This window comes from Myotis nattereri (assembly GCF_964212035.1).
Source record: "Myotis nattereri genome assembly, chromosome: 1".
Lineage (NCBI taxonomy): Eukaryota > Metazoa > Chordata > Mammalia > Chiroptera > Vespertilionidae > Myotis > Myotis nattereri.
The window spans coordinates 183,177,779-183,249,867 of NC_138075.1; the positions used below are offsets into that span (position 1 = coordinate 183,177,779).

A 72,089-nucleotide genomic window follows, 5' to 3' on the forward strand; every position below is an offset into this window, starting at 1 on the left:
CAAATTCATACAGTGCCTACATGAAAAAGAAGTAAACTTATATCTTGTTTAAGCCAATGTAACATTGCATCTTTTAAAAATCACTCACAGCTAAGTATAATCCTAACATAAGAGCCTTTCCCCTTCCCTTTATAGAACTGGGCAGCACTCTATTCTGAACTGATGATTATACAGTTACCACCTACACAGGGCTGGAATAGTAAAAGAAGGTAAATGAATGAAGAAGATTGGGAAATATTCTTAAATTGGTGCTATGATGTATTCTCAGTCTTGGGTGTTTAGAGGGGTTGGTAAGGTGCAGAGGAAGGATGTGGGCTTTGTAAATCTAACATACCTGATTTAAAATAGTGGTTAAATGACTTATAGATGTGTGAGCTCTGGTAAAATAATTATTTTTTCTAAGCCAGAGTTTCCATTTCTGTAAAAGGGAAATAAAAAACTTACCTTGCAAGGTTGTTTGGAGAATTAAATAAGCTGTGCGCAAAGTGCCTTGTACGGAGAGGATAGACATGATTATAATGATCATACTGCGGATTTGGAGTGATTCAGGGAAAAGCTCTGTGTTGCCTTATCCCAGAGCCACAAAGCTGATTACACATGGGCCAGTGATCCTTGGAAGGAGATTTGCCACAGAAGGCAAGGAATGTTATTACTGATAACAGAAATTGAGAGCACATCATTTACAGTCCTGTAATTGAGATGAAGTTTGGCATATTGGCATGGACAATATCACTTCAACATCCATTTAAAAACCTCCAGATGAAAAAAAAGAGACACAAAGTACAAGTACTCATTGATACTCTTAATAGTCATAGCAACATGTTGGATAATGGTAAAAATAAAAGTGGCAATTCCATTGAAATGTGGGTTGAAGCATACCTATTAAATTGGATCCATAGTTAAAACAGCCTGGGCTTTTCATAGTTCTCTAAGGAGGAGCAGTTAAACCCCAGATTTTGTCTTTATTGATAGCAATATAGAAGTTATACATATCACAGACCAAAAGCAACCAGTGACACAGCTGTCAGCACTTCAAGGTCATAATAAAAGAGTAGATGCAATACTTTAAAGGAAAATTGGAGAAGTTTATGTGAAAACTTGGTTAAAAAATGATTTGTGGGCCCCCCCAAAACTTAAGAGTAATTTTTTTGACTTTGTACAATGTAAAGTCTCCAGGAAGTTTTTGAGGCTTCTATTGGTTAGAAGCAACTCACAGGTCCTGCTAATCCCTAACCTATATTTAGCAGTTTTCAGTTTATTAAATGCTTTGATATACCTTAACTCATTTAATTATTCTATTCTGCATAACAAGTTACTACCAATTTAACCATTTAAAACAGCATACATTGATTGTTTTATAGTTTCTGTGCGTCAGAAGTCTGGGCACAATTTAGCTGGACCTCTGGTTAGGGTCTCCTGAGGCTGAAATTAAGGTGTTAGCTAGGCTGCATTCTCACCTGGAGGACCAACTTGGAAAGAATCTCCATTTTCCTGTTAATGAAAAGAAAATAGGATTCTACCAAGTCTCCTAACTACCTACTCCAGGACTTCTGTGAGGATCAAATGAGATGAGGCATGGGAAAATGCTTCACAAACATTTGGTTAAAGTGTAAAATGTTTGCACCTGGCTATAAAGCAAGTCGTGTTGTCATGTTCCTGGGCTGAAGAAACTGCAAGGAGGCTAGTCCATAGGAGGAGGCAGTCGGGCGTTGCTACGTGATGTCATTACCTGGCGCCCACAGCGAGCATTTCTGGGCTGGGCGGGGCTGTGGCCGCATTTTGCGCCATGAGGTCTTGGCAGTGTCGGTGGCAATTTAGTGGGCTGTGGTTCCAGGGTGGTGGCAGGTCCTGTGTCCCACTTGGGGAAGCTGAGTGTTGGTTTGTCAGCACCAGGTCTGTGGTGCCATTTATTTTTAAATGGCCAGTGTGCATCACGGCAGCTCCTGCGTTGAGTGTCTGCCCCCTGGTGGTCAGTGTGCATCATAGCAACTGGTTGGATGGATACTTAGCATATTAGCCTTTTATATAAATACTAGAGGCTTGGTGTATGAAATTCATGCTGGGGCTGGGGGGGATGTCCCTCAGCCTGGCCTGCACCCTCTCCAACCTGGGATCCCTTTCACAATCTGGGACTGCTGACTCCTAACTGCTCGCCTGCCTGCCAGCCTGATCGCCCCCAACCGCTCCCCTGCTAGGTTGATTGATGCCTAACTGCTCCCCTGCCAGCCTGTTTGCCCCCAACTGCCCTCCCCTGCTGGCCATCTTGTGGTGGCCATCTTGTGATGATGTGAGGGTATTGCGCAGGGGTGCGAGGACCACCTAGGCTTTTATTAGTATAGACTAGAGGCCCAATGCATGAAATCTGTGCAAGAATAGACCTTACTTCCCCTGGCTGACATCAGGCACCTGGGACCCAGGCTTCCCTCGCAGCCCCAGCTTTGTCCGAAGGACATCTGGTCTAATTAGCATATTATGCTTTTATTATTATAGATAGATAACCACAGAGTGATCTCCTGTAACTTTCACTATATTCTATTGGCTAGAAGCAACTCACACACAGGTCCTGCTCATGCTCAAGTGGAGGGGATTAAGCAAAGGCATGCACACAAGAAAGAAGGGATCATAGTGGGTCAACTGGAGTCTGTCCACCACAGTTTTCAGTTCAGTCCTTTGAGAAAGTGGGATAGATATTCTTACTTTAGTTATACAGACGAAGGCACTCATTGTCAATTAGAGAGGTTAAATGAACTGGTATTCAAGACTACATAGTTAATAAGAGTAAACCTAGAATTCCTAAGTCATAGTTCTGTGCTCCAACCATTAGTATTTACCTTCGTATATGTCTTTGTATCTACCCATTTATCCATTCATCTATTCACCCATCCCACCATCCTAGTACGATGTTCTTTTCACTACATCATGATACTTGTGTAAATGTGAGTATTATTCAGCAAACTCACTTTTTTGAACACAGCAGGCTTACCTCTTTTCCTGCATTAGACAGGCTTGGTGAGATTCTTCTGTGGTAACAGGCATCTCAAAAATCTCAATGGTTTAAAATAACAAAGGTTTATTTCTTGCTCATATTACACATCCTTTGCAGGTCAGCTGGGTGCTTTGCTCCACCTTTTCTTACCCAGGTTGCTATTATAGTCACTGTCTTGAACGTTGTCAATCCCCATTCCAGAGGGAAAGGAGATCTCTGGTGAGGTGTGCAATTGCAGTTAAATGCTCTGACCAGAAGGCAAACATGGCATTTGCTTAAAACTAGTCAAATGGCTTTACCCAACCACAAGGGAGCCAGAAAGTTCAATTCAACACTATTTCCAGGAGTGGAGAGACCCAGAAATAATTGGTATATAATTTGTGAAGTAATTACTACCGTAGCTGTGAAACTAACCCCCTTCAAAATGCACCCGTGCCACCTTTGCAATGTTCATGGCCTTAGTTCAAAATCTCTCACCTGACCTGTCCAGCACTCTGCTTCCGGGCCTGTTCCAGAGAGCCTTCGTTTTTAACTCATGATATACTTACATCTTCAGGGCTGAATCTCTCCCCAAACCTGAGCTTTACAAATGCTTCCCCAAAGTCTGTTTCTTTCTTGATCACAATTTTCACTTTGTATTCTTAATGATACTGTTTATTCCTATTCTGGGCAAACAGTACACTAAATTGTGCTGCACTTCTGGGACCCTAAACCCAGACCCAGACCTTATAAGCTGATGTCTTTGTAATAATGAAGTTATTGATATTACCATGATGAATGACATATGGGGAGAAAACTATCATTGCATCCTTAACTATTCCCCGGAATTCCTTTCTTCAGAGATACTGCAGCCAAGCATGTCAAACTCGCGGCCTGTGGGCCGCATGTGGCCCACAATGAATACTTTTGCAGCCCAGCCAATATAATGGTATGTAAGAGACGTTTTAATAAAAATTTTGTAACTTACTTTTTAAAATATCCTGTTATACATAATTATTAATAACAAACTACAATGTTCACTAATGACTGATTACTATAATCATGTTGCATTCATTTTCCTTACGTGCCTTACATGCAGGCACACCATTTCTCTCCACTAATACTAGCAGCGAATATTTTAGCAGCCGACTGCCACGTCATTAGTCTTGTACTGACTTGTTTGGTCTGCGCAACAGGAAATATTTCACTTTCAGAGAACAAGAAAAATAGGTTTATTTGCGTTACGCTAATTAATTTGTGCAGTTATTCAATGTCTGGTAAGTTAATGTTCAAGAAAAAAAATATTAATTTTTATTAAAATGTTCTACTATTTTATGTTAACAATTACTCATTTATTTCAGCCCTTTGTATTTAGCATGTCTCTATCGAAATAAACCTACATTTCTATGAAAATTGAAGCTTTCGTTTTTTTGCAACCCACATAAACTTAAATCTTGTTTATTTGGCCTGTGTTAGCCTTTGAGTTTGACATGCTTGCTGTAGGCCATGATCTAAATTCAATTAGTATGTGTCATAAAAAAGGAAACATCAATGGAAAAAACAGATAAAAGGATTAGACATGACTGAACCCAGCAGGAAAGCAGAGCAGAACATTCTCAAGGTGAATAATCATCTGAAGGGAGGTGAACAGCACACTCTATCAGTTGCACACCACCGGTTTTGGCTTACTGTGAGAGCTGCAACAAGTGAGCTAAAATATTAATGCCAGAGTAAACCACCTTAGAAGAATGTTGTATGACTACCACATTCTCAGTAGGTGCTGTGCTGCTGGAACAAGGTTCCAAAGAATAAAGAAGCAGCTGGGCTAAATGTATGTTCACCGCAGAAGACACATTTTTTATCCTACAACTGTGTTCTAGTTCATAATTTTAAGCATTTCTGTCAACTCTTAGGCTAAATTGCACTCAACCTTGTTGTGCATAAACTGGCTACCACTACAGCATATTAAAGAAACTTGCTGGAAGGAAGCTCTGAAGAGATCCAGCATGTTCGCTGGGGGTTGAGGTGGTGCTGGGATTTCTACAGATGGAAAAGGCAGGGAGCCCACCGCCAGTATTTGCAGAGTTTAGAGTAGAGGACTGTGGGTTGGGTCGGCTAGAGTCCAGGGCACATGCACAGGAGAGGCTGGAGAAGAGGCTGGAAAGCGCTTGTACCAGAACGGGAAGGGCTATAAACATTGGATGAGAACCCTTGCCCATAATTATTGAGACAATGGGGAGCCACTGAAAGTTGTTGAGCGAGATGCATTTGGCAGTGAGATGCAGGATGCGTGGAGACAGCCTGGATATGGAAGGCGGTGAAGACATCTTCAGGGACAGTATGTGTGACCAGTGTGAAATCAAACATTTGTTGTGGAATGACAGGCTGCCAAAACCCGACAAGAATGTACTTGCCAGCTGAAGTTACCACCCCGCTAATCAGGACGGTGGCAGGCCCAGAAGAAAAGAAGACAGCAGATGGAAGATAGGCAGCATCCATTGTTCCCGCACTCACAACTAATGAAATGTATGAGGTCACACAGGAGCTTCACAGTCAGCGCAGGGGCTTTGGAAGTGCCAGTTGGCAGAACAAAACAGGTGATGGAAAGAAAGGTTGCATGCGAGGAGCTGTGCTGAAACAGAAGCATCTCCCAGGAGGGTCTTCCCAGGAAAACGGGTGCTGGCAGTGATCAGAGAGGCACGGGCCCTCCTGTCATCTGAGTCGCCTACTTGTATCGCAGCAAAGCTGCAGCAGTGAAATGCACCCTCCAGCAAACTGGATCTCTGTGTAAAGGCCACAGAGTGGAGCCTCAGCTTCGTCGTCTGTAAAATGGCAGGCGTTTTAAGGATCAAATTAAATAAATCATGCGCAGCATTTGGCAAAGGGCCTGGAACATAGCAAACTTATCATTCCCCAAGGATACTCCTGGGACAGCATGCCTGTGGAGCTATGGGAGGGAGAACTCTTCCTTTCAGAACCCTGTGCTGCTGGCCCTGGAGTGCTGTGGGACTCCTGGTTTATTGTGCATTTGGTGTAGTGCAGAGGCAGCCACGTGAATGGATTTGATGCCTTCACGTTATGGTTCTGGCATAACGGGATAGGCAAGTGGCTTTATCTATTGTTCAACTTCCCCCTCCCTTCCCTGGCACAGCCTGACTCTTCCTAAGTGCTTCTGTCCTATTTCCTGGCTTCCCTCTTCCTGCCATTAAGAAACTACTGGCCCCACACTGCAGGTCAAGGATCTGGCAACCTAATCTGGACTGCTTTGAGTAGGTAATTAGGGGAGAAGAAGAAAGTAGAGGACATAACCGCATCACATTTTGGAAGGACATTGAAAGTCTAAAGAGGCAGTAGAGCAGGAACTAAGATGGGGCACTGCTTAGGGCATTTGGACTGTTTAGGTGTCAGATTACTAACCACAGTCTCTCTTCCTTCTCTTGCTCCCCTCTCTCTTTCCATCTGTGGTATAAAGAACAAGACAGACCTTGCCTTGCCGCAAAGTATAAGGGGGAGAAAAACATGCACACAAATGACCCCAGTGGGAGTGATAAGCATCCTAGAAGAGACTCGGATGATGTGATCTGTGAGTTCAGAGGTGGCAGGATTGAGGGTGGGTGTGTGGGAGATGAGCAATGACTTCTAATTGGAAGGCTTATGGAAGGCTTCAAGGAGGAAGTGGTAATGGGGCTGGGTTCTGAAGGATTTGTAAGATTTAGACATTTGCAATAAGGAAAGGCAAGAGCTCAAACAAGGTGCAGGAAAGAACAAAATGGTGGTTGTATAAAGGAATGAGTCACTTATTTTGGTCAGATTTCTAAGAATATGAAGGGAACAGCGAGCTGATTTAGGGAGGAGTTTGAAAGCTAGGGTGGGGATTTAGAACTTTAGTTCATAGCGTTAGAGAGCCAGGGAGTGATATTATCAGAGCAGTGTTTTAGTGATCCATCAGCATTGTGAAGAATGGATGGTGAGGGCAGGGCACAGCGAGACAGCTTGAAAGAATTGCAATGGTCCAGGAAGAGCTATTGCTATGAGCTCAGTACTGTCATGGAAGTGAAGAGGAGTTGGAGATGAATGGGATGCATGTGGTAGAGTTAGAATTAGTAGCATTTGGTAATTGATTGAATATAGGGCCTAAACAGGAAAGAGCAATCAAGAATCAATGCTAAGTGAAATGTCAGACAGAAAAAGTCAAGCATCATATGATTTCACCCATATGTGGAATATAAAACTGAAAGCAACAAATGAACAAACAAAACAAAAACTTAGACACAGACAATTGTATGGTGGTTACCAGAAGAAAGGGGATGGGAGGAATACAAGGGGTCAAATATATGGCAATGGAAGGAGATTTGCCTTTGGGTGGTAAACACGATCCAATAAACAGATGATGTATCATGGAATTGTACCGTTGAAACTTGTATAATCTTATTAACTAACTAGAGGCCCGGTGCACAAAAATTTGTGCATTCAGGGGGAAGGGGGGGCCCCTCAGCCTGGCCTGTGCCCTCTCGCAGTCTGGGACCCCTCGGGAGATAACGACCTGCTGGCTTAGGCCTGCTCCCGGATGGCAGAGGGCAGGCCCAATCCCTAGGTGCAGCCCCTGGTCGGGCCCCGAGCAGGGCCGATTGGGGAGTTGGGGCGCCACCCCCTCTCACACAGAGAGCAGGGCGGATCAGGGGGTTGGGATGCCACCACTCTCACACTCAGGGCAGGGCCTATGGGGAGGTTATGGCTCTACCCCGTCACACACAGAGCAGGGCCCGTGGGAGGGGTGGGGGTTGTGGCACCACCCTCTATTACCCACAGAGCAGGGCTGATCAGGGGGTTGGGGCGCCGCCACTCTCACACTCAGGGCAGGGCCTATGGGGAGGTTATGGCTCTACCCTGTCACACACAGAGCAGGGCGGATAGGGAGGTTGTGGCCCCACCACCTGTCACACACAGAGCCGCAGGGCGATCATGGGGTTTGGGTGCTGCCCCCTGTCACGCTGATCCCGGTGCCGGGAGACATATTACCCTTTTACTATATAGGATAGAGGCCTGGTGCATGGGTGGGGCTGGCTGGTTTGCCCTGAAGGGTGTCCTGGATCAGGGTGGGGGTCCCCACTGGGGTGCTTGGCCAGCCTGGGTGAGGGGCTGAGGGCTGTTTGCAGCTGGTCACACACCCTTCAGGGTGGGGGTCCCCACTGGGGTGCTTGGCCAGCCTGGGTGAGGGGCTGAGGGCTGTTTGCAGCTGGTCACACACCCTTCAGGGTGGGGGTCCCCACTGGGGTTCCTGGCCAGCCTGGGTGAGGGGATGATGGCTGTTTGCAGCTGGTCACACACCCTTCAGAGTGGGGGTCCCCACTGGGGTGCCTGGCCAGCCTGGGAGTGGGGCTGAGGGCTGTTTGCAGCTGGTCACACACCCTTCAGGGTGGGGGTCCCCACTGGGGTTCCTGGCCAGCCTGGGTGAGGGGCTGAGTGCTGTTTGCAGCTGGTCACACACCCTTCAGGGTGGGGGTCCCCACTGGGGTGCCTGGCCAGTCTGGGTGAGGGGCTGAGGACTGTTTTCAGGCTGGCGGGTGATGGAAGCTCCCAACCGCTCCTTTTTTTCTTTTTCTTTGTTTAATTCTGGGCCAGCTTTAGCTCTGAGGCTCCAGCTCTTAGGCCTCCGCTGCTGAAAGTAGGTAATCGAAACAATGTATAACTCCAGCTCTGACTCCAGCTCTGAGATCCCAGCTCGCTGAAAGCTGGTTTCTGGGTTTTTTTTTTTAGCTTCTATATTTTTAAAATGTTTCAAACTGCAGGCTCAGAGGCCTGCAAGGCAGGCAGGGAACATTGGTTTCCTCCGTCACTGAAGCAAGCAAGCCTCATGTTAGTTCAAGCTGCCTGGCTGCTGGCCGCCATCTTGACTGACAGTTAATTTGCATATCTCCCTGATTAGCCAATGGGAAGGGTAGCGGTTGTACGCCAATTACCATGTTTCTCTTTTATTAGATTAGACTAGAGGCCCGGTGCACAAAAATTTGTGCACTGGCGGGGGAGGGGGGGGTACCTCAGCCCGGCCTGTGCCCTCTTGCAGTCTGGGACCCTTCGGGAGATAACGACCTGCTGGCTTAGGCCTGCTCCCGGGTGGCAGAGGGCAGGCCCAATCCCTAGGGGCAGCCCCTGGTCAGGCTCAGAGCAGGGCCGATTGGGGGGTTGGGGCACTGCCCCCTGTCATGCACAGAGCAGGGTGGATCGGGAGGTTGCAATGCCACCCTCAGTCACGCTCAGGGTAGGGCCAATTGGGGGTTGGGGCGCCTCCCCCTGTCACACTCAAGGCAGGGTCGATGGGGAGGTTGGGGTGCCACCGCCTGTCATGCACAGAGCAGGGCTGATCAGAGGGTTGGGGCGCTGCCCCCTGTCACACACAGAACAGGGCCGATCAGGGGGTTGGGGAGCTCCCCCCTATCAGGCACAGAGCAGGGCCGATCAGGGGGTTGGGGCACCTTCCCGTCAAGAACAGAGCAGGGTGGATAAGGAGGTTGTGGCCCCGTCCCCTGTCACACACAGAGCCGCAGGGCGATCAGGGGGTTTGGGTGCTGCCCCCTGTCACACTGCTCCAGGGGCCAGGAGGCCTCGTGGCTCCACTGATCCTGGGGCGTGAGGCCTCACTGCTCAGCTAATCCCAGTGCTAGGAGGCCTCGCCGCTCCACTTGACACAGGGGCAGTGAAGTCTCGCTGCTCCGCTGATCCCGGGGCATGAGGCCTCGTGGCTCTACTGATCCTCGGTTCAGGAGTCCTCGCAGCTCCGCTCATCCCAGTGCTGGGAGGCATATTACCCTTTTACTATATAGGATAGAGGCCTGGTGCACGGGTGGGGGCCGGCTGGTTTGCCCTGAAGGGTGTCCTGGATCAGGGTGGGGGTCCTGCTTGGGTGCCTGGCCAGCCTGGATGAGGGGATGATGGCTGTTTGCAGCTGGTCACACCCCCTTCAGGGTGGGGGTCCCCACTGGGGTGCCTGGCCAGTCTGGGTGAGGGGCTGAGGGCCGTTTTCAGGCTGGCGGGTGACTGAAGCTCCCAACCTCTCCTTTTTTTCTTTTTTTTAAATTCTGGGATGTATTTACCTTCTATGGCTGTCACTGGAGCTGAGAGCCGGCTTTAGCTCTGAGGCTCGGCTCCAGCTCTGAGACCTCAGCTGCTGAAAGCAGGTATCTGGTTTGTTTGGGTTCTATAATTGAAACTCTGTTGCAACTCCAGCTCGGCTGGCTGGCTGAAAGCATGAGGCTTGTTTAGCTTCTACATTTGAAGCATTGTTTCTTAGAGTTGCAGCTCAGAGCCAGGCCGCGGCAGGCGGGGAACCTTGGCTTCCTCCATCACTGGAGCAAGCAAGCCTCCTGTTTGCTTCAGCTGCCTGGCTGCCGGCCACCATCTTGGTTGGCAGTTAATTTGCATATCACCCTGATTAGCCAATGGGAAGCATGTCAGAGGTATGGTTAATTACCATGTTTGTCTATTATTAGATAGGATGTCACCCCAAGAAATTTTTTTAAAAAATATTTTTATTGATTTTTTACAGAGATGAAGGGAGACGGATAGAGAGTTAGAAACATCGATGAGAGAGAAACATCGAAGCAAGGGTTCATTAGTTGAGGAAATGGTGCCACACCCAGAGTCACAGGTGAGCCAGTGCTTAAACACGTGGCTCCCTGATGGCTTCCAGGGGAGGGGTTATAGAGGGAACTAAAGGAGTTAGGGTCATGTTTAGGGTCTTGGTCTTTACTGGTTAGTAGGTGCTAGGGTAAGGGGTAGTTGATCGTTGTATCTGATCCTGATGTCAGTCATGGCATCGCTTCATCTGGTTGCACAAGAATGTGGTCCGTAGAGTTGTCCTGGAGCTGAAATGCAACTGAGGCCTAAATGTTATCTCTAGTTTGACTGAAACTCTGTTTCTGTGGTCAACAGACCTGAGGTTTTGTTCCTAAGATTAGTTGATGCTGACCAGAACCTCATTGTCCTGAGGGCTTAATGATTAACATGCAAGGGAGAGGGAGGTGGGTGAGTCAGGGTGCTGGATGAGGCCAGTTTGAATAAAAGGAAAGAAAGGAGAAAGGGTCATATTGAAGAAATGACGTTTCTGCATGGTTGCATTAGTAGAACAAAGTTTATCTTGTGGATATTTCACTTTAAGTCTGGAAGCAGAGTTCTTTGCTCTTCATCCTCTCTACCAACAGAAGGTCTGGCTGTGTCATGCCTCCTTCCCATCTTCCCTCCCCTTTGCCAAAGGTGAGGGGAAGAAGAGGTAGAATTCTAGGGGGAGGGAAGGGGCTGAAGAGATGGAGGGGATGATGAGGGGAGAAAAAGATGAGGAAGAGAGACCAGAGAGGCTGGGTTCTCTGACAAAAACCTTTGATGGACTTAGGACCCAGGGGATAACTAAAGAGCCCTTTTACTCAGCCTGTGTCTTTGTGTATATATGATTACCTAAATATGGGTTCTTTGAGTATGTGTTTGGAAATGATTGTACCTTGCTCCTTTCCCAATAGTTAAGGGCACAGATCCATAACCCCAGGGCATTACATAGATAAGAGTAGGGCTACTTTGGTGGGGGATGGAAGACATCACCATCCCCTACCCAACCACTCTGCAGAACCCTGGGGCTCTAGGCAATATAATTTGAAGATATAAAGGATAAAGCCAGAATTCTGTGGTCCAGGATCACAGACCTACTAAAAATAACTTCTAGACAAAATACTACGGCTTTTTTTTGTGGTTGCTGGAAAATGAGGTGTGATTATAACACCATCCCTTGAAGAATTTCAGAGGATGGAAGACAAGGACTAGAATTATTTTATACTAGAGGCCTGATACATGGATTCATGCACCCGTGGGGTCCCTCGGCCTGGCCTATGGGGATCGGGCCGAAACCAGCTCTCTGATATCCCCCTAGGGGTCCCGATTGCAAGAGGGCTCCCTCCTCTCTTGTGCCAGGTGCGTTACCTGAGAACTGCAGCTGCCATGTCACAGTTTGGCAGCTCCTACGTTGAGTGTCTGCCCCCTGGTGGTCAGTGCACATCATAGCTACCAGCCTGTCAGCTGGTCGGCTGGTCGCTTAGGCATTTATATATACACACATATATATGTTATTTATGCTAAAGATATGTACTCCACAATGAGAGGAAGATAAGTACTCCACAATGAGAAGATTTTATTCTGGCCCAATCAACAGGAACTGTGGCCAGGAGAAGATTAGTTAGGAAACGGGAGTGAGTGGAGGGAAACCATTCTTCCAGGGCTGAGGAAGACTGTGCTGGCTGCAGTGAATGAAGCCAGAACTGCTGCTGGCTTGAGCTTGCTTTGTGAACTTGTATGTAGTGAGGAAGTATCATGTTTTTCTGCAGGTGAGTAACTCTGGATTGTGAGCCCTGAAATTAGGAAAGGGAACCAACGTGCAACTGTGTAGACTTATAATCTTTGACCTCACGATGGCCTTGACAAGGTATGTGCCCTGGGAAACACAGAACCGTGGCAAGGCAGCCTGTTGGCTTGGAGAATTTCTTTTTCTACCTGACAGCTGCTAACTATGGGAAAACAGGGCTTATTCCTTCCCACTGAGTCTCCTTCAGAGAAACACGTATCTTGTGTTCATAGAGGGGGAAGAAAAGAACTTTCCCTTTTCTCTCTCACTTCTGTGGAGATGTGTTAACTAGTTATGAGGATTCTCTCAGCAGCTCAGGGGCAGCACATAATGAAGGAGATTTACAGAGTTGCTGTTGAAGCTGTAGATGTCTATGCATGCTGTTCCCAACTGAGAGAAAGCCAGGATGACTGCTACAAAGGTCAATGCCAAAATTAAATGCATCTTTTATAAAAAGATCATTTACATAGCATTTTATTCACAAACATTGAATGACTTTGTTTCTCAGGAAAAATAGTCATTAACGTATTTTATTGCTCTCTCATGGGTTATCATTATGTTGTTATAAATATGGACACTCTAAAGGGATCCTGCTGAGGAAAAAAAATATATATTTTTCCTGATAATAAGGAGAAAACAGGGGTAACTAATTCCAGTCAGCAATGATTTCAAACAACTGGCTTTGCACTTGAAGTGGTAGAAGATTCTGTTCAATTCCACTTAGTAGTTTTGAGCTATCTATATATATAAAAGGCTAAGTGTCCATCTGAATGGTGGCTATGATGTGCACTGACCACAGGGGGGCAGATGCTCAGTGCAGGAGCTGCCATGATGTGCACTGGCCATTTAAAAATAAATGGCACCACAGACCTGGCACCGACAAACCAACACTCGGCTTCCCCCAAGTGGGACACAGGCCCCGCCACCACCCTGGAGCAATACCCTGCCAAATCATAGCAACATTGCCAAGACCCCATAGCGCAAAATGTGGCCCACAGCCCAGCCCAGCCTGGAAACAGTCTCTGTGGACGCTGGGTAATGACATCATGTAGCAATGCCTGCCTTCCTCTCCCTAGCAATTAGCCTCCTTGGTGTTTCTTCAGCCCAGGAACCTGACTTGCTTTATAGCCAAGTGCAAACATTTTACAGTTTAACCAAATGTCTGTAATGCATTTTCATGTGTCGCATTTCATTTGATCCTCACAGAAGTTCTGGAGTAGGTAGGTAGGAGACTCAGTGGAATCCTATTTTCATTTCATTAGCAAGACATGAATAGCAATATTAAAATATTTCTTCTAATTAATTTCCTTTCAATGTGCATGAATCCATGCACTGGGACACTAGTTAAAAAATAAAGTGCAACTGTAGAGTTAAAAAAAAATGGAGGAAAAGTATCATTATTCAAATTGGTTATAATTATTTACATGAAGAAATTTAAGTAGTGGATTGACCCCCCCCCCCCCACTTCCTTCTTTCCACTGTCACACATTTGGTGCTTACCATGTATTTGGAATTATGTCAGTTTTGAAAAGACAAAAGAGTAGTACTTAGTCTTACTATCTTAAAATCTTACTAGTAAGCTTTGAATAATTGTCCACTGATAAAATAGAGAAACCTTTACCCAAGGACTTATAAGATCAAGGGTTTTTTAAGCCATACATTCCATGATCATTTACTAAAGGTCATATCCAGGAGTCTAGAATCAAGCACTTATATATTTGGGTAATTGATGGTGCAGCTAATAGGTTGGCCAGATGTGATCTTGGCTGATAAAAATGTCTCCACAGGAACATTTGTTCCATTCATGGGGTGGTGAGAACTTCTCCCTCACCCACCTGTTATGGTCCCAGCATAGGTAGGTAACTAACTGGTAGACACAAGTTGGATGGGGGTTGGAGGGAGGTGAGGGTGAAAAGGATGTAGGCGAAGGCCTGGGCAGCTTAGGTCAGGTGAGATGAGGCTGGAATCAGGACTGAGAGTATTATGTCAAACACTGGGAACCCAGGGCAGAGAATTTTGGGTAAGGGCTTAGTGCAAATTCAGAAAACAGTGAAGAGAAAGTAGGAGCAATAGTCAGAAGTCAAGGAGGAAGCAGAAGCTGATGGGAACAATAACCCTGGGTCAGAGACAAGTCTTCAGCAGCCACAGTAGTTCCTGAACCAGAGTAGCCGCATTGAGGACAGACTGGCCTCAGGAATGGTTTGTATTCTTGCCTGTGGCTCAGCCAGATGCAGGGCCTAAATCCCCTGGATGGAGACTGTGGAGCAAAACAGATGGCTCCTGCAGGCAGCCTCCAAGGTTTCTGGGACTCCTCGGAGGTTGGCATGGCTACTGACTTGTCAAGAAGAGATGTAGATGGGGGTCTTGGGAAGGGCATCAATCCCCTGGGAAGAGTTGCTTTTGCCTCCTCCCCCGCCTCCCCCGCCCCTCTGCACCCCTGAAAATGCATTGTAGACATTGGTTAATGTACAAGGCAGAAAGCTCTTCATAGGCATTTCATCAGAGAAGTAATTTCAACTCACTAACACAAGGTGACAGAAGAGCAAATGCATAGCATAGTGACATGCTCACAATTAGAGTGATTAAAAGAAATTGTGTCCTCCTCATATAATAAAGAAAATATACTCAGGTGGATGGGGTGATGAAAAAAGCTCATCAGAGGAGAACTCTGAAGAAAAGGCGTTTTTTTAGAAAAGGCATGTTCTTAGGTCTGTAACCTGTAGTCAGGGTTGAGAGGTGTGGGTGACAGTGTTCTGCAATTCCAAGTCATTTAAACACCATCATCTTTATATATCCCACTCCCTGGAGATTAAAACCCTGGCATTCAGAGCTCTGGTCAAGGGCTGATTTATTTGTTTGTTCACCGAACACTGATTAAGTATCTAAAAGCTGGGTGCCAGGAGCATATGATCCAGTTGAAGAGACAGCTATGTGCATTCACAATAATGATGAAATATGCAAATATAGGTAAGCCTAGAGTACAGTCTGGGCTAGATTCCCAAAGAGCATAAATAGAGAAATGCCTATCTCCATCTAGGATGGAATAGGGAGGTGACTCTTGCACTGAATTTTGAAGGGTGTCAGACAAACAAAAAGAAACAGTATTCTAGGCAGAAGGAAGGGAATTTGCAAAGGTAGATATGTGGAAAAGTGACATTTTTAGAGAGTTTGGTCTGACTGGAATCCAGGGAAATTGTGGAGGTGGGAGGTGGCTGGAATGACAGGCTGGGGCCCCATTCATTGAGGTTCTTAAGTCCCATACTGATATGTTTGGATTTCCTTCTAATGATCATGCTGTGGACTGAGTTGTCCCCCCACGCCACAATTCATATGTTGAAACTGAAATCCCCAATATGGCGGTATTAGGAAAGAAGCCTTTGGTAGGTAATTAAGATTAGATGAGGTCATGACAGTAGAGCCTCATAATGGGATTAGTGCCCTTATGATAAAAGGAAGGGAGAGAGAAAGATTGGTTTTCACCATGTGAGGACAGTGAGAAGGTAGGCAGTATGCAAGCCAGGAAGAGAGCTCTCACCAGACCCCAACCATGTTGGCACTCTGATTTTCAGACTTCTAGCCTCCAGAACTGTGAGAAAATAAATTTCTGTTGTTTAACTCACCCAGCTTATGTGTTTTATTATAGTAGCCCACGTTGACTAAGGTAGATCAGTTGGCTTAAAACATTTTTGGGGGGAGAAGGGGGTAATTTGTACTTTCATAAGCCCTTCAAAACATGTGCAGAAATCTAATGTATAAATTTATCTAGACTGTGTATATCTGTGTTGTCTAAATTGTGGATCAAGATGAGCAATCTAGTAGGTAGAGTAACATTTATTTATTTGATAAATGTTTATCAAATGTTTATCCGGTTTTGTGCCAAGGGCTTTTGATAGTGCTGAAGTTGCCATGGTGACTAAGACAGTCCAGCCACTGCCCTCATGTGGCTTACTTCCTAATGGAGAAGGTAAAAAGAAAACAAAGCCGAAGCTGGTTTGGCTCAGTGGATAGAGCGTCGGCCTGCGGACTGAGGGGTCCCGGGTTCAATTCCGGTCAAGGGCATGTACCTGGGTTGCGGGCATATCCCCAGTGGGGGATGTGCAGGAGGCAGCTGATCGATGTTTCTCTCTCATCGATGTTTCTAACTCTCTATCTCTCTCCCTTCCTCTCTGTAAAAAATCAATAAAATATATTTTTAAAAAAATGCATTTAAAAAAATAAAAAGAAAACAAATATAAGAGCGAGATAATTTCAGGCATTGAAAATACTATAAAAACACTAAAGCAGGGGGACATGACAGACAGTTTTCAATATGTAGTCGGGGAAGTCTTTTCTGAGGAGATGCTGATGGAACTGAGGTGTGAATAATGAAAGAGCCACCATATGAGGACTTGGGGTAGAGGAGGCTGCAAGTAAGTGCCCAAGAATGGGAGCATGGCAGGAGTTAAGAGACTATTTGCCATTATCTAGGGAAGAGGTGAAGGCGAGTAGACTAAGAGTGGAGATGGAGGAGAGGATTTTGAATTAGGAATGGATGGATTTGAGATATATTTTGAAGGCTAAACCTTCAGGAGGGTTGGTTGGGAGAAAAAGAAGAGACAAATATGACCTCTAAGTTTCTAGCTAAAAGAAATAGATGGAAGATAATGCTGTCCTTGAGGGAAGAACAAATACATTAGTTTGATTTGATGGGAATAAAAGGACTACTTGGTACATTCAATGATTTTAGAAAATTTCTGGGTAGACTTGTTTCTAAGTTTGATCTCCTTCCACAACTGCAGTCACCATCATCTCCATCAATAAGAAATAGTAGCTCTCTGGTTCTAGGATTGACTTATAGGCTCCCACACAAAATCCATCACACTAATTATAAATAGGAACTAGTCCCTCTGCTTCTGTCCTCAAGTTGTGTTGCCAGAGAGACAGAATCAGATAGACAAGAAAAGATTTGCAGGGGGGGTTGTACAGTTAGATCGAGGTGGGGGAGGGGGCAGGTGGAATTTACCTTTCCTCTTTTTTTTCTTCCTTTAAAAAAATCTTTATTGTTGAGATTATTACAGATGTCCCTCTTCCTTCTCCCCCCATTGACCCCTTCCACCTGGTTCCTGCCCCGCTCCAGGCCTTCACCACCCTATTGTCTCTGTCCATAAGTAATGCATACATGCATATCAGATCTTTGTTTAATCTCTTCTTGCTTGCCCCCCCCCCCCGAGAATCATCAGTCCGTTCCATTTCCATGCCTCTGATTCTATTTATTAGATTTCTTATGCGCTTATTTTGATTTTTAGATTTAATTGTTGTTAGGTATATATTTGTTGCCATTTTGTTGTTCATATTTTTGATTTTTTTCTTTTTCTTTTTTTTCCTCTCCTTAAAGAATACCCTTCAACATTTCATATAATACTAGTTTGGTAGTGATGAACTCCTTTAACTTTTTCTTGTCTGTGAAGCTCTTTATCTGACCTTCAATTCTGAATGATAGCTTTGCTGGGTAGAGTAATCTTGGTTGTAGGTCCTTGCTATTCATCACTTTGAATATTTCTTGCCACTCCCTTCTGGCCTGCATAGTTTCTGTTGCAAAATCAGCTGATTTATTCATATTTTTGGATTCTTTTTTCTTTTTGCTCTACTGGTTGGGTGTGTTTTTGCTTTCTCATATTTCAAATAGTTGATCTGATTCTCAGAATCTTCTATTCTATTGTCAAATTCCTGTATATTATTCTTTATTTCAGTCAGTGTATGCTTAATTTCTGACTGGTCCTTCTCCATTTTTTTGGAGGTTTCTAGAAGATGCTTGAATAACCTTATACTTGTGGTTTTGAACTCTATATCCAGTAGTTTGCTTTTTTCCATTTCTTTCATTTGTGATATATTTCTTTGTCTCCACATTTTGGCTGCTTCCCCATGTTTGTTTCTATGTATTAGGTAGAGCTGCTATGTCTCCTTGAGTTGGTAGAATGGCTATGTGTAGTAGGTGTTCCATAGAGTCCAGTGACTCAACCTTCCCAGTCACCTGAGTTGGGAGCTCTAGGTGCACCCCTTTGTGTGGTATGGGCACAGTCTTATAGTTGAGACTTGATTGCTATTGGTGTCACTGGGAGGAATTGGCTGTGGGGACCAGCTGTGACTATAGTGGGGGAGCTGCTGTGCAGGAGACACCCCTATAGAGCAGGACTTCAGTGGGGCTTTGGTACTCACTGAGTCTGCCATTTGAGTGTGTCTCTTATAGATGTGTAGAGTTGTAATCTGGTATGGTCTGACACTGACCATTGGGTACACTGGCTCTTGGGTCTCCAGGGAGGTGCAAAGTCAGCCATTGCCTGGGGCCACCCAGCAGGAGCTACAGAGAGATCTTCATATTCTTCCTCTTTGTATCAGGTTTGTAAGTGCTCAGATGAGGCCCAGCTGTGAAGCAAGGCAGGCTGGTGCTGGGGCTGGGTCTTGGGCATTTTATTGACAGGGTTGGTGCTCCCTGACCCAGCTGCAGCTTGTTTGACAGGTTTTTACCCTGAGCAAGGAAAGGCCAATCATATGCAAAAGCTGCTGCATGGGTGGGGTTGTAAATTGGATGAGGCGGAGTCTTAGGGAATCACCAGGGCAGAGCAAACAGAAATGGCTGCCAGTCAGCCCTGCAACCAGAGAGGTTCCAGCACAGGAACAATGATCCCTGCCAGCACCTCTGTCTGGGAGAAAGCCATTCCTGAGTTCCTGTCCTGATGGCAGACAATCCAGTTCCTCTACGCATCTGTCTGGGTTCCCCAGAGCCTTGCCTGGTGCTGGAGCTCAGAGGAAGCAGGACCTTGTAAGTTCAGTTTATGGTGCCAGCCTTTTAAGAGGAACAGCTGGGTCTCCAGCAGCCTATATGTAAGTCAGCCCCAATCCGCACTGCTTTTTACAGCCCATAGTTCTTGTTGCCCGGAGGGACTTCTTTTCCCAGCTCTGGGACCCTGGGCTGGGTATCTGGTGTGGGGCTGAGACCCCTTGCTCCTCTGGGTGGTCTCCACAGAGGTGATCTCCCTCCTGATTAAAAAAGCGGCACACGTGGGTGCTGGACCAGCCCATCCCGCGCCTCTGTACTCCTACCAGTCTGTGTGCTTTCTTCTGTACTTATCTAGTTGTAGGACTTCCATTCAGCCAGCTGTCCAGTGGTTCTAGATGTTGGTTGTTCTGTATTTTAGTTGTAATTTTGATGCGGTTGTGGGAGGTGGTGAATACAGGCGTTTACCTATGCCGCCATCTTCCCCCTGTCTCTACCTTTCCTCTTAGAGCCAACCTATGTGCCTGCATTTGCCGGTTTGCTCTTAGATCCAATTCCCATCCTTCCCTTGCTCTGCTCTGTATCATGGAAAATTATATTTTCAGGTATGTTGGGTCAGTGGGAGGAACTGGTAGAAAATTTCTGGGCAGGAGAAGATAAGTCAGGTATTTCTCCTCTTGCCCTGTCCTGGGTGAGGCTCCTCTCCCATGAGACAGCTTTCTTCATGATGCCCAGATTCTGTATGATGACCCCTACCTGGTCCTAACTATTCTAAAGCCATATGATCCTGGGCTCTGATGATGCCATTTCCTTACAAAATTCCTCCTGCCCCAGTGTAGAAGTGGATTCCTACTGTGGTCTTATTCCTTGCTTTCTGGGCTCTTTGATTACCTGTTTAATCAATCCCCCAACTTCAATTTTCTCTATTTTTAAGATTCAGAGTGATTTTTGGTATCTTACGAGGATCCAGACTGATATGACATATATTTTGTCTGGAGTATTCTGAGAACCCTAGGTGTTAAGTGATCAGTTTATAAAGTCTACATTTTCTGGCTCTTCTCCAGCCCTCTGAATTCTTTCCCCATAACTTTTTCTCTTGCTCTCTACTTGTCTGAATTAAAAAATTAATCTTTTTGTTCTATGAGAAGTCAAACTCATTGCATTGTTGTCGTCTCTGCTTAGAAAGCTTTGCCCAGGTCTACATAAAGGGCCTGTTCCTAAATCAACCAGATGTCTACCTTCACAGCTTCAGCGTATCTACTCTGATGCTCTTCTTCATTGGATTAGACTCGCAGTGGTTCTCAACCTTCCTAATGCCGCGACCCTTTAATACAGTTCCTCATGTTGTGGTGACCCGCAACCATAAAATTATTTTCGTTGCTACTTCATAACTGTAATTTTGCTACTGTTATGATTCGTAATGTAAATATCTGATATGCTATATGTGCCTTCTGATGGTCGAGACCCACAGGTTGAGAAGCGCTGGATTAGAGGATCAAGAGTTCCACAAATTAGCTTCTTTGCACCACCTGTTTCCAAAAGCAAATCCACACTTTCTTTTTGAGACTCTACCAGGGGTATTTAAGAGTTCTGTTTACTTTTACGATCCTTTGATAGCATAGGCCTTTGACATTTACACACAGAAGGAGCTCTCAGATTTCATGCAGGCATTGCTAGTAATTGACACTATTCAATAGTTAAAGGAAAAAAATTTGTGTTTGGCTTGGCTTATAATATTTTCTGGATGTATTGTGGAATGTTTTGGTCAAATGCCTTAGTTGAAGAACAGTAAAAACATTTGATAAAGCCTTTTTTTTTTTTTTTTTTTAAGTAGAGTATGTTGTGATTAGAGGAGGCCTGAAAGGAGCATATTTTGCCTGAGGGCCTACTATTAAATTTCCATATGTCTGGACCAACTCATTCTTTTAAAATGCAATTGCCCTTTGGAGAAGTCCCATCAGTCCTTCTCTGCTGGTGTAAATACTACATTTAACTTTCTTTTTAGCTTCTGAATAGATCAGATTTTGAGGACATAAGAGTTTAAAGGCAATAGTAAATAAAAGTAGTGTTGGATTTTCAGGAACAGAGGCTCATCCAAGAAGTCTGGCTAGGCATATTGGTGTGTGTGTGTTTGTGTGTGTGTGTGTGTGTGTTGTGTGCATGTGTGTGTTGTGTTTGCATGTCCTTTGAGTGAGCAGCTGCCAAAAGGGTGGTGAGAAGAAATCAGTGCTTTTTTTAAATGCCATTTTGTGCAGGTCTGTCTCTAGAGCAGGGGTAGGGAACCTTTTTCTGCCAAGGGCCATTTGGATATTTATAACATCATTTGTGGGCCATAAAAAAAATGATCAACTTAAAATTAGCCTGCTATATTTGGTCAAACATTTAACTAACTCACCCCTAATGCCTTGGCAGGGCCAGACCAAATGATTTCCTGAGCCTTCTATGGCCTGTGGGCCGGATGTTTCCCACCCATGCTCTAAGGATGGCTTCTTCTCCAGAGGAATAAACATTCTGGGCTGCGGAGGATGTGTTTTGTGTTGTTGCCTCTTGCCCTGTTACTCTAAACAGAAATTCTGTTTGGAAATCATTAACTTTGATAAAGAACAACTTTCTAGAATGAATGGAATCAGGTTTCTTGCCTTGTTTACACATTCCAGTGAACATATGTTCAGTAATACAGCAATTTACTTAAGTGGGCACGTGTTAATGAGTCATTGATAGTAACTATTTAACTCTCATTCGTGGATTTACAGGAGCTGTTGGCTAATCTACTTGTCTAGGTTAAAAAACCCCAAAACTATTCTTATCTTTGATATGCATAAATAAAATTATATCTACTGTTTCCCATCTGGTGAAATCAAGACGCTATAATATCAGCAAGGTCCAAACTAGATGGCTCTTTCAATATCCAGCCTGTTTACTTTCAGGAAGGCTCTGTTCATAAAGCAATTTACATTCAACAGGCGCACTATGGCTCTAACAACGGGTGTGAACAGGGCAGTGGGGATGATCTGTAGAATGCCATTTCATCGTTGCCTCCGACTGCCCAAGAGTTCTAAAGAAAATGCCATTTACAATTTACTTTTTAGATTTTTACATGTTTAATGGCTGTTTGCATTTTTTTTTTTCTTCTGGAAATGAGTTCCATCCAGCTAGCATTCACGACTGTATTTTTACTTTTCTTACCACCGGTGTAGTAACTGGATGGAGAATAATGAGTAGATTTGTGTATACATTTTTGGTTTTTATCTTTCATGTTGGATTACTGAATTTTATATAATTGTTGATTTCTTTGTGAGGGAAACTCAGATATCATATAATCATTAAATTGCTTTCTGAAATATGTTTAAAGTTAACTTACTTAAGTGTAGGGTTTAAGATTTTGACAATTTAATTTCTTTTGAACATAAGTCACTTTTTTTCAAGCTAGGAAGCAATCACACTAAGGCAGTCTAGTTCCCTAGGGATCTAGGCCAAATCTTGAGAATGACATCACTAATACAAGGTGCTAACAATGAGGTTATAAACTCTAACTCTTATCTACATTTTCCCTTAGAAAACAGTCGAAAGTCCAGTCCTTAATGGCATGATATCCATTTTAATCTATAAAGGATAGAATTACCCAAATTATATGGTACCCAACCTAATGGTGAGCCAGATCAGAGCTAGCCAAGGAGTGGTGAACAGAGAGTGTTAACATTTTGAAAACTTGCTCTGAGGTTTAAAATTCCTCATTACTCTTAATAAGAAAGCAAGTAAAAACTATTACAGATGAATCCACACTAATATTTGATTTTGCCAACATCTTTCACTTGAACATGAAGTTAGAGCATAGAGAGTAAGATACTTAGGTATTTTCAAAATAAATTACTTAGTAATAAGAAATTTGACTTACTGCATTCTTCCATTTGTTATAAGAACAAACCATCAATAAAGACTATTTAAAAGAAGTGCTCTACTTAAAAGGGTGGTGGCAGCAATACTTTCCACTTTCTCCAATTAACATTGCTATTCTTCCACGATACAGGTTCATGTGGAAAAACTTGCCAGCTTTCTGTCAGGGCTAGGAGATGAAAAATAGAGCATGCCCTAATTAGCTCATTGTAAACTCAGTTAACATCTTTAGGATAGACCCATAAAACCTGGCCATTGTTTTGTGAAACATCTGAAAACTGTAGAATTTCTTAGCCCTCATCCATAGTTTCTGCTCAGTATCTTAAAGCTGAGCTCAGTCCCACCTGACTGTTTCTCAGGGCTGAGGTGGGTATCAGACATCAAGTCTGAATTGTCACATAGGAGTGACCCCAGTAGCCTTTGGATGCATAGTAGGTGATAAGTAGGTGGTAAAATCCTGGCAGAAACACCAGGATGCCATCATCAGGACAGGACCTGCTGTTCTGCAACACCCCCTTTGCTGACATAGCCCACCAGCAGGAGGAGCCTATGATAATGAGAAAGGTGCCAATCAGAAACAGCACTGTAGCAAGTGCAATGGCCTTAAGTGGGATCTTAGGTGGGCTTTTCTTAAACTGAAGGTCAATGGAGCCATCATCTGTGCTGGAGAGTCATGAGTATTTTTTACTTTACTATTAGGGATTCCAGTAGCCAGGTTGGTACGAGATAGCATCATAACACACTGACACAGCTACCATACAGAGCACCGCGCCAACTCACCTGCACACTGACAGCTCACTCATGGCACGCCTCACCCAATTCTGATTTTTGATATGTTGGGGTTTAGGGGAGACATTATAGTGACATTAAAGAGGGATGACAAATGACATTTTAGTCACATAGCTGATATATAACCTGGAATTTGCAATATGAGGTAACAAGCACAATGACAAAATGCCAGCATGCCAAGGTTAGTAGTACAATGTCATGAGTTAGTACATGGATACCAAGTAAAGCGAAGTACCAAGGATAGTGAAAGAAAGGATGGAACAAGCCTGCATCCATGGTGATATTGTTGTACCACTGCGCTAGCCTATACTGCATTTTTCCTATTGTGATTTCATATTGTGGTAATTAAATGTCTGTTGCTTGAGGTTGTTTCTTGCAGCCAAAGCCATTCCTAACTGATCTGATGTCTCAAAAACCAAACTTCTCTTTCCTATCTTCCTTCTTGTTGTTCCTCTTATATTCATCAGGTAATGGCATCCACCAGTTGCCCAAGTCAGAATCATGGGGCTCTTTCTCACCTTTATCTCATTCATTCCCCTTGAGTATAGAGACTGTTTCTTGCTCATTCTTTTATTTCCAATCTGCAACACAATACCTTGTACACAGGATACTTAAAACATGCTTGTTGAACTAAATTAAATTAGAGTGACCAGGTTATTTAAAGTCACGAGTTAGTACATAGATACCAAGTAAAGTGAAGAGGATCAACTTGAGAGATATTTTATTTAGGCTATTGTGAGGTTGATAAACTAGCCTTGCCCCTCATCGTAGAATATTTCTCCACTCACTAAAATTCTTTTGTCACCCTCATTATATGTTTCTTTCAAATAGACATTGTTGGATTAGCATTGCCTTTTTTTCCTTCTTGGACCCTTGTTTTTAAAATTTTCCATGTTGAAACTCCTCTTTCCTGACATTAAATCAATACTATTGATTAAGCTACTGCCAGTGTTGCTCTTCCTACCTTTAATCTTGTAGAGACATTCTGCATCTTTATATTGGCTTTTGCTAAATTCTGCTTTCTTCTTTTACATTTGTTGATGATATTAACCTTATTCTCAGAATCTTGGGTAAGTTTTCTGTCTACTTACAGAATAAGGATATAATGATAAGTGAAGGGGCTCACAATCTTGTAGGGAAATGGAGATAACACCAGATTTGAAGTGGGGAAAACTCTGGGGTTTTTGTAGCAGCAGCTCTTGTATGTATGGTTTTAATGAAGTCATGAAACCCAATTAATTGTTTTATTACATTTACAGTGAGAAGCAGAATTATACCTACCTTGTCCACCTCACAAAACCGTCATGAGAATCGAGAGTCCTGTAAGTGTAAAGCTTGTATCATGTGTCTATTCTAGGATGCAGAGATTTGTACTTGAACCACATAGACTGAGCAAGATTATTATAGAAGGGGAGAAGATGGATCTCCAATGGGACAAAGTTTGAGCAAAGAATACATAAATGTCCAAAAAGCTAACTTATAGAATCCAGCCATCTGAGACCTTTGATGCTTGAGGAAGGTTTCCAGTTGACTCTTGTCTACATAATGTGGAAATTACTGGAAGAAGGATTGGGAAGGTAAACTGCTTTGACATATAAAAACTCTTGATAAAGCTCGAAGTCCTGTTTAGCTTTTCCCAGGATGGCCATATTTGACTAACTTCAGCATCCAAGGAGGGCTCCAAAGCAGCCCTCAGGTAGAGTAATTAGAATTGAAGTGGGGCCCTTATTCAAACTCCTCATGTTACAAAAAAACTGAAATTCAATGAAGGGAAATGACTTGCTTAAATTCATAGGGCTAATTATTGTATGATCAGGACCTAGAACTCAGGTCTCTTGGCTGCTGTGCTGAGAGATCAAGACATGTTACAATAAGTTATAATATATTTCCAAGTAATTCCCTTACCAATAAAGTTCAGGCACCAAGATATTTGAAAGATTTACTTTTTTGTTTTAAAGAAATAAAAGCAAATTCAAGGTTATCCCTATACTCATGTCCATATCCCTTACATTCTATCATTTCTTGAAGAGGAGAGAAAGCAGGGGGGGGGGTACAGTTAACCTGGAATACCCCATGAGAGTCTTTTGCATAGGTGAGCATCAGTTGTGTCTCAACAGAGTAAGTTTAAACTCCGCAATGTCAGATCATATGATGCTCAAGAGAACCTCTGAGCATCTGCCTTCTGTAATTTTCTTTTTCCTTTAAAGGGAAAAAAATGTGACTTAATTTTCCCTGGACACAATGTTGGATGAAGGAGGACAATATGCTTAAGAGGCATCGGCTACTTTTAACTCTCTCTTGTTTATCTGGAGTCTGAGATTTCATTGGATATTTTTGTTACAAGTTTCTGCATACTTGTTTATTAAATTCATTCATACCGTCATTTATTAACAAATATGAAGAGAGCCTATATGTGTTAGACACATAGATTAAAAAGATATAGATTACCCAATAAAGGGATAATTTGCTAATGTTTATGCTTCTAACTTTTAGGTTCCAAAAGTGAGTAGAAATGATTACTTTAAAAAAATAGCACTGAAATAGCAGTAAGACTCTGGTGTGCTATTTGGTGATTAGCCTTCATTGGCCAGCTGTGCTGTAGGGCACATTAGAGCACTTAGTGGAGCTGAGTGCATTTAAGTGGTCATTCAATAAATATTGGTAATGATGGTGATGATGATGTTAGTGATCACAGTGACAAGGATGAAGTAACCATGGCACCTTGCAATTTGTGGTAAACAATGGCAATTACATAGCAACGCCTGTGGTTGTCTTCCAGACAAGTGCCTGAAAATATTAATTAACTGGAGAGGCAAAGTCTCATAGTAACAAGCAGGCTTCAGTCAGGCAAACAGTGGAAATCAGTATTAGGTGGATGTCTGGAATAAACCATTTAATGTATGAATTACAGTGTTTCATGGTACATCTCCAAAGAGGAACTTGTTGGGAGAAAAATATCTTTGGAGAATTTCAGGATGAGGTTAATGTGGTAATGAGAACTGGACAGGGTCAGTGTGGACTCTAGTGATTGAATCAGTAGCCATTAGCTATAGCTTTGCTGAATGATGATTGCATTGGATCCCAGTGGCCCATGGCTGTTTTGTTTTGTTTTGTTTGTTGCTTTAGTTACTCTGAGGCCATGGGTTATTGGTAATGGAACTGTGAGTCAAGTGCAAAGGGAGAGTAGCAGCTCTAATAATGTGGCTGATGAACCTGGATCTGTTTCCATCTCACATTATTTGTCGTAGTGATAGATGAATGAATGCTTGCTTCTCTGATTACTAAGTTAATAGAATCCTTGACCAGCCCACTAGATGCAGATATTATACACAAATCTATAAAGTCTTATATAATGTGTTCTGACATGGCATTTTCACTCAGCCCATTTTCTCTTCTCTTCTCTTCTCTTCTCTTCTCTTCTCGTCTCTTCTTTTACTTTCTTTTCTTTTTTCTCTCCTTTTTAAAAATATTTTTATTGGTTTCTGAGAGGAAGGAAGAGGGAAAGAGAGATAGAAACATCAATGAGAAGAGAAAATCACTGACTGGCTGCCTCCTGCAGGTGCTCCACTGGACATCAAGCCCACAACCTGGGCATGTGCCCTTGACCAGAATCAAACCTGGGACCCTTCAGTCCACAGGCCAATGCTCCATCCACTGAGTCAAGCCAGGTAGGACAAGCCCATTTTATTTATATTCTAAATTGTTTTGAATTTAGAATATAAATTCTAAATTCTACTTTTGAATTTAGAATATAAATTCTAAATTCTACTTTAAATCATATGTCAAACAAAACACAATCATTTGTTATGAATTTATCCTAAATCTTAGACAAGAACCCATTCTTTTCAGAATTGAGCCTTTTGAGTATTTATTTCAAATTAAGACTTGAATAAAGATGTGAAACATTATCAGTATTGATTTTGTTACTTGCTATATCTACCTTCTGTGGGGGCAGCCTAGCCTGGGCTAGTGAAAGTGAGGGGTGGAGACTGAAGAAGCAGGAAATGGTGAGTTTTGTTGGGACAGGGCTGAATTGATGTGGAGTTAACTCAGGGGGCTGAGAGACAATGTAAATGGGTCCAGGCTCCTCTCAGTAGGGAAGGGAAGAATGACTAAGTGCAAATTAGAACATAATACTGTTTAACACTCCCCCCCGCGCCCCCCCCCCCCACACTCCTCTCCCTCCCCAGGAAAAGAAATAATTTTACAGTTACGCCATGTGTCACCATACCTCAGGTGCCCAGACCTAATCCAATCAGCTCCAATAGCTGCCTGGAGAAGGTAGCTAGTCTTCATAACAACCATTTAAGGTGGGGAGTTTTTACCCCTTTTCAGAGATAATTATTCTATTTAATAAAACCCTAATATGCAAATTGACAGAATTGTGGAACGACCAGTCGCTATGATGCACACTGACCACCAGTGGGCAGACACTCAATGCAGGAGCTGCCCCCTGGTGGTCAGTGAGCTCCCACAGGGGGAACGCTGCTCAGCCAGAAGCCAGCTGCTGGCGAGGGCAGCTGCGGTGGTGGGAGCCTCTCCCACCTCTGAGGCTGTGCTAAGGAGCAGCAAGGTGGGCAGTGAAGAGCAAGGGGTCCCAGACTGAGAGAGTGTGCAGGCTGGGCTGAGGGACATCCCCCTCCCCAGTGTACGAAATTTCGTGCACCAGGCCTCTAGTAATAGATAAGAGATTTTATAAGTGCTTTGTATGAATAATTATCTTATTTAATCCTCAAAACACTCTGTGAGGCAGGTTGCATTACTATTTTACATTTGAGGAAACTGAGGCTTAGAGATGTTATGTCAATTGCCTGAAGTTTCACAAGTGCAAAAATAGTCTTCCCCAAGAGCTGTTAATATTGCAAAAAACATCATAAAGGGTATGAATGATTTAAGACTTAGAAGATATGTTATGTTCATAGTCTTTACTAATATATTCAAAAAGGAATTACAATATAGCTATCATCATACGACTACTGACTCTAAGGTAGCAGGCCACTTATTATTCTTCCTTAGCCAAAGGCAAGCACCAAGACATACAAAAGGTTTTGGAACTGTCTTGTCAAATTCACATACAAAATATTCAAATAGGATGGAGAAGTAGCTACTACATGTTTAAAAGTCTGCGTGAACACATAACAATACCAACAAGCAGGACTTAGAATTGATGGATTTCTTGAAGATAAAATATGATTGAGATTTATCCATCATGTCACATTAATTTCCATGGCACTAAAGTATTTCATTGTATGAACATTTCACACTTTATTTATTCATTCTACTTTTTATGAAAATGTATTGTTTCAAGTTTAAGAAGTTTTACTCTTATAGTGATTTTATAAACATTATGTCATAAATGCATAAATACAAGAGTTTTTTAATGTGTATTATGTAGGGTGAAGGTATTGATGGAATGTGAGGCTGGAAGTCAAGTTTCATTTTACTCATATGGATTTCAAGTTGTAGCAATCATCCTTTCCCTACTTCTATGAGTGCTACATCTGTAGTATGCCAAATGCCATATATAAATGAGCCCATGTCCAGTTGCTCTTTGCTGTTCCATAGATTTATTTATGTCTTGGGGCATCAGTACAATATTGAGTCTTCCAATCCATGAACGTAGTGTATCTTTCTACTTATTTATATCTCTCTTGACTGTCTTTGTTTTTTTTTTTTTTTTTTTTGTTGTTGTTGTTAATTCTCAACTGAGGATATTTTTTCCATTGATCTTTGGAAAGAGTGGAAGAAAGGGGGGAGAGACACACAGAGAGAAACATTGATGTGAGAGAGACACATCAATTGGTTGCCTCCCCCACACACCTCAACTGGGGCCAGAGATCAAACCTGCACCAAAGGTACATGGCTTTGACTGGAATTGAATCCAGAACCTTTCAGTCTGAGAGCCATCGCTTTCTCCACTGAACCAAACTGTCTAGGCCCCCTTAACTGTCTTTCAGAGAAGACTTACAAATTTCTCTATCAGTGGTACTGCACATTTTGTTTCTCTGGCCCTATGAGATGTCAGAAACACTGCTGAACCCCTTAGCTGCCTTTTCTGGATTGGCCAACATGCTTTTGGCAAAATGCCAGACTCATACCTTTAGATTACTATTTTCTTGTAGGTCATGGCCCAGTAATTCCACACTCTCTTTTTAGCTTTTTGATACTTTAAAAAACATGATTTATATATTTCCCCCTGATATTTTAGTTTCCTTCTGGAAGAAAGTTGGCCCAAATTACCCAGTTTGCCGCCTCTGGAAGGAAGTCCTTAGATCTTTTTGTACTTGAATTCTCTACATCTTTCAATTTTTCTCCTCTTCCTTTCCCCTCTTTTATGTTTTATCTCTTTTGCACAAAGTTTCATATTATTCTTTGCTTCTTCCTGTTTGCTTCAAAAATTTTCAGCTTCTCTGATGGCCTCTTCTTTTTCCTTTTCTTCATATTTTAATTCAAATATAGCATATTTCATGATCAAGATAAACAGAAATGAGCTTGGTGGAAGCTAAGAACATTAGCTCATCCCTCAAGACAACCCAAGAACAACCTCACCAAGATTCAGCCATAAAGCACATTAACTGATGTTCATGATTCAGATAAAAACTCATAGAGGAAAATCAGGAGACAGTGTGAGAGAGCTTGGCTTCAGATTAAGATAGACTTTGACTTTAGTCTCTCTCCACCATTTTATACTTGAAACATGGGCAGATTTAAGGATTGAGATTAATTAGTGTAAGTTGACCTCTTTTCCTACTTTTGCTTAGTTAATAGATCTAATAGTTTGTCCATCTGAGATGCACAACTTTCCTGATGCTTTTTATATTGCACAGTGGATGGAAGAGTTTAAATTTTTTAAAAAGAAAATCTCACTGCAGATTACTTTATGTGAAGTCCTCATAGGTGTTAATGGACTATTAGATGTTTCAGGTTCTTGGAATTATTTTGAAGTTTGAATTGACTAGTTCTCTGGATTGGCTGATGGCACCACATTAAGTAAATATCTGTTCTTTGCTCTTTCTTTGGTTGACACTAGAAAAAAGAGTTATGGTTTTGATGAAGGAGGCTTCTTCCTGGCAGAGTTCACTGACTATTAATAACAGACAATTTAGGGTGATAAAGAGGAGAGGGCTTTTGAGAGATTATATTTGGGGAATTGAAAATGATCATAGCCCTTGCTAGAGAGGTGTATCTCAATTTACACAAAAGATCAATTTCTCAAAATTTGTATAAGCATTAACTTTTAATATGTATAATCACATTAAAATTTCTCAAAAGGTCTTACTATGTAATGAAACCTGGTTGTGAGTCCTTTCTTTTGTAAAGTGAAAAATGTTCTCTTCTTATTTTTACAATATCAAATTTTATTAAAATAAATGTTATATGGATTTGAAATGTAAACTCTTAAAAATATACTTGCAGTATAAATGTAGTACTCATTTACCAAGAAACAGATTTTTCTAAAATAGACCAGGATTAAAAAGTAACATACTGTTCTAGCATATATAGATTTTTTCTAAATAATATATTTTAAGTTTAAACTTTAATTGATTGGGTGTTTAGGTCTCTCTCTTTTCCTTAATATAGTAGTTAGTTTTCAAATCTGAGAGCTCCTGCATTTGCTTATTTTACTGTCCGATCTGTACATATCCACAAGAAACACTGATGTCATTATCCTATATTATAAAGAGCTAATATGCTAATTAGACTGGACAGCAGAACGACCTTCCAGAACGACCAGTGGGCAGGGCCGTGGGGCCAAGAGGGCCAAGGCAGCTGGGGCCGCAGGGGGCAAGGCAGCTGGGGCTGTGAGGGCTGAGCCCTTTGCACGAATTTCATTCATCAGGCCTCTAGTCTATATATATAAGTGTAATATGCAAATTTATCGGACAGCAGACGACTGGTCAGCGATGATGTGCACTGATCACCAGAGGGCAGACACTCAACACAGGGGTTGCCCACAGCTCAAAGGCCCCAACCACCCCATTGGGGCCTGCCTGTCAACCTCTTGATTCCTCTCCCTGGCCAGCAGGCTCCAATTGCCTGATGGGGAACTGGGAACTAGGGTGGGTGGCAGTGGACGCAGGCGGTACCAGGGCCCAGATTGCCCCACCAGTTGCCCCACACACAGAGGACAACCGGCAGTGGTGTCAGGGGGTGGGGCTGGCTGCTGGCAGCCAGGGAAGATTAGCCCTGATCACAGGCCAGGCCTAGGGATCCTACCTGTGCATGAATTCATGCACCTTGAAAGGAACTGTGGGCTGAGAAGCTGTGGTGGGCACAGGGGCAGATCTTGACCCATCCTCTGTGCCCCCACCTTGCCCCTCCAACAGCAACCCCCAGACCTCTGTCTGCAGGCCGTTCTGCTCCCATGGCTGCCGCTCCCATGCGCTGATGGCGCCAGCCCCACTTGTACCTGCTGACAGTGCGAAGCGATTGGGGCCGGCGCCAGCAGTGGGTGCAAGCAGCAACTGCTGCCCCTGATTACCCCTCAGGAGAAGGGGGAGGTAGAGAAGCCCTCAGGGGTGATCAGGGCCAGCAGCTGCTGCTCACACCTGTTGATGGCACCGAGCAATCGGGGCCAGTGCCGGGTGCCAGCAGCAGGTGCGAGCAGCAGCTCCAGTGCTGGCAGTGGGTGCGAGTGTTGGGTAGGACTGCACTGCACAGGAGCAAAGAATTTTCAGTAACCACCAAAGGCTCGCCCCGATGACAGTAACCAGTGCCCCATCTTGGTCTGGTGCCCCTGCTCACCTGCTCCACCATCTTGCTGCGGCCAATGCCCGCCATGTTCTGTGTATGACCCCTGGGGGTCAGCTCATGTCTTAGTGACCAGTTGTTATGCCATTTGGTCTATTTGCATATTAGCCTTTTATTGTATACTAGTAGCCCTGCTCATGAATCCGTGCGCCAGTAGCTTGCCAGTAGCTTGCTGCCACCCTCCAGCATCTCTCTGCCCACTTCCCTGCCCTCCTGTAGCTCCCCTGCCCCCCGCCCCCCTTATAGCTTGCTGCCCTGCCCTTCCTGTAGCTCTCCGCTGCCCACTTGTAGCTCGCTGCCCCACCCTCCTGCTGATCCGTGATCCAGTCGTTACATGGTTGGTCATTATGTTTCATGGCGTAACGACCATTTGCATATTATATCTTTATTATATAGGATGATCTTATCTTTGTCTAATAATATAGTTACTTCTTTATTCTAGTTCTTTAACATTAGTAGGGAATTTGTACAATCTTGAGTAAGTATAATACAAGGACTTAAAGTATAATTTTGTTATTTTTGGAAGCTTCATTCCAAATTCTAACTTGGCATCCTGTGTCTTCTTTGGATGGTATGTGCAAGTCTAGCATACTAGCTTTTGTTTAGAGCTAAATCGACAGAGATGTGTTCAAATAAATTACCATCCCAATTTCAGCTAATACTTTAGCAGGAACATGAGATTATAAACTAATAGGAATATGAAAGGGGGAAATGGATATGGGTAAAAGGATTGGGTAGAAGGAATATTTTTTATCTTATTAAGTCAGAAGTAGTGATGGTTTAGACTGACTGAATGAAACCTTGCACTTGAAGTTGGCCTTGGAAGTTTGAAGCTCTCCAGGAAAGAAAGTATAAGCTCTGGAATTCCACTGTTGTGAAATGAACAGATAACGTTTTGGTCTTCCTTGCTGTTTACAAAGAACAGATAAATAGTCATGGTTAATGGCAACTCCCTTTTAGGAGGTCACTTCTTAAGTCCTCTGCCTCCTGGAAAGCGGTATTTATTTTCAAGAAGTTTCATCTCCGCAACACCCTAGCTTGTGATGTCACTCTTTTAAACTATGAGTTTCTGTTACAAAGATCCATCAAGAGAAAAAGACAAGGATGGTCATGCAGCCAAGAATAATGTTCATTTACTTATTTTCTCCTGAGCTTCAAGTGCTAAGTAAATGAGACAAATTTGAGAAAGAATGCTGATGATTTCTACATTAACCACACTTTAATTAACTGTAGAAGACAGTTTTTTTTTTTGGAGCCCCTTTAAGGCCAAATCTATCCAGATTTACCACATCTAGTTGCATTATTTACTATCAAATGATATAGTATAATTTTATAGGCATTCTAAACTCACTTTTGGTATGGTATTTGCATTAGCAGTCCTTTTTTTAAACTGTATAAATTTAAATGTATTTGCATATTATAAAAATAAAGATAAACATGTACACATTTTACACTAGTTACGGAATAGCAATGAATGGTCAGGCGCGCCTCGTTCACACTGAACAGAACTGAAATCCGAGTGCTCTAAATACTGCTGCTACCTGCTCTGGAACTAGGCTTATCTGTGCACAGAGAGCAAAGTCCCTGAGAAGCCATTCGACCTTTTTTGTCTTTTCTTCAAGTAGCGCTCTCCTTGGAGGATCACAGTTTTGAGGTTCTGGTTGTAAAACACTTGCTCCATATTCTCTCTCCCGACGTCCCCCAGCCCCTCCCCACCTCATGGGCAGGCCAGGCGGTGTGCTCCCTCCTCTGAGAGCACCCTGAACCATGCGCTCAAGTTCACGACACGGGGCGAGTGTGGAGGGTTACCAGGTACGAAACATGGTCCAGGTGAGTCTCCTCACGGAAATTCCACAGCCATAAAGGTCACTGGTTTCTGTGCTTTTCACCAACGTTCTTGGAACAGGGGCTGATCACAGTCGGTGTAGGTGGGTAAACCAAGGCAACATTCACTCGCTCACTGCCATGCTTGGGGCAAATGATCTCGGCCACGCCTTCCGGTTTGGGCTGACTCAGCAGCTCCCCTAGGAAAGTGTATGGATGAAGCGACCCTCTCTTTAGGCACTTAGAACAGAGAATGTGCACAGTGTAGAGCAGCCCAGGCCATTCTTGAAGTAGGACATTCAGTTATCCCACCAAGGGGGTTATGGCTTGCAGTCCTTTCTTTTTAAGGCAACATGCAATGCCAGGGAAGAAAGCATTTCAACTCATAATGAGGATCAGGAAACACAGGAAGAATACAGTTCCCGCCTTTGATTAGTGAGGCTAACCTCTGAAGTCCTCGCCCTCCCAGAAGGAAGTGCTCGTCTTGGATTTGTATCATAACAAGGGGCATTTGGGCCTGTGTCCTTGATTCTCTCAATGACTGTAGAGCACCACTGGGATTTAGCAAGTAAGGATCAGTGATGCTGGGCCTCTTGCACAACACAAGACAGTCCTACAAATAAGGAACTGTTTTGCTTAAAGTGCAAACAAAATTCCTCTTGAGCAGTGGTTTTCAACCTTCCTAATGCCGCGACCCTTTCATAGAGTTCCTCATGTTGTGGTGACCCCCAACCATAAAATTATTTTTGTTGCTACTTCATAACTGTAATGAATCATAATGTAAATATCTGATATGCAGGATGTATTTTCATTGTTACAAATTGAACATAATTAAAGCATAGTGATTAATCACAAAAACAATATGTAATTATATATGTGTTTTCCGGTGGTCTTAGGCGACCCCTGTGAAAGGGTCATTTTACCCCCAAAGGGGTCTCGACCCACAGGTTGAGAACCGCTGCTCTTGAGGAATACTGCAGGAAAAGTATAGCAAGAGCTGCAGAAACATTCTTTCTACACATTGTCTCAGTTACTAGTTCTGTGTTACAAACCGCCCCAAAACGTGGTGGATTAAAACAGCAGGGCTTTATTATTTCTCATTATTCTGTGCGTTGACTGTGCTCAGATGGGATGTTCTTCATGTGATGCAGCTGAGGACATTCTTGCAGCTGCGTTCAGCTGGGAGCTCAAGTAGGCTTGGGGCATTCAAGATAGCTTCCCATTTTCAGGGTCTCTCTATATGTTGCTCCTCCTTATTCTGTAGTCTAGCCTGAGTTTGTTTATGGCGTCGTGGCTGGCTTCCAAGAGGGAGTTTTCCAAAAGTGAAAAAATGGAAGCTGTAAAGCCTCTTCCAGGCTAACCTTAGAAACCACACGTCGTTTTTGCCTCATTCTATTGAACAAAGCAACTCCCAGGGCAGCCTGGATTCCAAGGGAGGGTGAACAGAAGAGAGGAGCAGCGAAGTCTCATTGCAATAGCCATGTGGATGGGAGGGCCATCTTAAGAAATGACCCTAAGAAATGATCCTTCTTACACATTAGGTCACATTTAATTCTCTGCAAGGTAAGAAGTATTATTAATCCCAAGGAACTGAGGCTTTGAGAGGTTAAGTGATATGTTGAGACCATACCACTGGTAAATGTTGGGGCTCAAACCAGGTTGCCTGATACCAAATCATTTTGTCATCTTATTCTATTTTCTTTTCTTTTCTTTTTTTTTAAAAAAATTTTTTTATTGATTTCAGTGAGGAAGGGAGAGGAAGAGAGAGATAGAAACATCAATGATGAGAGAGAATCATTGACCGGCTGCCTCCTGCACGTCTCCTACTGGGGATCAAGCCCACAACCCAGGCACGTGCCCTTGACTGGAATTGAACCTGGGACCCTTCAGTTCGCAGGCCGACGCTCTATCCACTGAGCCAAACCAGCTAGGGCCTTATTCTATTTTCTTAATGTAGAAGTTATTTCAGGCTTAAGCAAAATGAATGAGGCTTGTGAATTTGGTGAGTGTTCCCCTTTCAGTGGCTGTCTATATCTTCTGGACTTTAATCCTAAAATATCAGGCAAATCGCCCAGGGCCCCTCTACTGTGAAGTCCCATCTAATCCCACTTCCTTGGACTGTGGTCTAAGCTTTGGACAGCATCCTCCATACACTCTCCTATCCAAATGATGGCATTCTTTTCCTTGTCCTGTTCTCAGCTCATGTTGAACCAGAGTTGCTAGTAATCTAACTCAAATTGTCACCAAGTATATGGGTTGCCTGATATTTCTGCTTACCCAGCATCCATTTTCCCTGATAACAGAACCCAGATTTTTCTTGGGGGAATCCATTTCTTTCTTCTTTTATCTCATGTGGTTCAAATGGCACTCAATGCAGCCACCTTTGAACTTTTCCTTCAGAAGTTGGCAGGTGCTGAGGGCTGGCTAATTAGAGGTTTGCATTTCTCTTGTCAGAGTTATTGGTTCACAGGTGAGCGCATGACCTGAGTTAGATCAATAATAAGCCACTAAAATTAAATTCAGTCCCGGACCTTTGGTGAAGTAGATAGAGGAGAAGAATTTTCTTTTCTACTGAGGTTTCTGGAGACCAGAGGTAAGTTGGAGCTGCTGTGAGCTATCTTGTCCCCATAAGGCAAGGGCCTGCTGGAGAATGAAGTCAACAAGGGGAAAGAGAGGGGAAGTGGTGCTGAGGATGAGATGATTTGAGAGCATCATTGGAGGCTTTGAAAATGGCCAAAGCCAGATTTACACCTTGATTTTTTAGGATGTTAGTCAATCAATTCCCTTTTTTGCTTCAACTAGTTCTAATAGAGTTTTCTGTCAACTACAACAGAAAGAATCCTGACTGATTGACCATTTATGGTGGCTGGAAGGGCCCTTAGAAAAATATTCCAGGATAAGTATGCCTATGGAAAAGAAATAACCAATCAGGGATTTCTTTGTGATTCAAATTAGGGAGTTCCTAAGGTAGTATAATGACAAAACTCCATGTAAATACAAGCAAGGATGGTGTGAAATAAGGAGTTCTACTTATAAAAAACAAAATAGTACCTGGCCAACGTGGCTTAGTAGTTGAGCGTCAACCTATGAACAAGAAAGTCACGGTTCAATTCCCTGTCAGAGCACATGCCTGAAGTTGTGGGCTCGATCCCCCGTGTGGGGCATGCAGGAGGCAGCCCATCAATGATTCTCTCTCATCATTGATGTTTCTATCTCTTTCTCCCTTTTAAATATAAAAACATATTTTAAAAAGCCAAAATAGCAATAAATGTTACTAGACCATATTCCTTAGACAGTTGAGATTATGAATTGTACATTTTTTTCCTGAAGGCATGATTTCCAGTTCATTGCCCTGTACAAAGCAATTATTAAAGCAATAACAACAATTCTAAACCCCAACCCACCAAACAGAGTCTTTCCTAAGGAGAGAGCAAATAGTTTTTTCTCATGTGCCAACTGTGATAATTGCTAGTAACTGGTTTGGGTGCAGACTGGGGAAGACTTCTGAAGCCTGTTGCAGGCTGCGAGAAAGGCTGAAGGAGTAGTAGTGTCTGCCATGGGGAAGGGAGATACAAGGAAGACACGTCTAACTTCTAATATATACTGGTGACAAAAGGAGAGAGAGGAGAGGAGAGCTAGCTACCTTTTAATTTTTTCTTTCTGACTAATCTTATAGCCTATCAATTTTGGAGGCTCCCTGATTAGATAATTTTTATGGATATATTTGCTTAGTCATTTAGGCCTTAGGTCCCAAGGAATGTTTGGGGGTCAATGTTCACCTGAGTCATTTGGTATCCTGTGTCAAGAGGTAAGATCTAGTTAATCAGAAAAATACTTTTTGCAATTTTCTTTGCTTGATTTGGGTTAGGTAGAGGATGAGTGTCTCAAGTTTACTTGAGGAGGCCTGATATACTCTCACCAAATCCCTTTCCTTTCCCCTGTGATCTTTAGGGAAGGCAAAGAGTCACATGTCAGCTTGCACTGGTGGGATGTACTGGTGGCATTTGTCAGAACCTTGATGGGATAGTCATGACCCATGACCCCGAAGACATTCATGTCTCCTAATCGCTGGGACCTGTGATTGTGTTAAGTTACCTGTAGAGGGAACTAAAGCTGCAAATAGAATTAAGATTGCAAATCATTTGACCTTAACCTAGAGAGACTACCCTGAATTATCTGGGTGGGCCCAATGTAATCACAAGGGTCCGTAGAAATGGAAGAGAAGCAGACAAGGAAGTTGGAGCGAAGCGATATGCGAGAGAGACTTCGAATGCTGCTGCGGCATTAAGGAGGGAGAAAGGGGGCCATACGCCTAGAAACTAGAGCAGACAAGGAAATGGATTCTCCTCTAGAACCTACAGAAGGAAGGCAGCCCTTCCTAGACCTTGCTTTTAGCCCAGTGAGACCTGTCAGACTTCTAATGGTAAGATGATAAATTGTATTGTTTTAAGCCACTAAGTTTGTGGTAAATTGTTGTGGCAGCAGTAGGAAACAAATACAAATTTCCTTGCAATGAGAGAAAACTCTATTAAAATGCAATTTGTCGCAGAATCACAGCATTGAATGAGATCTTGTAGAGCTTTAGTCCATTCTTAACTCCTTGTTACAAATATCTTCTACCACATAGTTAATGAAGGGTCTTCCAGGCTGTGTGGGGAGCCTATCAACTCTGGGAACTGCCAACGTCCAGATAAGGCCTGTTTCAGTTTTGGATGTTTGAATTGTCCAAGTTCTTTTACCCAGCAAATCAGAATGAGCTTTCCTGTAGCATGAATTCTTTGGTTTTGCTTTTGTTTTCTAGAATTTAATGGAACTCTTCCAAGTATCTTGTTAATCAAAGATGGCCCTTTAATTGTTTGAAGATTTAGCCATGATTCCTTAAAGAGTTCTCATTTCCTGATAGTATTCTCATGTTTTTCGTGTGGATCCCACAGCACACATCCCCGGGTGACTAAAACTGCAATAAACATTACAGATGTGGTTAGGTGAGTAGAGTCGGCAGAGGTGTGATTACTTCCTAGGTTCTAGATATCATACTTCTATGTTGGTTAGGAGTGTCTCTACCATGTGCCCAATGCTCTATAAATAGCTCTTTCTTTCACCATAATGTGAGCTCCCTTTCCCATCTCCAAAACTCTGAGTGCCCTGCTTTACAGCTAATGGATACCTGTCAGGATATTTATTCCTGAAACATGCCACAGCTTTCATATCCTTCATCTTCCTGATCTGATTCCTTGTATGACCTGTGCTTGGGGGTGAAGTAGGAGAGGAGATAAAACTGATTCTTCAATACAGAGGAAAGAACATGAGTTGTGTGGTCAGATCCCAAGGTTTGAATCCTGACTACGTTTTCTTGAACTGTGGGCAAGTTTCTTAGCCTCTTATGAACCTCAGTTTGTACAGTGGAAAAAGGTGAAGAGTAATTCTTCCTTATAAGGTTGTGGTGAGGAGTAAATGAGATTGTCTATGTAATGTGCATGCATGACATAGTCCGTGGCACAATTTAGTATCTCTTCTCTCTTGCTTCTCCCACTACCTCCCACTTTGTTCCTCCTTTACCTTATGCAATTAGAAAACAGTAGCAACTTAAGCTGCATGGGTTCAGGATGATCAGTGTGAACTGGAGCAATAGCAAACTCCCAGGGGTGGCAGGGCCTGGACTGAACTTCACAGGTTGGTGGGGAGTGAGCTGAATAAAGGGATGACTGGGAAAGTTTGTTCTCTGACTTCGAAAGTGGTGCTCTTTTCAAGCCTTCTAAAGATGACGACAAAGAGACTAGCTTTCCACGTAGGAAGGAACATTTTATTTATAACTCAGTTTTGAAATGTAGCTTAGAGGAGGTGGGACATGGTTTCACTGCTGTAATGAGGCAAACATGAAACACACACACCAAAGAACAGGCTAGGGTTTGAATTGCCTAGGGCCTGAGCAGAGATGTCACTGCGTATTTGCAAACCAGAAAAGTTCATTTTGTTTCCTTAGGACAATTTTTTTTTTTTTTAACTTAGCTGGCCTGGTTTGGGTAATGAAGACCAGACCATTGATCCTACCACATCACCAGGATGTTGGGAAGTCAGACTAGGGAACAGAATGGCCAGGAAAAATGGGTTCCTGGAAAGTTTTAGGTTGTGGAGAGTAGCTAAATTCTATAGGCCTAACAATGATTAGTTTCTAAGTTCTCCCAGAACTCATCCTTTTTATATAGCTTAGCAAGCAGTTGTTTTATTTTTTTTTTTCTCATGAAATCATAATCTGGGACATCATTTTGGAAGGCATGCCAGTAGCTATTCTTTGGTCCACTCTTCCTCTGCTAGTTTTATTTTTAGCTTCCTCTTGATTATTTCTAAACCCCTTAATCATGAAATCTCAATTTCTTTTATTAGGAGGGATTTATTCACAGGGCTAGCTTAGACCTACATAGCATCCTTTATTATACATTACTGAATGCTGGCATGGTTCTGCAAGCATTAGTAGATGCTTTCTGATATGAAATACACAAAATATGTAGAAAAATGAAGAGACTCATGCCTGAGCTCATAATTTGAAATTCTTTTGACAGTAACAGAGAACTCAACAACAATGGAACCAACAACAATTGCCTCTTTCTAGGTGCCAGGTTACATGTTAGGTGCTAAAGATAAAACAGTGAACAAGCTAGACAGGTGAGGTCCCTGTCCTTATGAAATAATATCCCAGAATGAGACCTCATCCCTCTCCCCCAACACCACTAGTAAGTAGATAAAGTAATTGCAAGTTGTATACATATTATGATAAAAGCAAAAAGAAGAGGTTGAGATCATTGGGTGTGCTGTAGACTGAATGTTTGTGTTACCCACAGATTCATATGTTGAAACTTAATTCCCAATGTGATGGCATTTGGAGGTGGGGCCTTTGGGAGGTGATTAGGTCATGGGGGTGAAACCCTCATGAGTAGGATTAGCTCCCTCATAAAAGAGACCCCAGGAAGCTTCCTCTCCACTTCTACCATGTGAGGGCATGTCAAGAAGACAACCATCTAGCCAGGCCGGCATGGCTCAGTGATTGAGCATCGATCGATCTATGATTCCCGGTCAGGGCACACGCTCAGGTTGCGGTCTCGATCCCCAGTGTGGGGCGTGCAAGGAGGCAGTCAACCCATGATTCTCACTCATTGATGTTTCTATCTCTCTCTCCTTCTTCCTTCCTCTTTGAAATCAATAAAAATATATTTTTTAAAAAGAACTATCTGTAAATCAGAAGTACATCTTCACCAGACACTAAATCCACCAGAGCCTTGATCTTGAACTTGCCAGTCTCCAGAACTAAATTTCTGTTGTGTACATGCCACCTGTCTATGGTACTTTGTTATAACAGCTTGGACAAACTGAAACAGGCTGTGATGGGGTTACCTACTTGTAATAAGATGGCCAAGAAAGGCTCCACTGAAAATTAACATCTAAGCTAAAATCTACAGAGGAGAAAGAGTTTATCTTTCAAAGTCTGGGTAGAAGGATATTCAGGGCAGAGAAAATAGTATGTCCAATGGCCCTGAGGTAGGAAAGAACTCGGTGTAGTCAACAGTGAGAGAAAGCTGAGGGGGCTAGAGCAGTGGTCGGCAAACTGTGGCTCATGAGCCACATGCAGCTCTTTGGCCCCTTGAGTGTGGCCACGAAGTTTCAATCGCACTGTACGTGTGTGCCCGCATGTGGTATTTTGTGGAAGAGCCACACTCAAGGGGCTGCAGTTTGCTGACCACTGGGCTAGAGCATATTGAGTGAAGAAGAAGAAAAAAAACTAGGTTGGAGTGATTTTCTCAGGTCAATGGTATTTGTATGGATTCTACTCCCACTGGCAAATGCCGTGTCACTCTACTCTCATCCAACTTCACTTCCAAATTTTCCCCAATATTTGCCAAGCCAGGGGAATGAAAGAATTAGACCATTGCAAGTACTGCCAGTCTGCCTGGTTTGTGTCTTTGCTATCAGAGTTGAGGCTGTGGAACTTTCATCTATATACTTGGTTTTATCTCAGAATCATAGACATCTTGCCTTCTGGCAGCAGGGTTACTAGTATAAGGAGCAATTGCCCAGGACTTTGGGATTCAGGCTTGTATATCAATTGATGGCCTACTTCTGGTCTTGTGCCTGTTCTGATACATAGCTTCTGCCTCTCTTGAAGATCTTGTCCCAAGCACTTCTCATAACTGCATTCATTCATTTAACTTATTTATTTTGTTTTTATTGAGGGGCCTACTCTAGGCAAGGCAATGGTGTAGGCCTTGGAAATATAAAGGCAAATAAGAGGCTGCTTCCTTGAGGTACCCGCAGGGTAAAAGAGAGGCAAGCTATGTGGTGAGTGCAGTGACAGGAAGCACAGTCTGTGAGGTTCAGGGAAGGCTGCCTGAAAGAGAGGCCCAGGTAACAAGGTGAGAGGAGCAGGGAGTAGGGAGGAGATTTCCAGGCAGAAAAGATGGCAGGAACAGAGGAGAGGAGAAGTGGCATGCTGTGAGCGAAGAACTCTCAGCAGCAATCAGCTCCTTGCCACATGTTTGTCACACCAGGATTTGTACTTATGTTACTCTTCCCAGGAGTCAGTTGTGTACCTGAACTCAGGTCTACTTCCCTGTGCAGATTTGGCATCCTCTGGAGCCTGCCCTAGGATCCCCCATTGGAGAATTCTGCCCATTTATTGGGATATAGTGGTCTGTCATTTGCTTTGGTACTGCACTGCTATTCCTCCCTGAACTTATGCAGAGACTTTCTGACTTCTGGTATGTTCTCTCCTCTTTTTGCTGTTATTAGGTCTTCTGGGAGTTGAGTTGGAAGGGCCCTAACCCTGAGGACATTTTTCTTGGCTCCTTGGGGTGGGAAGAATGCAGATTGTTGATGGAGGGTTCCCATTGGCCTCCTTTTGTCTCTGCCTTTGGCCAGCATTGTCATCCTTTGAGAGTGACGAGGTTAAGAGGAATGAGAGGCGTGGAGGACAGGACAATTTGACAGCAATGGAGATCATCTGTGCCTGTAGGAGCAAGACAGAATTATTATCAGAAGCCAAGGGAGGAAACTGAAAGGTCAGGATTAAACTAACAATGCTGTCAACCCCTGTGGGTGCTCTCTACAAAACAAACAAATGACCCGTGGGACACAGCCCGCTGAGTATAGTGCAGAGATGGAGAGGACAAAACCTGGAGGATACCCCTGTAGCAATTGACTTGCACGTTTTTATTCCAAGAAAGAACCAGATATGAGATCCTGGATAGAAAGCTCTGGAATAATCACTCTGAAGGCAACACAGCAGGGAGAAGGGACTAGGACATCCTGAGAAAAGTAGGCTTTCAGGCATTTTGAGGGATGACAGATGTTTTGTTTACCTCATTGATTTATTTATTCATTATGTCACCTATTAGTTTATTTAAGAAAAATTTACTCATTAACTTTTGTGGTAAGCCCTCTGCTAGTTTTTAGGAATATAATTTGTTAACAAAATAGCAAGTTTCTTGACCTCACAGTACTGATAGATTGAATGGTGTGTGTGTGTAAGTGTGTGTGTGTGTGTGTGTGTGTGTGTGTGTGTGTATGTGACTAGAAGAACAGATTAAAAAAAAAATAATATAGCCCTAGCCAGTTTGATTCGGTGGATAGAGCGTCCGCCTGCGGACTGAAGGGTCCCAGGTTCAATTCTGGTCCAGGGCACATGCCCAGGTTGTGGGCTTGATCCCCAGTGGGGGGCATGCAGGAGGCAGCCGATCAATGATTCTCTCTCATCATTGATGTTTCTATCTCTCTCTCCCTCTTCCTTTCTCTCTGAAATCAATAAAACATATATTAAAAATAATATAAAATTTGATAAATAGCACAAACAAGTCACACAGTGTTCCTTGGGTGCGTATAACTTGATCAACCAACCTCCCCTAGGGTTCAGGGAAAGCTTCTTGGAGCACGTACTTTTTAAGTTGAGTCTAGATAGCAAAGTAGAGGTGGGGCAGAGAGGACAGGCAGAGTATTCTAAACATCAGGAGTAGCATGTACAAAGGCCTGGAAGTGAAGGGACACGATTCTTCAAGAAGCTCATCCCAAGCATTATAACTTATAATAAGGAGAGTATTGTTTAACACCTCTGCATATCGGATAAGCAGGAGAACATGGTGAGAGCCTTGGGTTAGTGTAGGAAGCACTCTGGCACCCATATCAAACCCCCTCAGACTTCATGGGCAGTGTGCACATTTATTGCTGGGATGTTTCGAGCTCTCAATTTGGGTTTCTCCTCACTCAGCCCAGGTCCTTCTCTAGCTGCAGCAGGAGCAGGATAGAATTGGTGCCTTTGGGGCTAACCCTCAGCCAATGGGGACTGAAACGGGTGAATAAGTGCTCTGCCATCTCCCAGGTGGCCCATTCTGGGAGGTATTCTGTACCCTTCTCAGGAATCCCAGTGGAATGAAGCTCAAATTGCTCACAGTGGTGACCTTACTAATGAGCCCTTGCTTTGGCTTCCCTTCCTTTTTCCCGCCCATCCCTCTCTCCTGCTTCCAAGGATCATATGCCAAGTAAGACACCTGCACCTAAGTCCTCATTACAGCTGTGCCTTTGGGGCAGCCCAACTTCAACAGTTGGCCACCCAAAGTCAAGTGTAATTTTCCGTCACTTTTAATTGGGTTCTCTCTTTATCAACTGTCATAAATTGTGTTTTTTACATACTTGTAATGCCACTTTCTCTGAGGAATGCTCTGCTGAGCCATCTCATTTTTTATATGTTGATGAAGCTAAGTCTCAACCCACCTCAAGGGAACATAGGATTAAAGCTCAGGATTTCTTAATTCAAATTAAGTACCTTCTGGACTGCTCCATTTTGGGGCATCATGCTTCTTAAGGGAATGAATAATTCTGTGTAGCGTTCCCTTGGTTTTATTCAGCATCTTTTGTCAGAAGTCATTCTCTCAAAGGAATAATCCCAATCAGAGGCAAAGCATTTGAAAATGTGATCTGGTCCTCATTGCTGATGTTGTGGAGTTATCTATGCACAAAAGCACACCACTGTGTATTAGAGAATTCTAAACAAAGAATCGGAGATCATCTCGTGTCAGAGATGCTGGCTCTCACCACTAAGTCCATGTTCTGAGACACAAGGCCATTGGTGGTCATTGCAGAATTAGACTCAGCAGTGGGTGACACGATCAACACACCCTGCTCCAGTGTAGAGGGTGAGCTAGGTTTTATTTTCTATTTTTATTTTTTTTTATTTTTTATTTTTTTTATTTATTGCTTAAAGTATTACAAAGGGTATTACATATGTGTCCATTAAAGTTTTAGATGGGATCTTTCCATTTCTACTTTGCAGAGGAAATGCAGTAGGTTCCACAATGCTAAACTCCTTCCTGGCCTGATTGCAAGTTGACTGGGTCCGAGTGGTCTAGTTTCATGTAAGTTCTCATCAACAGCATAGCAATGAGATACTTGGAGCCTGCTCTCTCCTTTCTTAAGTCTGCTTTAAATGCCTGATTTATACTGACGGAAAAAGAAAATCCATTGGCCTAACTAGCATATTAGAGAAAAGATTTAAAGAGAATTTTTGGCTCTCAGGGCCATTCCAGTTTGTCATTTTGTGAAATTAGAGACAGATGGGTGATATCTGTGTGTTGTGGGAAATTCTGCCCTACATTCTAACCAATGCTGGGAGTTCTGGAAGGGGACAGAGAGGAGAAAGAGAAAGCTATTTGGACCAGGCAGAATATATGCTAATTCTGTGACAAAAATAGCATCAAATCTGCAAACATTAATTCTAGGCATGTCTCATTTGTAGCCTGTTTTCTTTCCCTTTTGTGGCTTTCACTGTAATAAATGAATTTAAACTGGTTGTAAATGGAAGAGGATTCAGGAATCTTCTGGCCTGTCTCTTACTGCAGAATATTGGTTATATCATAAGATAAGCATTTGGCTGTAGAAGGGACCACTGGTGGTCAAATAATTAACATATATTTCAGGCAGATCATAACTAATTTTGAGCTGATCAGACTCTTGCTCCAAAGACTCAAGTGGTGAGGGGGGTAGGTGGTTGTATGTGGGAAAGGGACTATGGAGTGGAAAAAGTTAGGGTTTGGAGAAGAATGGGGTCCACACTTCGGGGGTTCCATAACCTACGGGACCTGTCTACAAATAATCCTGCTCCTTTTCACAAGTGTCCTGAGACTTCTGTGATCATGTTGTGGGCTGAAGTTAAAGGAAACAGGTGGATCACTATGTCAGAGCAGAAAAAGGTACAGATAGTGGGTGTTGTAGGGTGACTGGCAAGGTATTGAGGTAGCTCAAGGAGCATGGGTTCAGATGAAAGCCCCTAGAAAGGCCCCAGGTTTTCAACGTTGAGGACTCAAGAGCCTTGGAGTCACTGAGGCAGGGACTAGGATATATTGGCATGGTTCCTGCCAGGCACAAGGCAGTTAGATTTCAGATGAGAGAACATGAAAAGAAGGTAAATCACTTTTTTGGCTAGGGGACAGACTCCCCATCCCGCCACTAGATCCTAAGGCTGCTTAATGGTTACCCTGTTGTGCCAAACATAGGATACCTTCTATTAAAATTTTTGATAACATATTAATTTTTCTTCATGAATATCCTCGTATGAACATTTTAAAAACGACCTGTTCTAGGATAAGGACTTTTAGAATGGGATAAAAACTGTTGTCCCTTTCTTCAGGAAAATAGCAACAGGGTAGTCCCTACTTCACTGACAGTGATGCTTAGACTGGGCAAAACTAGGCAAGTAGCCTCCTTTATAGAATCCTGTCTGGGTGCATCTCTTTTGGGCTGCTCTGAGCATGGTGTACAGTCAGCAGGGGAGTGAGCAATCTGGGGTAGGAAGAGTTTGGTTGGATCCAACACATCGTCCTTTCAGGAGGAGAATAAAGTGGAAGACAAGTGAATACTTAGAAATTGTTGGGAAACTCCTGCTTACCCCCAGGCTAGCTGTGAAAGGCCCGACTGTTAGGTGGAAACCACCCTAATAAATCATACAGCCTTGAATGATTTGGTAGTTCTTTGAAAAAGATTACTTATATGTGCAAAGAGGTCCTCCTTAGTGGGCTGAAGGGGGAAAATAGCAGCAAGTCATTCTTTCATGATGTCTCCCTTGAAATATTTTCTCTCTCTTTAATTGAAGGATTCTCAGGAGAAAGCAGTAAAGATAAAGGGTTTGGTTTCAATCTATAATTCAAGTGCAAAAGGGATCCTAATGACACCAGAGGAGCCATTTGAGTAACTGTGTCATGCCTGTCCTTCCCAAATTCACCTGTGTCTTCTTGTAGAACAATGGACTTCCTGGAAACTGGTCATTAGGACTCAAAAGGCTTCAAACACATGATAACTCCTATTATGGATCTGTTTTTTTATTCACAACACTTCTGACACCAAATGTTGGGATTTTTCACACCATGCATTTCTCTAATTCTCTGTGGACACTAACCAGTTGTCCTACAATTTAATTCAGTTCTGACACTAACTACCTGGAGTTAGTACAGACCCCATAAGTTAAGGCTCAAAACTGCCCCTCACTTGAGATTGCAGTCACAAGTAGTGGGTCCCCTGGTTATCCAGACTTTTGTTCACCTTGGCTACAAATTGGAGGTTTCCATGACTCCCTTCTTCAGATGTGGGACTTTGCCATAGTGGCTCATTGAACTCAGGGGCAAAATTTATTTACTGTTTCTGGTTTATTATACAGGATATTATGAAGGATACAGATGAAAAGTCAGGGAGCGAGATGCATAGAGCGAGGTCCAGAAAAGTCCTGGGGGCAGGAGTTTCTTTCTTCATAGAGTTGGGGGTGCACTGCATTCCTGGCACATGGATGGGTTCACCAACTTGGTAGCTTTCTTTACCCATTCATAAGTTGAAGGACATTTGTTTTGTTTAAATTCTTGGCAATTATAAATAAAGGTGCTGTAAACATTTGTGTCCCGGTCTTTGTGTGGACATAAGCTTTTATTTCTCTTGCATAAATACCTGAGTGAGATTGCTGGGTCATATTAAATACATGTTTATAAGAAACTCCTTGTTTCCACCAGCATTGTGTGAGAGCTCCGGTGCGGAACTAAGGCAGCTTATCTTTATTGTGATGCAAAGAGGAGAAATCTGGAAGACAGCTTTGACATAATACTATTTAAGCTGAGACCTGAAAGACAAACGGGCTAGGGGTGGGGTGTGAGGAGGTGGAGCATTTAGGCCAGTGGTTCTCAACCTGTGGGTCGAGACCCCTTTGGTGGTCAAACGACCCTTTCACAGGGGTCACTTAAGCCCATCCTGCATATCAGATATTTACATGATGATTCTTAACAGTAGCAACATTACAGTTATGAAGTAGCAACGAAAATAATTTTATGGTTGGGTCACAACATGAGGAACTGTATTTAAAGGGCCAGAAGGTTGAGAACCACTGATCTAGGCTGTGGGATCAGCCTGTGCAAAACCCAGCGAAGTGGCTTTTAAAAATTAGAATGCAGAGTGCTCATTGTATGCGGCACTGAATATTCTGGGTGGAGTGCTGGGGGTGGAAGCATGCTTGCTGATGTTGAAGAATAAGTGGGATGTGAGAATGAGAACAAAGTGTCTGGATCATTCTCAGAAATGTTAGCTGTGAGTGGAAGGAGAGAGAGAGGGTAGGACCTAGTATAGTTCACATGTTCCTGGAGAGTTCTTAAGGGGAGAGCCGAGAGCAGGATGAGGCCTCAGGAGGAAGAGGTTACACATGCAGATAAAGGAGATAGCAAAGAAGGGGCTTGCCCTACAGAAGAATGAATGAAATGAAATGGGGATAGCCTATGACTTGGTTGTCTGACACATTCTTCTTGGCATTGTAGGGAAGAGAGTCAGGTGTGGTGTAGACAGCAGGAAGCTGAGGTCTGACCTACCTCCAACTTTATTATGAAAACCAAGGAAGACAAAATAAAAAAAAAAAAGGTAGATTCTAGATAGAGAATTTATTTATTTATTATTTTTTGGGGTGAGGTTTTATTTTTATTTATTTATTATTTTTAAAAATATTTTATTGTTGGAAGTATTACATATATCTCCCTTTAAGAAAGTGTAGATTCCAGATAGAGAATTTAGAAGTTCTAAGCTTCCCATAAAAAGGCAGATTCGTAGAAGTATATAATAGGTTTGCATTTAAAAAATTAGTACATATTTTTGGTTAATATACAGGGGTGGGAAAAAATAGGTTTACAGTTGTAATACAAGTAAATAATACAGTAAATGAATAATAATGAAAGAATAAACTCTGTGCTTCACATATTCACAACCTACTTTTTAAAAATTTTGAATAAAATTTTGCTCACTGAGAAGTCAGAGAAAAGGGGGCCTTGGAGACAGATTCAGGGGTTAGCCTGAGATGAGCTGCCACTGCCCATTGCTCCCCTGGTTGCAAGTCTTATGGGATCCCTTAGAGAGAAGAAGGGGAAGGGGATGACACTAGTGTGCTTCTACGGTGGAGAGTATTCCTCACAACCTACTTTTGCCAATCTCTGTATGAATACAGAAAAGTATATACAAATTACTCATAATCCCACAATACATTTTTTATTTTCCTGGATTTTCACTCAATCATTAATTTAGTCATATACTTTATATATAATTGACCTGCTATTCTGTGTAGGGCTGTATGTAAATGTCTTATCTGAGATATTATTATCTTAAATTAATGTGCCACTTGTTACTTTATGCAATCTAAAATAGAGCTCCATGAAACTAGGGACCATGCTATCTTATTGACCATTATAGCCCCAGCATTAACATGTTGATTTGCACATGTTAAATACTTCATGTATATTTATTAAATTAGCATGTAATTTTGTTAACATTATAGCATGAGCATTTCTTCCATGCCATTAATAATATTTAAAGGTATTTCTAATGACTTCAAAGTGTTTCTTGGTATATGCATACTGTCATTTATTTAATAATTCCTCATTTGTTAGAGGCCATAATTAGGCTTTGACATTTCGTCTAAGGATTTTAGTTAAATAGTGACGTCTGTTCCTTATTGAATGTAAGCACTTATTCTTGTGCTTTACAGACATTATTTCATTTTATCTTTTCAACATCTCAACTAGTAAGTATTATTATCTCCATTTTACAACTGAGGAAAATGAAACTAATCAAGCTTTAGAAACTTGCCTGAAATCCTAAAGATAAGGAGTGGTATAACTGGACCCTCTGCCAGATCTCTTGATACTTAGCCTGTGTTTGTTTGTTTGTTTGTTTGTTTATTTATTTATTTATTTATTTAATTGATTTCAGAGAGGATGAGAGAGGGAGAAAGAGAGAGAAACATCAAGATGAGAGGGAACCATTGACCAGCTGCCATTGCACCGTCCCCCACTGGGGATTGAGCCCGCAACCCAGACATGTGCCCTTGACTGGAGTAAAACCCAGGACCCTTCAGTCCGCAGACCGACGCTCTATCCACTGTGCCAAACCAGCTAGGGGCTAGCCTGTATTCTTCCTGATTTTTCCATGCTGCCCTAGTTTCTGTTATTCAATCACTAAACATTTATCAAGCACCTATAATGTGTGAGGCACTGTGAGCACAAAAGATAGAAGAGACATGGACAATCCTAAACAACCTCCTGGATGTCGACGGACAAAGATGTAAGGTGTTCAGCAGAAACAGAAATTAAAAATTAACTCCTGCTCCCCAGGACATTAGAAAATCTGTTTCACTTTAATTATGAAATATTTACTGGACATCATTTATGTGACAGGCACTGTCCAAACACTGGAAACATTGTTGTGCATGAAATAGACTGGGGCCCTGAACTAATGAAGTCCATAGACTAGTGGAAAAGAGGACATTATATCAACAAATCCAAGTGCACAGGCTATTAGAGAAGGGCATGTTCAGTGACTGTGGGATACGTAGCAAAAAGAATGGACCTCGTCTCAGGGGTCAGGGAGGGTCTCCAGGAAGCAATGCTGTTTCAGTGGAGATTTGAAGGTAAGTAGGAGTTAGGCAGATGGAAAAGGAGAAGAGGCACAGTGGTGGGAGTGCATTTGAGGGAGAGCTGGAACCAAAGAAGAGCATGGACAGACCGACCGAGGAACAGAAAAATGTCCAGCTGACGGGAGCAGAGAGGTAGGGGTGGGGCAGGGTGGAGGGACTGGAATGAAAGGAGAGTGGAAGAGTAAGTGCCAGGTGGTGCAGAGCCAGAAAGTCAGCTTGATGTTCTTTCCTTCATCCTAAGAGGCGATGGGAGTCACAGGAGGACATGAAGTGAGTTGTTGGAGGGGACGCAGTGAGTGAGGGGCAGTTGTCATAGCCAGGAGGTGTGCTGTAGGCCTGGGGCAGAAGTGGTGAGGCAGGAAGATTGGGTTTGTTGAGATAGGATATGGGCTAGATTGGATTGAGCGATTGGCAGGAGAAAGGAATATGGAGAGACAGGGGTTCATCCCTGATTTACACAACTAAGTAGATCTGGGAACATTTCCTGAGATGGGGAAGAAGAGAGGGTGTGGAGGGATGATTAGCAATTCAATTCTGGACATTTTTAAGAAATTTATTTTTTATTGTTGACAGATGTCACCCATTTCCGCTTCCCCTCTATGTCCCCCTCCACCCAACCCCCACAACACTCAGGGCCTTCACCTCACTATTGTCTGTGTCCAGGGCTGTGTATATATGCATATAAGTTCTTTGGTTAGTCTGGACACTTTAAATTTAACTTGTCAAAAAGACATGCAAATTGAATGAACAGGAGGATGTTGGCTATACATGTCCTAGACAAAGATATCTGGGCAAAGAAAAACTCCTGGGACTTATTCATATATTGATAGTAACTGAATCTCTGAAGTTAGGGCAAGTCTGCCTAGAGAGAGGTTGTGAATAAAGAGAGTAAAGTGTTTAGGAGAGAGAAGGGCCAATAGTTTAAGAGAAAAGAGGAGCAGAAACAGTAAGGGACTTAAAAGAAAACCAGGTAGGAGGAGAGATGTTTTGGAAGCCAACTTGAGAGTATTTTTGTCATAGAAAGGAGTAGTCAAGAGTATTATATACTCCTGAGAGGTCAGAAAAAATAATGCTTGAAAGTTGCCTGTTGGATTATGCAACCTCTAGGTCACTGGTGACTTTGGCGAGAGCGCTTTTGGTGGCGATAAGGGCAGAAACGGTCTGGGTGGGTTGAATAACTGGTGAGGAGGACACGCTGCCCTCCGAGGTCCTGCTCCCTGGAGCCGGCACCCCACCCAGCGTGGGGAGGTGGTGGTGAGCGGGTGTGGGCCAGCATGAATTGTGGCAGTGACAGTCCTGGAGGAGGCCTTCATGAATTTTCCTGTTCGCCTTTATAATTTTATGGGGGTGATTTGTTTTGCTTTGTGACTTTATGAACTGGCACTAAAAGAAAAATGAGAAGCTTTCCAGGGACAGCTCCTTTGACAGCTCAGCAGCACCACACATACTCTGAGAAAGTTAAGGCTTAAAGGGGATGAGAAAAACTCACAGGAAATATATTAGTTGTGTTTAAAACTGTGCACAGAGCAACAGGCTAACAGCATAGTAATGCCTTCCTGGGAGGCTGCTGTTCACCTAGCCTTAGGAAGATGGCGATAAAAATGGCCTATGAAGGTGGAAACTCACTCAGGATATAATGGGGGGCTAGTGAGAGAAATGACCCTACCACTCGACAAGCTTCTGGCTTTTTATTGAGAAACATTTTTCAGAAAAGCCAGATTATTCTTAAAAAATTGCTGGAAGTAATGCCGTAGGGCTATGCATCAGAGTCACTGGGACCCTGTCTTGTCGGAACATGTAGGAATAGCTGACCTGTGGAGGTGTGTATAGTTGCTTCTAGAATAAGGAGAACTGACCATCTCAGATGGATTTCTCTTTCTTGATTTTGGTATACACCAAAGATTTTGTCCCTTGCATTTTATCTTTCTAATTATGTCAAAATGATCTTGCTTTGTCTAATCCCAGCTCTTTGGATTGAGATAAAGAAAGCTCAGGAGCTCTCTGGGGTGGTGAGGAGAAGCCAATTTGGGCTGAAGTTTTAACTTTGCTGTAAAGGTTTCCCACAGCATGGAAAATCCACAGGCAGGTGATCTAAACTTGGGCAATTGGTGGGACAATCCAGGGGGACTTCAGAGTATATAAGAGAGGTGACACCGACCTCAGGAACCGGGAACTGAGCTGATAGCTAGGGTACAAGGGTGTACCCAGATTATGGTCCAACCAAGTTAATCATTTTGAATGTATCATTATTATTGAAGACTAGAGGCCCAGTGCACAAAAATTTGTGCACTCGGGGGGCGGGGGGCGGGGGTGGTGAGGGGGGATCCCTCTGCACCGGCCTGTGCCCATTTGCAGTCCAGGACCCCTTGGGGGATGTCCACCTGTTGACTTAGGCCCACTCCACAGGGGATCAGGCCTAAGCTTGCAGTCAGACATCCTTCTGGCAGCCAGGGAGCCCTCGGGGGATATTGACTAAAGGCTTAGGCCCCCAAGGGAGCTGTGATGAGGAAACTGGGGTGACAGAGGAGCCACGCTGTCCCATCACGCCGCCCTGGGTCAGGTCACACACGGGACACCCGGACGGCAGTCAGGCGGGCCCGCCGATCGCTGCTGCCCCACCCGGCTGCCCCGGGTCGGGTTGCACATGGGATGCCCGCCGCCCCGGGTCACAGATAGCAGGCCCAGATGGTGGCAGGGAAGGCGGGATGGCGCTGTCCTGCTCCACCGCCCCGGGTGGCAAATAGCAGGCCCGGATGGCGGCAGGCCAGGCGGGATGGCGCTGACCCACCCTGCCTGCAGTATGCAAATTAGCCGCCATCTTTGTTGGCAGTTAATTTGCATATCACGCTGATTAGCCAATGGGAGGCGTAGCAAAGGTAGGGCCAATTACCATGTTTGTCTATTATTAGATAGGATTGACGATTGATTTAGCCTCAAAATTCCTAAACAAGTTCTGGTGGCTAATTCAGTGCCATAAGCTCCAAGTGCTTGCTTTAACTATGGGTCTTCTTGGGAGCCTAGAAACTATTTTAGCAACTGGGAGTGTGAATTAAGTCCAAGATGCACCAGATAGGAAAAACATTCTGTTGGGATTGGGCAAGAAATGGGATGGGTGGGTGGAGGTGGGGACTGGGACTTCAGGCCCTGATTATTAGCAGTCTTAGCTGGAAGGACCAACCTCCTAGAAATCTCTCAAATACTGTATTGCTATGGAATTGAGAGGTAGGAGTGAATAGGTGGGCACATTTTCCTAAACATGAGTGGTCACTCCTGAGTCTCTTAAATGAGAAACTCCAGACTTTATTCTAAAATGCCATTTTCTTATACAGTTTTTTTATGATTATCTTTTTTTAGAAAACTCTCTTAAACCTAGACATTCTGTTGTGCTTTAAGGAACCTCCATGATGGAATTAGTTTCAGAACACAGACTGGAAAATGAGTCCTACGTTTAAAATGGAAATATGTTTAGCAGCCTAAGCTACATATGAAGTCTTATCTGATGTTTATCACTTTTTCTTCATAATCTCTCCTTCCATGCCAAACTCTTAAGAAAAGAAACTTCCATAAATTTGTCAAATGCTTTCAAATTGGAAATCTCATCAGAATCCTAATGGATGTGAAAACAACACCAACTTTCTATTTAGCAGCTACCCCAAACTCTAAATTATAGTTCTTGTTGCTAGGAAATTATCTGATGCTCATAATTCAATAGTTTTGAAAAACTATAAGAATCAAGTGATACTACTGACAGGTAGTTTGGCTAACTTTGAAATTTGTCTTAAAACTGGTTGACCAATAAAATCTATCTACTATACATCTAGTTGCATAAAAATGTAATCCTTAAGAAATATTTATTCATTAGAAAGTTTATTTAGGCACACTTCAAAATTGAATGTTTTAGTGAGAAATGGGAATTGGGATAAGCAAGAAGGTGATAAAAATTCAAAAATGCTCTTGATTAAAAAATTTTTAAATAGATTTTTGTGTATGCACACAAACATTCATACACATAAACATGCATATGGAGGGAGAGGGAGAGGAAGGGGGAGAAGGAAGAGATGGGGGAAGGGGGAGTGGGAGGGGTGATGAAGGGAGAGGGGGAGGGGGAGAGAACCTGAGATGGGAAAGGGAGTAAGACAGCACTACTGCAGGTAGAGCAAATCTACAAATGCATATTTGATTGTGGATATTTTGAACTGCATTCTTTATTCTAGCAAAGCATTGAAGCAAATATTCCTTTAGTCATCTTGGGTTCAGTGACATTAGGATGCATCTTGAGAACTTGTGGATATGCCATGTCCCCACTGGTCTTTGGCATAATTACTTTGGATGATTTTCCTTAATCCTTCTCCTTGGTGATTGTTCAAGGAGCCACATTTTTCCTCTTGCTGACTTCTGCCTACTCTTGGTAATTGCTCCCTGCTCTGTGTGCCTTTGTGAGAGACCCTGAAGCCAGATGAGGAATAGTAATTGTCACTAAATTCATAACTCGGCCTCAGCAAGCAATGCTATAATTAAGCTTCATATTCAAAATACTGTCTTATGTATTTCTGGTGCCAAATAAGGTACTCAGGGTTTAATATAATGCATGCCTTCCCAAATGGTGGGACTTAAGGGAGAGTTTGATACATTCAACAGGAACACAGGCTTTTGAGAAGTTGGGTCATTTTCAGGGGACAGCAGATGTTGCTCAGATAGGAAGTAATGCAGAGAGCTGTCAACTTTCGCTCTATTGAAATTGTGGAATCTGAGGGTTGAAAGGATACTTTTGAGAACACCTTCTCTAAACTCACACCGAATATGTGAACTCCCTATTTTTAAAAGAACAAGAATGCTCCTTAGAACCAAAGGCTTAAAAAAACAAAGACAAAATGCCATACCTGAAAATCAGAAGTCACAATATTAAAAATGAAATTGAAAATCTGTTTTTTTGAAAGATTTACCAGGAGAGTTATTCCAGATAGATTTTACGTGAACACTGGAGCAGAGCATTTTTCCCCCTGCAGACAATTCAGCATTTCTAAGTAATTGGATTTCTATATTTCCCTTCTCCCACCTCACCCCCTGCTCCCTGAATCTGAATAACTTGAGAAAAGTTAAGTTTAGCCATTTACATGGTCCTGGTCTAGATTTACTACTGTTTATTATTACTTATGGTAATCTTTTTCCCTTCTAAAGCATGTTGGATCATCTAAACATTGGTGTCTTGCTTTTATGGGCTTGAAATGCTACCTTTAGTCTGCATGAACTCACATTCTTTGGTTTGTTTTTAATGTTTTAATGTCTTTATTTTAAGAATTCAGTTGCTTCCTGAAAAATGTGGAGGTAACTAGAGTCCCACTATATATTATTAATTAAATATTTTGGTTAATGAGATCAGATTGTGAATTTGTTGTAGAGAGAGTTTAAGAAGATCAGAGTAAGCTTTGTGTATTCCACCTTGCTCTTCCTCCAGCCCTCAGCCTACACCTACACACACAGACACACATAGACACAAAACAATTGGGCACAGCCCTCTGCATACAGGTGGTACTCAGTTAATTTTTTCTTTATTCCCCATTGTTGCAGAAGACCCAAGAAAAATCAAGTGATGCTTTAAAGAAATGGAGGGACACTGTTTAATTACACCAGCGGACTCAGGGAATAGCTTCCCAAATCTGAGTACTGAAACATGCAGGGGGCTTTCTTTTTATATCTCCCTGTGGTCTTTGTCCCGCAAATATGGATTATGCTTCCGGTCCTTTTTGCGGGCCTTGCTGGGGGTCTCCAGGCCATTTCTGATGGTTTGGCCTGGTGCCAGCATTAATAACCCTCCCTCCAGGCCTCTGTAACAGGTTCTGCAAGACCAGTTTCTGGGAAGGAGGTAATGACTTAATTATAGGTTATCAAGAATGTACACCAAGCTTGCTGGCATGGATTCCAATTGCTAGCCCCCAAAATATCAGGGTTACTTTAGAATTAGCCCTTTTTAGCCTACTCACCATCACCTCCCAACACTTCAAAATTTTTTGATTTGTCTATAAGCTGTACCAAGCCACTTAGCATCACAAGAAGAAAATGCTGTTCACAGCTATGGATTTACCTGAATCTCATCTTGTCCAATGTTACAAAACAAAACAAAGAACAACCAACCAACCTTTGAGACTGAGAGTTACCCTGAAAGAAAAGGCTTTATTGAGCCATATGCTAACCAGAGAAAGGGCAGGTCCTGGGACATGCAGTCTAAACCACCAGCAGGACTGGAGGGAGAAGACAAACATGTCTGCCATCCTGGGGTTGACGGGTTCTTTTATACAAGTTTGGGGAAGAAAGACGTAAGTTGTTTTGAAAAAATTTACTTATGGCTGTCCATAAGGGGATGGGAAGTGAAGTGAGAGAGTTCTGAGATAGGTAAATAGTACATAAGAAGGAAATATTTGCTTCTTCTGGATTGATTATAGGCAATAGTTCAGAAAGTTCATGTGTAAGAAGGATATGGTGGTGTCTGGAAGTTGATTACTCAAATAACTGCCTGGAAGTTGATTCAAAATTTCAACATACATTCAGCAATGTGGGCAGTCTTTTGTTGGCTTTGACTCACAGCTGCTAACTGGTCAACTTCCTCTGTCTATTCCTCCTGCCCTCTGGCCTACTGACATCTCAAAATTTTTTTTTTTTCAAATATATGCACTGATCATAAAGAAAAGGGCTAACCTGTTGACATTCTGGGCTGAATAATTTTTGTTGTGTGTGGAGTGGGGTTCTCTCCACTGTAGGATGTTTAGCAGTATCACAGGCCTATATCCACCAGATGCCAGTAACACCTCCCAGTCATGCCAACAAAAATTACCTCCAGGTATTGCCAAATGTCCCCAGGAGTCCCCCAGAAGGCAAAAATCAAACCCCAGTGAAGAATGATTGGCTAAGAAAATATGAATGATTTTATGGAGCACATCTTCCTCCTGCAAACAACATCACAGGGAACAGTTCTTATTCACTACTATGTCTCCACCAGCTAGAATATTTTCTGGAACATGACAGGGTTCAGTGATACTTATAGGCCTTATTACAAAGAAGATAGAATGTGGTATACATGTGATAGTGACCTGTTAACTTCTATTTTCTGGCTTACAGTAGGTATTTATTTAATCTCTCTCTCTCTCTCTCTCTCTCTCTCTCTCTCTCTCTCTTTCTATATATATATATATATATATATATATATATATATATATATTTATTTATTTAATGACTACATGATGAATGAATGAATGGGTGAATGAATGGCTTTCCAATCTGGGACTTTAGATCTTGAGAGGAAGGTAGATTTAAGCCAGGTGATATATATAATTCAATGATTCTTCAAGTGGGTGTCACCCTCCTACTCTCATTAGAAATGTGTGGGAACCTATGCCTATGTTCTCCTCATGCATTTTTCCTGAAAATGAGGTCTGAGATCCATTATTAGATTCTGAAATTTTGATTTGGTGGTCTTGGCCAGCATTTTAAAAAACAGGCTAAAATTGATGAGAAAAGATCAGAGTATGTAACATGTTGTGAGGGTAAGTATTGTTTCTTAACATTTTTATTTTAGTTATTTTGTGTCTGTTTAGGTTCTGGGTTGCAAGGTAAAACAGTTTTGTGTGGGACCTGCTCAGAAAAACTGGAAAGTCACTTGCCTGTGGAATAGCCAGGTGTGTGGTGATCAGAGGAGAAACCATTCTCCCAATAGCTGGGTTGGTAGATAAGGATAAGAAAACCATATGGAAAGTGTAGAGCAGTACCACAGAGATCCTGGCCTTTGGGGTGATGTGTATGCCTATCACAACACAGGGGGGCACGGCTGTCTTTTGGAGTCTAGTGGTGGGAGGCAATGGGTTAAGCCTAGAAAGCAGTGACTGTTGTTCCTTTTGTGTGTCTTTTTTTTTTTTTTTTTTTTTTTTAAGTATAAAGAGAATACAGCTGTTCTGTCTGCAGAATTTCTTTTCTTGGCCCCATGAAAAATGATATCAGCATATTTCACTGGTTTTCCATTTATCCAAACTAAAGGAGTCTGGTGATTCATTAGTCTGATCAAATGTCCCTTGCAACAATATTGATTCAGATGATGGCAAATGAAGATATTTCCTCTAAGGTAATAGCCTGTCAATCGTGACATTTAGAACAAGTATGGCCTAGCTGGAAAGGCCTCCTTTAACATTGCTAACATGAAGAACAAATGGATTTGAAAAACATATGTGCTCCTGGTGGATATTTTTTCTGTGTAAAAGACAATTTATTTTGAATTCAGAAAGTGATTTTTATAGGCTATAAAATGCTATGATTAAATTACACAAAACCAAGTACTGATATATTATTCATAAAAAGATAATAACTACATTTCCCTTTGTACTTTATCTTAAACCCCAGAGGGAAAGAGAATTAAAAAAAAAAAAAAGAGCAGGATTAACATTGAGGAACATTACAAAGGAGGTGTCTGGATTAAGCAAAGAGTACTGAAAAGGGCATTTCCTAATGTGAGTATGCTCCTCTGGAAGTGTCTACTACATAAAGCCACTTTCCTTTTAAGAAATGTGCACAATGCTTCCGAGAGGGCTTGCATCCTGGGTTTTGCATGGGTTTCCATAACCTGCACCAGATACACATAGGCCTTGGGCATCCTTGCCAGGGTCACAGCTTAGTTCTGAACTACCTTCCCTGACCTCTTTCTTGTTCCCCATCCTACCCTGCTCCCAGGTCCTCTGTCTTCTTACTTTGTTACTAATCTTTTTCAATTCCATATCATCCCTTCAGCCTGGTACTACTCAGCACTTCCCACTAACTGCGATTCTAATTCTATTTTCTTCTTCTTCTCCTCCTCCTCCTCCTCCTCCTCCTCCTCCTCCTCCTCCTCCTCCTTCTTCTTCTTCTTCTTCTTCTTCTTTCTTTTTCTTCTTCTTTATTTTCCACTGCTTCATCTGGATTTATTTTTTTCCAGATCTAGTGTCTCTCATGGATGGCATTCCTGTAGGGCTCATCCTTTTCTTTTGAGTAGAGCTGAAACAGTCAAAAATAAGCATGTTTAGAGCAAGTAATAGAGTACAAGGGGAAAAAGGAGTGTGCTAAAGGTTGTCAGTAAATGCTTATAGGTAGAAAAGGAATGTCGGCTCTTGGTTTGTTTTTACTCTAAAAGCACTTTGGGACCAGAGAAAGATCAAACCAATGTGAAATAATATTAACTATTAAAAATAATGAGATTTTATAAAGCATTTGTAAGCAAGATAAAGTTTCAAAAGTCACCTAAAAATGGAAATGTGAAAAACATGTCCTACGGTTGATATAGCAACAATATCTAACATATACATAGCAATAAAGATGCCAAGATACAGGACTTACATAAAGACAACCATAAAATTGTTATTGAAATACATAAAGCAAGAGCTTAACAATTTGAAAGATACAGTATGTGCTAGGATAGAAGGGCTTAATGTAACAAAACATCAATTTTATCAAAACTAATAGATAAACCCACAATTCTCAGTAAAATTTCAAAGGGTTTTTCTTTTTAGAATTGGATAAAATGTTCTTCAAGTTTATATGGAAGGATAAATACTCATGAATAGAAGAGAATTTAGAAAGAGAAAACTAAATAAATGTCTTAAGCATCAGGCCATACAATAATGCCACAGTAAACAAGTCAATGGTATTGGCAAGTGAATAGACTAATAGCTCAGAAGACCTGAACAGAGAACTGAGTAGAACCCAGTATATATGATAATATGCAGTACTCATCAAAGTATATTTATTGCCTACTATATGCCATTTTATTTTAGACATGGCAAAAATAAAGTATTGCTACTTACATGGGGGAAGAATAGATTATTTAATAAACAGAGCTGACACAACCAACCATGTGAAGGAAATTAAAGTTAAACCTCTCTCACATTATATTAAAACAATCTAGTGTCAAAGTATAATTTTTTAAAAAGTTAAAAACATGACTCTCATATGAATATACATTGAACACAAGTCAAAGATTTATTAAGTTCATTAATGAGGGAACCAGTAGGATGACAAAACGGGTTCCAAGTGTTTGGAGAACAGAGATTTATACAACTAGTTGGGAAAGGCAGGCTGGAACAAGCTTACAATGTTAGAGACAAAACTGGCTACAGGGAAATAAAATTGTGACTTATTTTTCTCTATTGGACAGAAATAATTTGCATCTCTATTAGAGAAAAGACCTATAAGTTAACATGAAAAGTCATAGACTCTGGGTTCTAATCAATAGTAAATAGCAAATAAAAATCATACATCTGCCATTTGGGACAATATGGATGAATCTTGAGAGTGTTATGATAGGTGAAATAGGTTACACAGAAAAAGACAAGAACCATATGATTTTGTGTATATAAAACAAAATGCAACAAATGAACAAACAAAAACAAACTCATAGATACAGACAACAGAATGGTTGTTATCAGAAGGGGTTGGGGGAGTATGAAGAGTGTAAAGGGGGTCAAATAAATGGTTAAGGAAGGTGATTATATTTTGATTGGTCAGCAAAAAATTGAGTATACAGGTATCATATTATAAAGGTGTACACTTGAAATCTATGTTGCCTCATTAAACTTGATAATAAAAAATGATATATTTCCTTGTCTTTGGGACACAGAGAATAAAATAATCCTTTAATGGGACTGTTAAACAATGCTCTACAATGAGAGGACATGCAGAATTCTTTTGCTGTATTTCCAAGCTTAAAATTGAAAAAGAAAAAGGCTTTTGTATGACAAAAGACACTATAAAAGTCTAAATAAAAAATTGATTTGGAAAAATATAGAGTATGTACAGAGGGTTAATGTAAAAAGAACTTTTACAGATTGACAAGAAGATAAACACTCAGTGGGAAGTGGGTAAAGAACGGTAAGAGGCAATTCATGAAAAAATGAAGATACTCAAACTCACTAGAGGCCAAGGAAGTGCAAATTGAAGTAACAGGAAATAGCTTTACACCTAACAGAAGGCCAGGACTTTAAGAGTGATATCCATTGCTGGTGGGCATGCAGGGAAAAGAGCCATCTCATGCTCTGCTGATGGAAATGTGAATTACTCTAGTCTTTTGGAAGATAAACTAGAAATAGCTATTAAAAATAAAAATACATATATCTCCCCACCTAGCAAATCATACTTCTGAGAAACCGTTTAAAGGAAAAGCCCCAGGACTTAAAAATATATGTTCAAGGATTAGTTGCTCAAAAACTGGGAGAAAATGAACGCCTGTCAATAAGAGAACGGTAAGTACATTGTGGAACGTTCATCCCATGTCATATTATGCATCCATTAAACAAAAAGGATGAGGCCCATGCCAGGTGATTGGAAGGCCTTTCCATGAATTATTGTTGCATGAGAAAAGTAAGATACAGGAAAGTCTGTAAAATATGATTTCATCCTTATAAAACAAAAATGCATTCATTGCCTCGTGTTTATATGTAAACAGATGTTTTCATATAATTATATAAGCATGAAGAGAAGTGTCTGCAGATAAATATCTTAGGTAGTTAATGTGAATAACAATGAGGGAGGCAGGGAGAGAGAAAAACCACATAAAACAGGGAAAGAAAAAGTTAAAACATTGTACTAGAAACAACTCTAGTATGTTCACACTTATGCATTTATGGAAAGCCATGTATGTGTATTTGTAAGAGGACAATTTTAACAAAGGGTTAAAATTTCTCATGAGAGAAAAAGATGTTGACACAATAAGTATTAAAGGAAGAGCAGGGCTGGCTGAGCAAAGGAAGATGACCTGGATAACTGTCACTGAGACTGGAAACCGTCTTGGTCTCTGCCGACAGATGCTGGGGAGGAAGGACAACTCCTGGCTAACAACTTCGTTAACCCTTGCGAGCTGTGATTTCAAAGATTTGGCATAGTTTTGGATGCGCTATCTCTCCGCTGTCCCTCAGTAAGAGTTTATACCCCAGAGACTGAGATGATAGGAATTCCTCAAGAGATGGGAATCTTGAGGGTGGGAGGTGGCAGGGATTCTGAAAGGGAGGGTCATAGAGGCAGGTAGAGCTGTGAGAGAGGATGGTTGAGTAACATGACAGAGCAATCAAAGGCATCAGGATGCCTCGAACTGATTCTCAATTCATATAATGCCCCCTGCCTCTGACATGCATATACCTGTAAAGGTAGCTAGCTGTGTACCACCAGAAACAAAGTGGTGGAAGCAGTTGGATGGATAACAGGTGAGGAGGTGGAGTAGATGATTTAGGCTGGAATTAATGGCCCTTTTATGTCTCATAAGTGTTTAGAAGGTCAGGAGCAGGCCATAAAGCAAAGTGAGTTCAAATTTCTTTGGGTGGAATGGTCTCTTTGTGAGATTACCCCTCCCTCCCTCCCTCCCTCCTTCCCTCCCTCTCTCCCTCCATCTCTCCCTCCCTTTTCTCCTTCCTGTGCCAGACACTATGATAGCAAATAACCATAAGGCATAATCATGGCAAATAAGACACTGTGGTTTCTGTGTTCTTGGTGTTTGCACCCTGTCAGAAGAGACAAGCAATTATACCAACAGGATTACAGTTGTGAGTACTGTGAAGAGTATATGGGTCTATGAGAGTTTATGACAGGGAAGCTGGGTGGAGGTCAGGGGTTGAGCTCCGAGGCTGTGCTCCATGAACACCTCCTAAGTCCTGTTTGCCAGCCATTCTACAGAGACTTTAAGAAAATGGGAGAAAAAATTGGGAAGATGGGGAGGGGCCAGGGAGGAAGTAAATGGGTAGAGGTGGGGTGGTGAGGTGTTTGAATGTTAAAAATGCTACAATCAAGTTGCAGTTTTGCCTAGGACCACTCCCTACGGAAAGTAGAAGCACTTTTAGGGTTGGCAGCTTTCATTTACTTTCCTGTAGTTGGACTTACTGGCCAAGCCTGAAATGTGTCCAGGGAAGAGGGAAGAAGGGGCCATTATTGAGCGCCCATGATGTGCTAAGCGCTTCACTTAGGCTACCTTGTTCATTTCTCACAGACAACTCTGTGAAGTATATATTGTTACCACCTGTGTACAAAATAAAAGAAGCCTCATTCATAAATTATACATGTTTAACATTTTTTGGGGGCAGTGGGTTTGTTTTGATTGTTTGGGCAGCAACTTGTCCTTTGTCGTGCTGATAGGTGAGAAGTGGAGGGAGAATTGGAGAGGCCACATTGAGTCGCACCATAAAGCATGCAGATACCTGGGGAAAATATCTCCGAGTGGGGAAGAAACGCTGGCCACAGTGGAGAAAAGCTAGATGGGCTGGGGATTTTGAGGTGTGCAGAAGATGAATTGCAATACGGTCAGGCACAGGGCTGCAAGAAGAGAGAGATGCAAAAGAGGATTTTTGGAATTCTGTGCTCTCTGCCAGTGAAATGCGCATTTCCTTTGCTTTCTGTCACACAAAAGTGACGTTCTTCAAGGCCTTTGGATTTGTGTGTCTTTAGGATGCTGAGATGAACGAACCTTAAACTGAGTACACTAAGGCCGATCGTATTCAGGTTTTGGACGAATGAGGAAACTAAAGTTCAGTTGGCTCACGTTCCAAAAGTTGCTTTGCCTCTCTGCCCTTCAGTTTTCTTTCCAGTAAAATGAGGGGTGGACTAGGGGATCTCCAGGATTCCGCTAAGCTCCCAGTTCTTTGGGTGAACAAGCTGACTTCTTTCACAGTCGCTAGGCCAGTAGCTTCTCATCAGTTAGGACTCAGTGCTTTTCAGTGTTGTGCTTTTTTGGCAGCTGCCACTGGGGAGCCGGAAACAACCTGGATGCTGCCTTAGGGAGCTGTTCCACCAGAGTAGGCCCGGGAGCGAGTCCTGCCTCTGTTATCTGAATGTCAGGGAGGACAGCTTTGAACACACTTTCTTCCCAGGAGACCCCACACCCTCTGGGTGACCTGCTTCGGGGTGGAGGAGGCAGAGCCTGCATTTTGCTGCCTCCAGAGTCTCTTAGGGAAAAACTGCTGATTGCTGTCAAGGGAACTTGACAACATTTCAATTTTTCTTCCCATCAAAATACAGAATACTCAATTTCTTGTAAAGCTCATTTAAAAGTAACATTGCTCTTCTCATTTTAAAACTACCACAGGCTTACTATAGAATATCTATACTAATAAAAGGATAATATACTAATTAGACCAGACATCTTCTGGATGTCCTTCTGGACAAAGCCACAGTGGCAGGGGCCAAGGCAGAGGCGGTTAGAGGTGATCAGGCCTGCAGGGGGGAGCAGTTAGGGGGTGACCAGGCGGGCAGGCAGAGGTGTTTGGGGGCAATCAGGCAGGCATGCAAACAGGCAAGTGGTTAGGAGCCAGCGGTCCCAGATTGTGAGAGGGATGTCTGACTGCTGGTTTAGGCCTGATCGGGCCTAAACCGGCAGTTGGACATCCCCCGAGGGGTCCTGGATTGGAGAGGGTGCAGGCCAGGCTTAGGGAATGCACCCCCCCCCCCAACCCCCCGCATGAATTTTATGCATCAGGCCTCTAGTTTAAAAATAAAATAGATTTAGAAAAAAAATTTTTAATTTTCTGTAATCTCACATTGAGAGATTATTGCTTTTTGAATTTGGTGTATATAGTTTCTATCATTGTTCTCTGTTTGCTTTATTGCATTTATTCACTTAACAAGTATTCATTGAGCATCTGTTATGTGCCAAGCCTATGCTCAGATAAAGTGAGGAATGAGGTAAAGTTTCTGCTCTCATCAAGTACTTATCAAGCTTACATTTTTACAACATGGTTATCACACCATAGATATGCTTAATATCCTGCTATCTTTACTTAATGTTGATCACTAGGGTGTTCTAACGAATCTTTATAAGCATGAGTTGTAAACCTGCTTTATGGGTGCTCCTTCCTGTCTGAGCCCTTTGGTTGAATGGGTGATGCCATCTTCTTGGCCACTTTCCAGGAATGCATGTCAGAGCCAAGCTGGACCAAACAATGCCTTTTCCAGGGTTTTAAACATGGGACCAGTGAGAGTAACTAGCATTTCCAATCTGGGAATAGAGCTAGGAGACTTTGGAGGGTTCAGCAGTCAGGTGTCTTGTCAAGCTGGGATAGGAGAAAATGAGACTGAGAGGTAGGCATTGGTAGAAGTGTGCGCGACTGTGTATGAGTGTGTGTATGGGGGGGAGGGGGGGAAGAGAGAGAGAGAGAGAGAGAGAGAGAGAGAGAGAGAGAGAGAGAGAGAGAGAGAGAATATTAGTGTCCTCCCAAATCACATGAAGTCCTAACCCCCAATGTGATAGTATTTGGAGGTGCAGTCCTTGGGCAATGATTAGGTTTAGATGAGGGCATAATGATGGGATTTTCAATATGGGATTTGTGCCTTTATGAGAAGAAGAACAGAGAGATTTCTCTCTCCCTCCATGCATACACACTGAGGAAAGACCATGTGAGGACAGAGTGAGAATGTGACCATGGCAATCGGCAAGCAAGGCGGTGAGCTTTCATCAGAACTCAATCATGCTGGTGCCCTGATCTGGGACTTTCAGTCTCTGCAACTGTGAGAAAATAAATGCCTGTTTAAGCCACCGGTGCCTTCCTGGCTGCCCAGCCTGAGAGCCTGAGCTCATATATTTTGCTTTTCCTGAACCTAGTTTGACTTGGGTTTCTGTCACTGACTATAATGAAACTTAGCTTATAACAGAGAAAAATATTCATGTTTATTTATATTTTGGACATGTTTTCAGTTTTATCTAGTATAGTTTTTGTATTTTTAGTAGGAATGTGGTAGATAAAGAGATAAAAGCAAAGCCAGCAATGAAGTAAATAGAGAGGCCACACCATTTAGGCAGAATTTGTTTTTGTTCCAAAGTTTCACCCTGATGCCAGAAGTTATAGGACTGAGAAATACTTTGGAATAGCCATCACCAAATTTTTTAAAATTCAGGACTCAGATAATATCTAATCCTACATAGATCATGTTAAAAATAATAAAAATTTGATAAAACCCTTATCCAATATATTTCCCTAAAAACTTAGTTCATTAAAAAATGAGAAAAGAGCAGAGCAAGTAGTTATTATTACCTTCAATAAAAATATTGCTGGAGGTAAGAAATAATCAGTTAACTACTTCAGAGTCCTCAGCAGACTCTTGCCAGACGCATACTTGAGGGAAGAGAGGTTGAAGAAGGCAATTTGAAAACTGTAGCACTCCTGGATTTGGTCCTGATCAGAAATCAGTGGCTCCTGATCTCAGCGACTTCAGTCTGCCCCTGCTTTGCCCACCCCTCCGTCTACAGGCAGAAAGCAACTGGGAAGGAATGCGTTTTTATGTTTGGCAAGACTGTGTTTGATGTATGCCAAGTCCAAGTGCTCAGATAATTGTTTCTGTCACAAATCCTGGCTGTGATCAACATGCAGGTGTTCCCCTGGAAAGCCATCAGCAACCATAGCCACAGGGGGATCCAGGAAGGCCCATTTTCTTTGTGCTCACCCCATTTCTTTGAATGTAAAATGAAGTTTAGGCTATCAAATTACTTAGTAAGTCATGCAACACGTCACTAGTGTTGGAAATCTCTTAATCATGTAGAGTTTTAGAACACTATGGAAATGTAAGGGAGAGGCAAGAAAATCTCCACTGATGTGAGTGGAAAAAAAATGACAGGTCCAAAGGTTCTAGGCTGCCTGGGGAGAATTAGGCATTTGCAACTTATAAATGCTTGTGGGAGAGGATCAGCTGCCAGAGCAAACACGTAGGAGCAGCTGTACCATGCCAGCATCAAAGGCACACAGGCAGCTCCGTGACCGGGCTGCACCAGGGATGTCACAGTCCTAATGACTTCCATTCACTCCTAAAAGCACCTATCAGTCTCTCCCTGAAGCTGGACTATTTGATCCCCTTCTTCCATCATCATCAAGGGGCTGCGTTCTGTGGGAAGGGCACGGCGGTTCCCATGCCAAGTGACGGGGCTGGGAAACTTGCTTCCAGTGGCTTACGTATTTTTCACTTACTGTTTTCTCCATGCCCTTCCAGCCCCTGTGCCTTGTGTCTGCTGTTCCCGGCTTCTCAGCCTGCTCCTGTGCCTAGCCCTCAGATTAGTGGACTCAGTCATGGCTCTCACTTGGAGGCGGAAGAGGAAAAGTCCATTCTGCATTCACTCACGAATGAGTGGCAATGCCCCATTGCCAGGAACTAGTATCTCGATATGTTAGAATTGTTTCAGTTGGAAGTTGCAAACCCAACTCAATCTGTTGTAAGAAAAAGAGGAAATACGTTGTTTTATTTCAGTAAAAAGCCTATGGGTAGATTTTTAGTTAAGGCTAAATCTAAGATAAAAATAATGTCACTTAAGAAGATATTGCAAAAAGAAGAATTGGATGCTGGCCAGGCAAAAATAATAGATGCCCATCAGTATTCACCTGATGATAGATTGATGACTTGTACCTATATGTTACAAAACACAACGAACAAGACAGATAGGCAGGAGCTTAAAGAGTAGTGGGATCCACATAAATGTGCAATTGCAATATGGCATGATAAATGTTAAGGTGGAAAATTATAGCATATTATGAACACATGGGAAGGGTACCCAACCCAGCTGAGAGCAGAGTAGGGTCAGGGAAACCTTTTACAGAGCAAAGGATATTTAAGTAAAATATATTAGAGTTAGATGAGAGGGGATTAATTCAGGAGGTTGAAGGGAGAGGGTGATGCAATAAAAGCTTTGAGATATTGAAATCCAATCATAAATCAGGTAGGACATTTCTGAAATAATGCTATGAATCTATATGAAGTGAGTCATTTTCTGAAATTTGATTCATACTTAATTTTTCAGGATTTTTATTTTTTGGAAGTTTATGTTTGCATGTGTAAACTTCTTTCCATCTTTTTTCTCTTTTTTCTTTCTTCCCTTCATCCCATCTTTCCTCCATGTATCCTCTATTTCCTTCATTTTATTCATTATTTATTTATATATTTATTTATTTGTATATACATTTAAATTATTTTTAATATTTCTTTCTTTCTTTATTTTTAAATCCTCACCCAAGGATTTTTTCCATTGAATTTTAGAGAAAGTAGAAGAGAGACAGAGAGAAATATCGATGTGAGAAAAACACATGGATTGGTTGCCTTCTGTATGAACCTTGACCAGGGCCCGAGGCTAGGGATATATATATATATCCCTATATATATATATATATCAATATATATATATATATATATATATATATATATATATATCAATATATATCAATATATATATTGATTTCAGAGAGGAAGGGAGAGGGAGAGAGAGATAGAAACATCAATGATGAGAGAGAATCATTGACTGGCTGCCTCCTGCACACCCCTATTGAGGATTGAGCCCACAGCCCAGGCATGTGTCTTTGACTGGAATCAAACCCAGGACACTTTAGTCCAGAGGCCGATGCTCTATCCACTGAGCCAAATCAGCTAGGGCTATTTTTATTTATTTCAGAGAGGAAAGGAGAAGAAGAGAGAGATGGAAACACCAATGATGAGAGAGAATCATTGGTTGACTGCCTCCTATGCACCCCGTACTGAGGATCCAGCCCCCAACCCCTGCATGTGCCCTGGCCAGGAATTGAACTGTGTCCTCCTAGTTCATAGGTTGATGCTCAACCACTGAGTCACACTGGCTGGGCTACTTCCTTCTTTTTGACAGGGGTCCTGTGCTGGAGAGAACTGATCAGTCTGGTTGATGTTGAGTGACTGCATGGGTGTGTGTGTGTGTGTGTGTGCACATAGGTTTGTGCTCATTCACTTATCAAACTTAGTTTTTGAAAAGCTTCTTTACTGAATCTTGATTTGAAAAACTTTTAAGTCACCATATAAATTCTCAGTCTGAAATTTGTAAATGTATTAATTCAAATTTAATATTACCTTAACCTGACAATTGTAGGCAAGAATGCCAAGGGTCAAAATTCCCTTTCATATATACTCTTGTGTTCAAGAAATTGAGAATTTACAACCTATTTAAAAAACAAAGTAGGCTTAACCAAATGCAAAACTTTAAATTTCTCTGAAAAAAATGAGTGTTAACACTTTTTCAAAGGGTGTTTGTGGGACATTAATATAAGCCATGATCATTCTTTGGTTCTCAGTGCCACACTGCCTCATCTGTTGCATAGTATATGATACTAGTACAGGAGGCAAATGGACATATGCTAAATGGTTACACTGAGCCAAAATCAAATTTTCATCCATACCCTTGTACTAAGCCTACCAGACCTGCATTTGTGGACAAGAGTGCCCAATGTACATCAATAGATTTGTATATTTCAAAATACTGTGGACAAATGTTTTTCCATTAGCTGCTGGTTAAACATTTTGTATCCACTTGCATATGCATGATCATGGGTACAACAGGACTCACATGCCAGATAAATCACATTGACGATGATCTTAGAAAGGGACTTTAGAGAAAAGGCAACTTTAAATTCAATCAATAGATCCGAATTATTGGCTGCTTTCATGTTCTTTTTCATGGAGTGATAATTTGTAGTTGCACCTTCTTTCTTAAGCTGTGCAATTTCACATGATATTAACATCCCTGCCTCTCGAAGTAATTATTTTCTCTTTACCCTCTGACTTAATTTTTGTTGTGTTTAATTTAAGAAATACATGGCTGTTTTTCTTCTCTGTTCTCTGTAGTGCTGGCAGTGTGGAGTGGAGATGGCGAGACATAGCAATAGGAAAGTAGCTCTGCAGAATCAACAGCAAAGGTGTTCTGCTCCAATGTCTTCCTTACCAAGACACGCTACAATAGCAAGTTTTACCCTGTACAGGTAAAGTTCCCACCTGCTTCTGAAGAAGCTTTTTAAGCAGCACATGTGTTCTTAACACTTAGTGTATACTGATGGTAATGTTTTCACAGGGTTTCTGGGAACAGTAGTTGCTCCTTATTTAATCTTTGTCTTAGTGCATCAGTTTGTAGCATTTATCAAACTACAGTCTCTTCCTCACAACTAACTTTTTCCCTTTCTATATGCCTACCTCTATGCCATCAACATTTCTTTTACCAATGGGCATGCTCTGATGGTTTATCAGTAGTGTCTAGAATTTTTTGGCATGCCCAGGCAAAAACAGAAGCACCTAGCAAGATACCTGGCAGAGGTGAGTCACCAGTACATTAAAAACAATCCATTCATTAAGTTGAGGAAGGAGATGTGAAAAGTACACCTGGTCTGTGGCGTCATATTTGATCAATAAGTGTCACTATTGAGTACCTGATTGTACTCTTATTTCTAAGTTCTTTTGATGCTGCAATTTATGTAAATTTAATTTCCTTAACTTAATTCTGGAAGTTCAAAATTAAGGTTATTGAACATATTTTTACCTAGGAACCCATGTATTAGGCCCTCGGATAAGGGAGTGCATTATCTTAGTCTTACTTAGCACATGTTCTTGCTGCATCTTCACATCACCATCATCAATACCACCATCACTAATTTTGTCATTGCTACTATTTATTGAGCAACTATATCCCAGGCATTACACAAGCACTTAATATTTTATTTAATCCTTGCCACAAGCCTGTGAGGCAGGTATTTTATTATTTTCATTCTACAAGTGAGAAAGTGGAAACTATAAAGGTTAAGTTATATCTCACAAGAAAACATCTAATAAATGGCAGAACTGGAATTTAAGCAGCATGAACACATCTTCATGGCCAAACAGCTGCATCAAAAGGTCAGCGTCATGATGGCTGGTCAAAATTACTCTATTAAGGATGCCTGTGATGTGTGAGATGTGGGCAGATATTTCCCATAAGTGCAAGGATAATGTTTCTAGGATGCTAATTAAT

At 42.2% G+C, this 72,089-nt stretch overlaps 1 pseudogene across 1 annotated transcript; it reads right to left on the reverse strand.

The window, feature by feature from the left end:
* Positions 1 to 23,375: 23,375 nt before the first annotated feature.
* On the reverse strand, positions 23,376 to 23,731 carry LOC308534659 (transmembrane protein 230-like; annotated as a pseudogene). The gene has a single exon. The product of its transcript is annotated as a transmembrane protein 230-like (transcript).
* Positions 23,732 to 72,089: the final 48,358 nt, after the last annotated feature.